Here is a 72,089-nt window from a genome sequence, read left to right as displayed (position 1 = left end):
AAACATTCATCATAAACTATAGCATAACACCCTTCACTCTCACACACTTACTAATATTTTCCTACCTTTCCTCTGGCACTGTCACTTTTCCTCCTCCTCTTCATTCTTCCTCTTCTTCTTCCTCTTCTGTGTCCCCTCCTTCCGGTGCAGAGAGCGCGGAAGACGGTGGGCGTGGCTTCAGTGTTGTGCGCCGGGATTTGACATCAAGTCCCGACGCACAGCCACAGTTGCCGCGCGCATCGTTTTTGGAGGCGTGCCGGCACCCCTCAGTGAGCGGCACTCCAGGCGGACTGCCCCCCCCGCCAGGTACGCTACCGGCACGGCAGACAGTCCCGGTGGCAGCCGCTTAGTTTTTAACTTTGCAGCTGCCATGAATGTTCGTCTTCCGGCCACCCGGCCAGCCTGCCGGCCCGGATTCAGGGCAGCCTGGGGGGCAATTGCCCCCCTCCCCACCGGCCCAGCACGCCCCTGCTAGACTTGTGCATTTGTTTTTGTAGTTATGCTATTACCTAAACCTTTAATTTGTGGACAAGTTAAATTTTTATTATCTTTCTATCATATCATCTATTTTTTTTCATTGACTATTTTGGTGACAATATAATATGTATAATGTATTATACTCTGGGGGAATCTTTTAAAAAAATCTATAATATTGTGGTGAAAATTCAGTCCTGCTCCACAGGGCTGTATGTTCCTATCATCTGCCAGTGTCGGCCTGGCCAGGCCCAGTGCTCCATTACTTCTGCTGCTGCTGCACCTCTTTGACCGCCCTAACTCTGGAGGAACCTTTTTTAAATTTCTATAATGAAAAGTTAGCCCTAAATGTGCCAGGGATCTCCTCATTTGGGACCCTCCCTCGAATGTCATTACGAATCAAAAACAAAACACACATTTTGTCTGTAGCGATGACTAATGACTAAAATAGAAATCAAATAGTAATTTGTGTATATTATGGTATGCTTTATCACTATTGGATTCTGGTACATGTTTAAAATGATTTTAATTGTTACAGTACTAGGAATATGTTGAACAACACTGTTATTTTTAAACATTGTTAGTCTAGTGCATTACCCTTCACCCCAAATAAAACCGAGTATAAATTGGCAACATAGCATCAAGCAAGGGAAGCAAATCTCTAGCCTTGAAAATGTATTCTCTGATTGAAAATTGTTTCCTGTTTCCCTGCTTAAGAACAGAAAATCTGCCCTTTTTATATTCCATTAAGAACACACTTGATGTCATTTGGCACAGAACCTCACAAAAAAATAAACATTTTTAAACTATTGTGGGAACAGTTATAAATAGATGAAAAGGAGCAGCGGATACACATCGGAGACTGGTTCACTGCAGTTTCCGTTCTGTAGTTAGGCTGAGTGACTGGACTGAGTTTGGAGCAGGAAGGGGACACTGTTATTTTTTCAGCTTTTCTAACTTGCTGACAGTATTCAATATAAAACTATATAGACAAAGAGGCTAATGATCACGAATTATGATGAGTCAGGACTCTATTAGTATATACTAGATAATAAAGTCTGTGCTACTGTGGACACAGTGGACGGCATGATAATTTTTACATGTCAAACATCTCTTTGCAAACTATATTTGGGGTATAACCTGTTTTACTTGAAGGTACCAAGCACATTACTGTCTTATATATAAACAGTAAATACACACATACAGTATATATACACATGTGTTTGTGTGTATATAATGTGCCCCTGTCTGTATGTAGGTGTAGCATTCCTTTCTATAAGGGCTCATGTGCGTCTATATGGGATTATAGGAGCAGAAACGCAGGTTAAGGTAAAGAGCAGTTATTATGTGGGAGAGGTGGACATCATTCCTGTACAGAGCAGGAAGAAAAAGGAAAACCCAAAAATCTCACGTGTGTAATAATGACAAAATAAGTAAATACTTCCCTCAAGATAGCAGCTTCCAAAACCACTCTTCCTCAAAGTGTATATACAACCAAACAGCACAAAACGGAGCGCATATACATGAGGGAAAGAAAAATAAAAATAAAATACAATAGTGTAATATGTAAAAATCACAAAATGAGTATAAATATAAGAACCACTCACAAGTGAACTGAGTGTAGTAGGCTCATCAACAATCCAATGTTAGAATCTTGAGTGCTGCAAATGAAAGTAGACCAAAAATGGTGCAGTATCTTCAATAGTCGGATATGAAGAAAACGAAAATGCACTTACAATTGTGGTGGCACCACTCGGAAAGAATAGTGCATGTGCGTGTAAATAAAATGAAATAAAACCAAATATTAGAAAGTATTCGGTTTATTGTATCCCTCGACGCGTTTCGCCGATCGAACGTCGGCTTCTTCAGGAGTATTAAAATCGATATATAAAAACATAAACCTATCTGCTTGGAAGTTCGTAAGTCCTTATGTACACTCTAAATCGCTTCCGGGTGCGTCATCGCGTTCGCCGCGCGAGAGGACGTGCCGACGTCATCCGCAACGAGATCCTTCCCGTCCGTATCATCCGTAAGTGGAGCCTTGATCCAAGGGTCCCGTGTGCAAGAGGGCGCGCCGACGTCATCTGCGGGGAAATCCCTCTTCAACTCCCATCATCCGCCGACGGAGTCTCCGCTATTACCGCATGGGTCCCCAGTGTCCACCATCGGATCAACAACACCAGAGCGAACGTGTGTCCATCCTCATTAAGTCTCCTCAGGTCCTTATTAGGGACACGGAGATGTCCAACAGCAGAGGCATAAAACAATAAAATATGATATAAAATAAAATAATAAATAATAAATACATACATATCCGACTAAAAGGAGGTCCTACTTTAAAAACCAATTAAAAGTACAGAGTGCAAAATACAGCCATATGCTGTAATATGTAGAGGAAGATATCCATAGGTAGATTCCATAATATACATGAATATACATTAAAAGAAATAAAAATATAGTGTGTGTGCATTCCTTAAATATAATGTGTAATCCAATGTGAAAGTGCTATGTGCAGTCAAATATAAAAGTGCAAAAGTGCAAAAGACTCCCTATATTCAGGGATGACTGTATAAAAGGTAAGTGAAAATAATTTTTTTTTTTTTTTTTTTTTTTTTTTTTATATATTAATCATTCATAAAGGCCAAAATATCCAGATCAATATTTAAACCCCCAGGTTTGTGTGTATGAAATTTAAAAATCCATTGTGTTTCTTTTTTAGCCAGGGCCTGATTTAAATCACCACCTCTCCAATGGGGTGAAACAAGGTCGATCCCTATTACTCTAAAATCTGCCAGAGAAAAATCCCTGCAAGTGTTACAATGTTTAGGTACACTATGTTTCTGACTTTTATTACGTATTCCACATAGATGTTCTAAGCCCCTGATTTTTAATTCCCTCGTTGTTCGCCCAATGTACTGGGCCCCACATGGACATTCCAAGAGATAAATCACGTTCTTGGACTTGCAATGAATAAAATGCCTAATGTCATATTCCTTTTTTGTATTAAAACATTTAAATCTGGTGGTTTTTTTGTCTTGTTTATAACAAGTTCTACAAAGTTTGCACCTTCCGCACCTGTAAAAACCTGGATTTTTATTGGATAGAAAGTTATCACTTTTATTTATTTCTATGACAGGTAAGGTACTAGGAGACAAGATGGATTTAAGACTCTCTACCTTTTTATAAATAACATTAGGTTTTCCTGGGAGATGGTTTCTTAAAACACTGTCTTCATATCCGACTATTGAAGATACTGCACCATTTTTGGTCTACTTTCATTTGCAGCACTCAAGATTCTAACATTGGATTGTTGATGAGCCTACTACACTCAGTTCACTTGTGAGTGGTTCTTATATCTGTACAGAGCAGGGCCTGATGGTGCTTGCATAAGGAGAAGGTTAAGGCTCCAGTACGGAGCAGGAGAGGGATAAGAATCAGTAAGGGTTGGCGAACTCAGGTAAGGGGCAGAAGAGGGGGTAGTAATGCCCCTTACAGGGAAGGAAAAGTGCCGTAATTCTGTGGTCTGAATTATGCTCCAACACAATAGCTAGCTCAGGCCATGTCTCACTCGTTGTGACCAGTGACCCAGGGTCCCATCTGTGTGCCAGCCTGTCCCAAGGGCATACTCACCTCAGGACAGTCCCTGTCATTGAGGAGGGGAGCCGCTCTCACGGTAAAAGATCTGCCTTGTATTAGCCCTGCCCTTCTTTGGCTCTATCTCGTGCTACTCACTTGGTTACTCAAGTCTGTCTTACTAGAGAGATACACACTTTATAATGGCAATATGTGTATATATTATATATATTATATATATTATGGCATATGATATACTTATGCATTAAAAAGTAAACTTTTGGTGTGTGCATCTGATATACAGTGGGGCAAAAAAGTATTTAGTCAACCACCAATTGTACATGTTCTCCCACTTAAAAAAATGAGAGAGGCCTGTAATTTTCACCATAGGTACACTTCAACTATGAGAGACAGAATGGGGGGAAAGAATACAGGAAATCACATTGTAGGATTTCTAATGAATTCATTGGTAAATTCCTCGGTAAAATAAGTATTTGGTCACCTACAAACAAGCAAGATATCTGGCTCTCAAAGACCTGTAACATCTTCTTTAAGAGTCTCCTCTGTCCTCCACTCGTTACCTGTATTAATGGCACCTGTTTGAACTTGTTATCAGTATAAGAGACACCTGTCCACAACCTCAAACAGTCACATGCCAACCCCCACTATGGCCAAGACCAAAGAGCTGTCGAAGGACACCAGAAACAAAATTGTAGACCTGCACCAGGCTGGGAAGACTGAATCTGCAATAGGCAAGCAGCTTGGTGTGAAGAAATCATCTGTAGGAGCAATTATTCGAAAATGGAAGACATACAGGACCACTGATAATCTCCCTCGATCTGGGGCTCCACGCAAGATCTCACCCTGTGGTGTCAAAATGATCACAAGAACGGTGAGCAAAAATCCCAGAACCACATGGGGGACCTAGTGAATGACCTGCAGAGAGCTGGGACCAAAGTAACAAAGGCTACCATCAGTAACACACTACGCCGCCAGGGACTCAAATCATGCAGTGGCAGACGTGTGCCCCTGCTTAAGCCAGTACATGTCCGGGCCCGTCTGAAGTTTGCTAGAGAGCATTTGGATTATCCAGAGGAGGATTGGGCGAATGTCATATGGTCAGATGAAACTAAGGTAGAACTTTTTGGTAGAAACTCATCCAAAGAACACCATACCTACGGTGAAGCACGGGGTGGAAACATCATGCTTTGGGGCTGTTTTTCTGCAAAGGGACCAGGACGACTGATCCGTGTAAAGGAAAGAATGAATGGGGCCATGTATCATAAGATTTTGAGTGAAAACCTCCTTCCATCAGCAAGGACATTGAAGATGAAACGTGGCTGGGTCTTTCAGAATGACAATGATCCCATACACACCGCCCGGGCAACGAAGGAGTAGCTTCGTAAGAGCATTTCAAGGTCCTGGAGTGGCCTAGCCAGTCTCCAGATCTCAACCCCATAGAAAACCTTTGGAGGGAGATGAAAGTCTGTGTTGCCCAGCGACAGCCCCAAAACATCACTGCTCTAGAGGAGATCTGCATGGAGGAATGGTCCAAAATACCAGCAACAGTGTGTGAAAACCTTGTGAAGACTTACAGAAAACGTTTGACCTCTGTCTTTACCAACAAAGGGTATAACAAAGTATTGATATGAACTTTTGTTATTGACCAAATACTTATTTTCCACCATAATTTGCAAATAAATTCTTTAAAAATCAGACAATGTGATTAACGGACTTTGTTGTCTCATTCTGTCTCTCGTAGTTGAAGTGTACCTATGGTGAAAATTACAGGCCTCTCTCATCTTTGTAAGTGGGTAAAAGTTGGTAAACTTGGTACAGGAAGTACATAAATATGGCTTTGTCACATGCGGCTGCCAATCTCAACTTCCATGAGTTGAAGCTTTTGATTAAAAATCTCCAAAACAGTTTTTATTAATTAATTTAGTTGTGCTAAAAGCTGGACTGCGATAGTCCCCATTTAGGTATCTAACAGTGAAAATGATTTTGTAGCACACTTGTAAAAATATTTAACACAACTATGAATTTACACTCTCTACAGGACACTTTTCTTGGTATTATCATATTTTATTTTTCCTATGTGCAACTTTCAATAGGAATCACTAAAATTCTGATCCTTTCTAATTACCTCCCAAGCAACAATAATCCTGCTATTTACCCCAAGATGTATAAATTCTGTTTTATTACACTGGCAACATGAGAGCTGTTTTTCCAAAACACATTAAAAACACTTTTGCTGATCTCAATAATATGAATATAAAGCCTTCTATGGACATATTAGAGACATGCGATCTGTTGCTGGTTGGATAATAATCCCTTTAAAAAGTGTTTGTTATTTAGTTCTAATCTGTAGGAATTAGTGCTAAACAGAAATTGAAAATGAATCACATCGAAATTATGCACTGTGTCCTAAAACCAGTGTGCAGTTCTAAAATCAACTAAAACCCAGTCTTTATTGGACTTTGCAATAATTAACTAGTACAGAGATCACACCCAATATACAAGTAAAGACGCAGCTGAGAAATACTGATGATGATATAGTTTTTATTTGTCTGGATTCCAAAAACAATATTATATGGGCTCAATTAAGAAATATGTTTTGGATGATATTGAATTGTTTAGATTATATACACTATATGGACAAAAGTATTGGGACACCTGACCATTACACCAAGAGGGACTTTTATGACATTGCATTTTAAATTCATAGACATTAATATATAGTTGGTCTATACCTATAATAGCTTCCACTCTTCAGGGAAGTCTCTTCAGATCTTGGAGTGTTTCTGTGGGAATTTTGCCCATCCATCCAGTAGAGCATTTGTGAGGTCCAGTATTGATGTTGGACAAGAAGGCCTGGCTTGCAGTCTCTGCCCCAGTTCATCCCAAAGGTGTTCAAAGTACCCTTAAGCATACCAAGACATTTTGGACAATGCTATGCATCTCAATTTGTGGGAACAGTTTGGGGAAGTCTCTTTTCTCTTCCAGCATGACTGCCCCAGTGCACAGAGCAAGGTCCATAAAGTCATGATTTGATTAGTTTGGTGTGGAAGAAGTTGAATGGCGTGCACAGAGACCTGACCTCAACCACATCGAACACCTTTGGAATGAACTGTTCTTTTAATAACTATTAGGTTGCATGATATTTCAGGAATGAAGGGTAGAAGGAAAATATTGGCAGAGCTACAAATAGTTTGTCTTTGTGACCAAAGACCTCTGTCTTTTAATCCTATCCTTATACCCTGATCTCATCAAGGAAAAATAATATTTGTGAAGTAAGTATATCACAGTGACCATCAGCCACAAACCCAACAATAATGTGTACTACACTATGCATGCAAATAAAGAAATTATGTATATTAACAAGTTAAAGTTCCATGTTTATTAATTGGGTACTTTTGAATATAGTTCTATATAGGCTGATTCTTATATTTTGTTGATGTTTTTGAAATGTGATTATTAAATAGTCTTACATATGGGATTAGTGTTAACTTCTTTACTACCCAACACTTATGTTTTTCATATTACCTGTTTGAGCTTTCCTATTCCTAGTAAAAAAAAGTTGTGAGTTGTTTTTTTAACCCTAGTCATTACAGTAAGCATGCCATTATTACCCAACAAGCAAACAGTAATGTGTCAGAGTGTCTCATTATAAGCACCATGCACATGTAAGGAATTAATTTAGTGAATAAACGTTATTAAATGAAAATTATCATTATGAGGTATTGAAATGTTATTACAACCCCTGGATCACACATGGTGTTAAAGAAGTTCCTTACGGGGACCCTTAGCCACCATATGTTGTATCTCATTGTAAAAAAATTGGTTATTATAAGTGGACATAGTGTTCAGAACATTAAATTTGTATCACTTGTGTATACAAGACAGAGCCAGTACCCGATGAAGGCCAGGAATCATATTCTTAGATGAAAACAATTCCCTTGCTTCTCTCTGGAAAATATGATACAGCAGTAGCTTCAAGTGGCTGCTTGTTTTCACTCATAAACAGCATGAAAACTATTCCTATGAAGTCAGCTTATTATTATTATTACTAAATACAAAAAACGATCTTGTATTCATACAAGGAACCAACGGGAAAAGTATATGCCAGGCAGCTTCTGAATCAATATACAAACAGCTAAGTAAAAGCTAGGGCACTATGATAAGCCATTTTGCTATTTTTTTGACAAATACAAGACCGTCTTCAAATAAAACGGGACCACCTCCTTAAAGATAATCCTGGTATAAAAATCATAACATGAAATAAATAGGGTGTGTTATGCAATGCATATGGCTGATTAAGGAAAATAAAATACAGACATTTAAATTCACAATGAATGCATCTAATCTAAGTCATTTTAAATTCTGAGAAAAATAAACTATCTTTAGATGAAATATCTACATAAATAACTAATGTAGATTTCATGGACATTCCTGTTCACCTTATCTAAGACCAGCTGTCGTTTGTAGAACGTGATGTTACACAACTTTCTTATCACACGCATTGCAGGCCTCTATTTGTCCTGAGCCAGTGGACATTTTATAAGCAGAACAAGGTCAGACAAGGTCAGGTCTGAGACAAAACACATTCCTATAGATGCATCAGAGATTGAATATATTTCAAATACTGTTTTCAAGATGTAAGAAAATATGTGTATATATTTACCTAATTGTTAGACCCGCTAAGGATGATTGTTATTATGTTCGATATGTAAAACCATAGAATTCCTAGAGGGTGTAATCTCTTTTTCACACAACTGTATATATATGGTTTATTTTATGTTGATTGTTGCATCCCTATGGATTGTTCAAATTCTTTAATTTGTTTGAAACCTTTAGTTCTTTTCTTGAATGGGTGGTATTAGATGTTTTTGTTTCTCATCGGTTGTCCATTATTTTGACTATTTTTTTATTTGCAGCCTGGCAGGTTCTGCAGAATGTTGGGTCCTGTTGAGGGCCATGCAAGATATGATGCACAGGTTGGGTGTTCCGCTTGCCCCTGAAAAAACAAAGGTCCAGCTACTGTAATTTGTTTCTTAGGAATTGAAATTGATTCAAACTTACACACCTAAAGAGGGTAGTAGAATTGTCACAATCGTCCAAAAAAGTTTACAGTGCAGCAGCTGCAGTCTTTATTGGGCAAACTCAATTTTGCTTGCCACATTCAGCCTATGGGCCAGATATTTTGCAGACGTTATCTATGGTGATGTTGAGATTTGGGAACTGTTTCTTAGAGACTTTAATGGCAGGACCTTGTGGATGGAAGACTCATTGGGTAATGGAGAATTAGACCTTTGGGCGGATGCTTCTAGGTCTATTGTCTTTGGAGTTTTGGCCATCCCATTAAGTGGAATTAGGTTTCACCAGAAATTCGACCCTATTAGAACTGTTGCCGATAGTTTTGGCAGTGGAGGTTTGGAGAGATCAATATGTCCGTTGTGCAGGTAATAAATTGTTTGGATACCTCGTCCCCTCAAGTATTTAATCAGTTGATCAGACATCTTGTTCTTTCTTGTCTTCGTTTTTCTGTATTCCTTTGGTCCACATTCCCGGCATAGCTAATGAAGTGGTTGATGCTTTATCTTGCCAGCAGATGGAATGTTATCGGTCTCTGGCACCATCGGCAGAACCTGTGGTTGTCGAGATACCAGAATGGACTTGGAGCGTGGTTGGAGACAAGTGAACAAGCTTATGGTGCTATAGAGTTGGGGAAGCTCTGGAAAAAAGCTTCTGAGGTGTGGAGGGGGTTGCAAACTTAACTGGGTCAAGTGCGTTGCCCCTGGGCACTGGCTCCTGTCTGGTAGAAGAATAATTTGGGATCAGGTTAGCCCACCAGGGGTGGTGGCAGCCTTGATTGGATAAAGTTGGTTTTTGTGGGGGACCATGAGGATTAATTTATGGTGCAGGGAAGGAGGGGTGTTTCTGACCCACCATATTGGTGTATGGTTTGCGGATGGTGGCATTTGGCAGGACGCTGATCTATGAGGTGAGACAGGGGTTATTATTCTTCAGAAGTTTGTGCAAATTAGTAATAACAGCTAAAGTTAACCGATTTTGTTTTACTATACATGATTAGTAAAGTATATTCCTAAATTTCAATAAACACATTGCAGAGTTTGGTAAAGTGACATGGCCTTTAAAAAACAATGGGAGCATGTGTTGTTTTTGTCTCCTTGTTTTCTTTCACCAATAAACAGTGCAAAGATCATGGGTCCACTCCTGGGAGGATTGGCAACTGCCTGGAATAATTTTGAATAATCTTTTTCACCTCTAATGACAAATCCCGTACATGTACGGGCTCAAAATGCATTGTTTTCAATGAGTTTTGGGACTGCCCATTGTCCTTAAGGGGTTAAAATTATAGCCTGATCATGTCTTTGTCAGTGGGCAAACATACAAAATAAGCAGGGGATCAAATATTTTTTTCCTTCACTGTAGGTACACCTTGCTAGTATCGGGTTGGACCCCCTTTTTTCTTCAGAACTGCCTTCATTCTTCATGGCACTTTCTACAAAGTGCTGAAAACATTCCTCAGAGATTTTGGTCCATATGGATATCATGCAGTTGCTGCAGATTTGTCAGCTGCACATCCTTGATGCGAATCTCCCGTTCTACCTCATCCCAAACCTGCTCTATTGGATTAAGATCTGATGACTGTGGAGGCCATTGGAGTACAGTGAACTCATTGTAATATTCAAGAAACCAGTTTGAGATGATCTGAGCTTGGGGACATGGCGCATTATCCTGCTGGAAGTAGCTATCAGAAGATGGGTACACTGTGGTCATGAAGGGATAACCATGGTCAGCAACAATACTCAGGTAGGCTGTCGCATTTAAATGATGCTCAATTGGTACTAAGGGCCCCAAAGTGTGTCAAGAAAATGTCCCCCACACCATTACACCACCAGCAGCCTGAACTGTTGATACAAGGCAGGATGGATCCATGCTTTCATGTTGTTTACACCAAAGTCTGACCCTGCCATCTGGAATTCACAGCTGAAATCGAGACTCATCAGACCAGGCAACGTTCTTCCAGTCTTCCGCTGTCCAATTTTGGTGAGCCTGTGCTAATTGTAGCTTCAGTTTCCTGTTCTTAGCTGACAGGAGTGGCACCCAGGATGTGGTCATCGGCTGCTGTAGCCTATCTGCTTCAAGGTTCGACATGTTGTGCCTTCAGAGATGGTATTTCTGCATACCTTGGTTGTAACGAGTGGTTATGTGAGTTATCTCGAACCAATCTGCCCATTCTTCTCTGACCTCAACAAGACATTTTCGTCCACACAGCTGCCGCTCACTGGTTGTGCGTGAACATTTCCTTAGATCAGCAGTTTCTTAAATACTCAGACCAGCCAGTCTGGCACAAACAACCATGCCACATTCAAAGTCACTTAAATCCCCTTCAACAAGTTGTCTTGACCACGTCTACATGCCTAAATAATAAAGTGGCCAGCGCATGTAAAATGAAAGTACCTTGAAGGGGAGGTCTTAAAATCTATCAAGAAGGGAAACTGAATGCATTTTAAATGTAAAGATGTTTAAGAAAGAGGGGTTTAAATACATATCCAGATATACTAGCTTTTATGGAATGAGGCATATGCCATACTTTTATTTTTTATTATAAATATTACCTTTGTCCTGTACATTATTTACCAATATGCATCCTTAATGTAGATGCATAATAACTATCACTTTATTATGATTATTTATATATATATATATATATATATATATATATATATATAGTATACATACACAGATTAATCAAGTATGCAAATTTGAATTTCATTATATATACAAGACAATTATTTACATAAACTTTATATTACATAGTTTACCAAATTTATATATTTTATAGGTTGAATATTAGCACGCTGTGCTGAATAGTGAATTAATATTTATAACATATAGAATATTTCACTTCATTTGATCGTTATGCTTTAGTACATACAGAGTTAAAGATCTGCACATGCCCACTTTATGAGCCTGAATAAAGTTAAAATATTACTGTATTTGCTCGATAATAAGACTACCCTGATTTTAAGACGACCCCCCAAAATTTTAATATTAATTTAGAAAAAAACAAAAAGCCTCAATATAAGACTACCCTATAAGGAAAACGTTTTTACTAGTAAATATTAATTCACATGTACACTATTTTTTCATATTTAATAAAAACTATGATTGAGAAAAATGCGTTCTTTGTTTTTATTTCCTTTTTATTTGCCAACCTGCACCCCTATATATGCCTTATATGCCCTTATATGCCACTCTGTCCCCAGATATTCCTTTTAACCCCCTATATTCCAGTCTGCCTCCCTGATATTCCTGTTAACCCCCTATATGCCACTCTGCCTCCTGATATTCCTTTTAACCCCCTATATGCCATTCTACCCACCTGATATTCCTTTTAACCCCCTATATGCCACTGCCCCCAGATATTCCTTTTCACCCCCTATATGCCACTCTGTCTCCCTGATATTCCTTTTAACCCCCTATATGCCACTCTCCCTCCTTATATTCCTTTAAACTCCTAAATGCCACTCTGCCTCCCTGATATTCTTTTTTAACCCCCTATATGTCACTCTGCCTCCCTGATATTCATTTTTACCCCCTATATGCCACTCTGCCTCCCAGATATTCCTTTTAACCCCCTATATGCCAGTCTGCCTCCTTGATATTCCTTTTTACCCCCTATATGCCACTCTGCCCCAGATATTCCTTTTAACCCCATATATGCCACTCTGCCTCCCTGATATTCCATTTAACTCCTATATGCCACGCTGCCTCCCTGATATTCCATTTAACACCTATATGCCACGCTGCCTCCCTGATATTCCTTTTAACCCCATATATGCCACTCTGCCTCCCTGATATTCCTTTTAACCCCCTATATGCCACTGCCTCCCTGATATTCCTTTTAACCCCCTATTTGCCAGTCTGCCTCCTTGATATTCCTTTTAACCCCCTATATGCCACTCTGCCCCAGATATTCCTTTTAACCCCATTTATGCCACTCTTCCTCCCTGATATTCCTTTTAACCCCCTATATACCACTCTACCTCCCTGATATTCATTTTAACCCCATATATGCCACTCTGCCTCTCTGATATTCCCTTTAACCCCCCTATATGCCAGTCTGCCTCCTTGATATTCCTTTTAACCCCATATATGCCACTCTGCCTCCCTGATATTCCATTTAACTCCTATATGCCACGCTGCCTCCCTGATATTCCTTTTAACCCCCTATATGCCACTCTGCCTCCCTGATATTCTTTTTAACCCCCTAATTGCCACTCTGCCTCCCTGGTATTCCCTTTAACCCCCTATATGCCACTCTGCCTCCCTGATATTCCTTTAACCCCCTATATGCCACTCTGCCTCCCTGCTATTCCTTTTAACCCCATATATGCCACTCTGCCTCCCTGATATTCCCTTTAACCCCATATATGCCACTCTGCCTCCCTGATATTACTTTTAACCCCCTATATGCCACTCTGCCTCCCTGATATTCCTTTTAACCCCTATATGCCACTCTGCCTCCCTGAGATTCCTTTTAACCCCCTATATGCCATTCTGCCTCCCTATTCTTTTTAACCCCTATATGCCACTCTGCCTCTATAAAGCCCCCCATATGCCACTCTTACCCTCCCCCAACTTACCAGTGCTTCCTTAGCTTCTTCCCGTGCTTCAGATTCCTTGGGTGTGTAGTGGTGGCAGCCAGTGAAGCTGCTGCGGCACTTCCGGCTTCTATGAATGAGCACTGGAAGGTCATGTGACGCCGGCCCTCCATCATAGAAGCCCCGACAGAAGTGCCGGCAGCAGCGGAGGTTGTCTGTGCATATCGCACAGACCTCCACTGGCTGCCGGAGAGGAGGATCCAGGTCTTCTGCAGCGCTGCGGGGGATCTGGATCTTAGTCGTGTAGCCAGACCTCTATTTGAGGTCTGATTGGAAGATGACCTCGAATATAAGACGATGGTTATTTTCAGAGTATTTGCTCTGAAAAAACCTTGTCTTGTAATCGAGCAAATACGGTAATTTATAGCATATACAATTAAGGACGAGTGCCAAAACATGTATTTGGTTTATTTATACCATTATAGTAACAATATATTTTTGATTTGATGCTAAATGTTCCATGATGCTGGCAATTGGGTATGTATTTGAATGATTTTTAGCCCCTTTTTAAGCAATTCATTGTATTTTATAGCACCACCTCTCTTGGCAGTGAATTCCATACCATTACTGCCCTTAATTAAAGAATCCATTTCTTTGTTGTGTATAAAATCTTCGCTCTTCCGGTCTCAGAGGATAGCCTCTTGTTCTTTGTACATTTCCGTTAAAGAAGAGGTCACTGGAGAGATCTTTATATTGGCCCTGCCAATGTTATAATATCTAAGACGCAGTTTTTATAACTTATATAGATGGAACTTTTTTAGTCTCTCTTCATAACTAAGGTCTTCCAATCCCCTTAATTATTTCATAACCCTCATTTGCACTCTTTCTAGTTCCATAATGTCCTTTTTAAGGTCTGTTGCCCAGAATTGCACCGCATATTCAAAGTGAGGTCTTATTGACCTTATTGACTTATAAACAGGCAAGTTGATCTCCTCCGGTGAATCAATACCCTGTTTGATGCATCCCAATATCTTATCGGCATTTGCAGCTGTTGACTGGCATTGGGTACTGTTGCTAAGTAAATTTATGAAATATATGTAGTTGTGCTAAGAACATTTAGGCGATAGCACACAACAAATTGCATATAAATATGTTGTTTTTTGTATTGTTTTGGGGGGTCATGTGCTAGGTATCAATGTCTGATCCCTGCAATTTAGCAGGGATTGGGCACTTGTATCTGCATACTGACAGGCTGATATAGAAATAGATCAGCTGTCTGAATGCAAACACATTTTCTTAACTGTTACCATGGTAACCAACAGCTTCCTTTTTTTCTAATAGAAGCTACTGCTTGATCCTTGACTGATAAGGATTCTTTACTCCACCATCACAAGCCTTGTGTTGTTTGCAAGGCATTTGTATAGAAAGAAGGCGAAAAGCATCAGTGGGGGGACTACTCTGCACAGAAAAGCTGGCAAGGCATTAGAACCATACAAATAAGCATTTTTTCATAGTATAAAATGTGAACAATTAAAAATTTTACTGTGCATTTTACTATACATATTATGCTGAGTGTTTTGTTCTTCTTCCCAGCATTCAAAAATCTATTTAGGCAATATCCTTTAGATTTGCACACAAGAACCATCCACACTTGGTGTTTGACAATGCATGGCTGCACCCTTCAGGAATGCTGAGAACATAGAAGATGCTGTAAGATCCACGTAAAAGGATAACACAGAAGATTAGGAGTTTGGGCACATAAAACTAGCAGATTATCTAAGCCATTACTATACAATATGAATTGTTTTTGACATGACACTGATAAACTTTATCTCCATATACAGTGGCTCTTTATTTAGTTTGAAAGAGTTGCTTTCCTGTTATAAGAAAACTGATCAACATAGTTGTGTTCCATACCCTTAGGACACACACACCATATCCAAAGTCCCACTATGACATCAGCACTAAAGGGAAAGCTATCAATCAGGAACAGGTTGTTTAGTAACAATAACACAATTGTCACAGAGGCTCCCAGCTCCACTCACTGGACAGACGCAAAATTGTAATTGTAAAAAAAAATAACTAATCGAAGCAGTTTAAATTACTGTCAGCATTTAAAAATTATATATATATATATATATATATATATATATATATATATATGATCAGTGGCGACTCTAGAAACAATATATAGGGGGGGCACACAAGATACCACAGTCAAACTGGGGGGGGCATTAATAATTTCCAAAAGTAATGTGCTATGGAATTATACTTTTCATTCAATAATAATAATACTTGATCATTCAACATGGGAAGCCTGAAGCCACAATTGAGTGCGACTAATCCTTGAAATAAATATTTTAACACAATAAATAACTTTTCCACTAAATGATTTCAGGGCCTTGAACGTTTTGTCCCCTGAAGTCACTACAACTTCAGGAGGGCATTTTATCTCTGGATAAATATAAATTAAATAATTCCTACTGTAAGTTAAGTGCCAGGAAACAGATGACCAAACACACACACCAACACAGGCTCTGTCACACCAACACCCAGACACACACATCAGGACAGGCTCTGCCACACCGACAACCAAACACACACACACACCAGGACAGGCTCTGCCACACAGACACCCACACACATCAGGACAGGCTCTGCCACACCCACATCCAAACACACACACACCAGGACAGGCTCTGACACACTGACACCCAAACACACACCCTAGGACAGGCTCTGCCACACTGACAACTGAACACACACACCAGGACAGGCTCTGCCACACCAACACCCAAACACACACCAGGACAGGCTCTGCCACACCAACACCTATACACACACACCCGAGGACGGGCCCTGCTACACTGATAACCAAAAACACACAAACAGCAGGACACAATCTACGTCACAGACGTCTACATCAGGATGGATTTTTCACACTGCATTGTCGTTTATACCCCCCTTAGTGTTTTTGCCCCTTGTGTATTGATGCCCCTGCTGCCCATATATATATTTATATTAGCCCCAGTTCCCGATAGCAGGTATAGATCAACACATTAACACACAAACCAAGCTTTACATGTATAGATCAACTGATATTCACTTGTGATCTCAGCACTGAAGGTATATATCAAATAAACAGAATCAGACATACAAATCCTGTATTTGCAGGTATACAATAGTATATGAAACGTAGCATTGCAGGTATAGATCAAATAAATACATGGAAACAGCATTGCAGGTATTAATCAACTAAATAAGACATGCAAACACTGTATTTAGAGGTATACATAAATAATGTATGGAAATATATAGATATGGCTCTACAGAATAACGCAAAAACCCAGCTTTGCAGGTATAGATCAACTGGAATTCACATAAAAACACGTCATTAAAAGGTATATTTAAAACCCCCTAAATTACAGGCATAGATCACAGGTTACGTCCACACTGCCCACACAGCAATCACACTCCTATCATACCCAGGCAACCAGTAAATGCTGGTACCTAGGCAAGATGGGACTGTGCTTGCTGTGATTGCTGTTAGCAATCACACTCCTATCATGCCAGGTCAGCCAGTACATGATGGTACAGGGTGGCTGTAAGTGATGTGCAGACCCCATACTGCTGGCAGCATCAATACACAAGGGGGCAGCTAGCTAGGTTTCAGCTTGTACTGGCTGACTTGGCATGATAGGAGTGTGATTGCTAACAGCAATCAAAGTCCCATCATGCCTAGGTTCCAGCACTTACACATCCAACCAGTAAATGCTGGAACCTAGGCATGATGGGACTGTGATTGCTGTTAGCAATCACACTCCTATCATGCCAAGTGAGCCAGTACATGCTGGTACAGGGTGGCTGTAAGTGATGTGCAGACCCCATACTGCTGGCAGCATCAATACACAAGGGGGGCAGCTAGCTAGGTTTCAGCATGTACTGGCTGACTTGGCATGATAGGAGTGTGATTGCTAACAGCAATCACAGTCCCATCATGCCTAGGTTCCAGCACTTACACATCCATGCTATCACACACACACACACACATTCATTCATATACTCATTCATTCACAGATTCATTCCCTCAATCACCCATACTCATTCAAACACCCTCCCCACCCCCTTACCTGCACTGCAGCTCCTCGATTCCGCTCACAGACTTCAGCAGGGGGCGCGGCCTCCCTCTGCGTTCTCTGCTAGCTTCCGCTTCCTCTATGCAGTACAGAAGACCCTCCCACAGGTAAGTAGCAGGGCTCGAGGTGCGGCCCAAGTAAGATCGGTTGCCCTGGCTGCCGATCTTACACGGGCCGCACCCTCTCTCTCCTCCACATTAAAAAAATAAAAAAAAAGATGAGATTTAAAGTCGCATTGCGACTTTATTCCAAATTCGGCAGGGGGGCAACAGGGAGGGTAAGGATTAACCTAGGGGGGGCAATTGCCCCCCCTTGCCCCCCTGTAGCGACGCCACTGTATATGATACAGACAGGAGTGTCTTAATTCCATTTGTACCATGGAGAGATCCAATGCAGTTCCCACTGCAAGTTCTGGACTGTGCTAAATTAAAAACCTCCTGGTAACCTAGCCATGTGCTTGCATACAAACACACATAGATCTCTTTAGTTTTAGATTTTCCTCTTCTGCTCCCAGTCAGTGAGGGATGCCTTGCTTGCATTGCTATAGAAGCTTGCACAGTTCAGCTACCTCTATTTCAAATTGGAGCATTGGTAAATTGCCCGGAGCTCAGGGACACCTGGAAGATAACTAATGGAAAAACCCCCACTGGTCCTGGTGGTCTTTTAAGAGATATTTATTTTTGTGGGCTGTTCTTGCTGTACAGAAATTTTGAGTAGGGGCAAAAAAAAGTATGCTTTGGTAAGGTCCCACAATACAATTTCCACATTGCATAGACTTCTAGTGTAAAGACACATCTTTTTGCTCAAGAAAGCATTAATAATAGGTTAGGCTCCATCAAAGTCAATCCAACATACAAAAAACTGGAGAGGAACACTATACCTGCAGCTGGATTACTTGTCTAATGTTATCCCATTATCCCTGTTCCATATCTAAACCTAAATTAGCAAGTGCAGGTAAAGTTTCCAAATACACAGATGTGGCAATACTGATACTGTTTATTTTGACAAGTGTCACCTCACTGCTACTCAAAGCGAGAAAGAGGAGGTGAGTGATCCCCTCTTTAAACCATCCACCTGTAATACTGCTTAAGCCAAGCATTGATCAATACATGCCTTTAGCATTGCTGTGCCCTAAGCTGTGCCCTAAGCAGCCAGCAGGGAAGATTGTTTATATGGATCCTAGGCAGAGACTTAGATGTTAGCCAAATGAGGCAGTTTTCTGAAAAAAAAAAAAAATATTTATGGAAAAACAGATGTCGGATAATAAAATGACCCTATTGCCTGTTTAAAATAAGACGCATAAACATGTATACGGAGCTGTTAAAACCATTTCCACTCTCGCAGTGCATTTTTAATAATTTAAACATGGCATCTGGTCACCTGAGGTGCATTAGGAATGAATACTCTAGTACTGTTTTGAAAGAATTGTTGTCCTACTTGATGCATTTAAGAATGTGATATTAAAAGCAAATTTGAAATGTTGATCTTGAAATGGCTTCTGAAACATTACACATACTGTATAAACTAGTTGATTTTCTCAAAGACTGGTTGGTTGTCAATGGTTGATCTAACAGTGAGTTGTGGATACTCGAAGAAAAAAGTGTGTGGGGGGGACTTTTTGGGGGCCCTAAGCAAAAATATTTTCTGGCACCCCATCTAACACAAGTATTAAAAAGAATAACAACATGTAAACTAAGGAATGCAATTATTTGTAACCGCTTATTTTCATGAAAAAGAAGAAAAATATGGGAATCTGTGTAACACTTGTAGAAGTTTCTTAGTTTTATTCTCTAGGGGACCCTTTAGACCACCCAGGGACCTGCCTAAAAGGTATCATCACTCATAGAAAGAGGAAACATTTCATCCGATTGTATAATTTATGAACTTAGTAGGCTAAATCTGCTTTTCTGGTAGGTAAAACACATAGGGGCCAACCGCTTATAATGTGTTAGATGAAATGTTTAGTCTCATGCAGCTGTACATGAATGCACCAGTTTGCATGCTGTAAAATGTATTGGGGTGTGTTTAAAGCAGATTCTGATATGCATGGGAATAGGTGTTTCTTTAAAACAAGGTCGAGGAATCATACTGTGATCAAGTTGTAGACACAGTTGTCTAGAAGTACGGTAATCTCCTAAACCGTTTTATCCAGTGGCTCAATTGAAGTGATTTACTTGTTACGGTGAATTACTTTGATACTGGCAGAAAATGAAAAAGATGTGTCTTACAATAAAATTGATGGCCGGTATCTGTGTGGCTCTATCCCTTTCTGTTGCAGTTGTAAGCTGAATAAATTTAGATCACTTCCATTTATACTGTGAGCATCAATGCTGCAACAGGAAGGAAGAGCATCATTACCAAACTGTGAGTGGCAAAATGAGAGTTTGTACCCAAATGTGCGTCCCACCTCATGTGAATGTAACTCATACGTCAGTTTTAATCTTTCGATATGCTTTTGCTGACCACAACTTCCCTTTTCAAACATGAGAACAGAGAACTTCCTCATGAAGCAAAAAACATGAATCTATCACAGTTTCTTGGTATGCAAGGCACATAGGTAAATATTTGCTAATGTTTCATCTAAACCATAGAGATCGAATAACAAAAAGAGGGAAATACTAAGCTTCATAACAACATGCTTAAATATATACTCAGCACTCTATCTGAAAGGAGAACAGACTCAGGTTAAAACACATGTAAATCACAAACCCCATAGTATTTGGGATATAGAGCTGAGTAAATGATTACCTTACTTGAGTTTATACATCCCAAGTACTGCAGTGCAGTAGTTTATACATGCCTGTCGGCAACGTGTGAAATACACACTCACTGGCTACTTTATTAGGTACACCTGTTCAATTGCTTGTTAATACAAATAGCTTATCAGCCAATCACATGGCAGCAACTCAATGCATTTAGGCATGTGCACGTGGTCAAGACAACTTCCTGAAGTTCAAACCGAGCATCAGAATGGGGAAGAAAGGGGATTTAAGTGACTTTAAATGTGGCATGGTTGTTGGCGCCAGATGGGCTGGTCTGAGTATTTCAGAAACTGCTGATCTACTTGGACTTTCACACACAACCATCTCTAGGGTTTACAGAAAATGGTCCGAAAAAGAGAAAATATCCAGTGAGCGGCAGTTGTGTTGACGAAAATGCCTTGTTGATGTCAGAGGTCAGAGGAGAATGGGCAGACTGATTTGAGATGACAGAAGGGCAACAGTAACTCACATAACCAAGGTATGCAGAATATCATCTCTGAATGCACAACTTGTCAAACCTTGAAGCACATGGGCTACAGCAGCAGAAGCTACAAACAGGCTCACACAGGCTCACCAAAATTGGACAATGGAAGACTGGAAGAATGTTGCCTGGTCTGATGAGTCTCAATGCCAGCTGCAACATTCAAATGGCAGGGTCAGACTTTGGTGTAAACAACATGAAAGCATGGATCCATCCTGCCTGGTTGATGGTGATCCATCAGGCTGGTGGTGTAATGGTGTGGGGGACACTTTGTGCCCCTTATAACCAATTGAGCATTGTTTAAACATGGCAGCCTACCTTAGTATTGTTGCTGACTATGTCCATCCCTTTATGACCACAGTGTACCCATCTTCGGATGGCTACTTCCAGCAGGATAATGCAGCATGTCACAAAGCTCACATCATCCCAAACCGGTTTCTTGAACATGACAATGAGTTTACTGTACTCCAATGGTCTCCACAGTCACCAGATCTCAATCCAATAGAGCACCTTTGGGATGTGATGGAACGGGAGATTCGCATCATGGATGAGCAGCCGACAAATCTGCAGCAGCTACGTGATGCCATCATGTCCATATTGACTAAAATCTCTGAGGAATGTTTCCAGCACCTTGTAGGAAATATGCCACAAAGAATGAAGGCAGTTCTGAAGGCAAAAGGGGGTCCAACCTGGTACTAGCAAGGTGTACCTAATAAAGTGGCCAGTGAGTGTACAGGTGTACTGAAATACATAGCCCATGTAGTCGACCTAGATATGAGCAAGCAAGCAGGTAACCAAAGTCTGAATGACAGCCCAAACCATGCTTGTCCAAGGTAACCTGAAATCTTTACCATCGCAAGGAAGAGTCAAATTGAAATGTTTATTCTATTTTTGTGTTAAACCCCATTCCTTTCTCAAATGTCTACACGAAAAAGCCTCACACTTTTGCAGGAGCACCTTGTTCTGATATGCATCCATGTCAATAGCTTGGATAGAATACAGTTGGGTTCAGTGCTGAGCCCAACCAGCACTGTGTTTCCTTTGCTTGTGCCTGACAGGCCACAACAGCCATTTTTCCAGGACATATATGCACCTACACTTTGCAGAACAGCTCAAGTGATACCCTATGATGTGTGAGGTGTATAATTAAGTATCTAGTTCTCTTCTGTAAGTTTATCTCTTATACTGTAGGGTACTTTATGTCTGGTGTCACTAACATCTGAGGTATGTATGCCCTGGAAAAATGGAACTGGTCTGTTTTCAGGCCAAGCAAAGCAACTATGCAAAACCAGTTCCAGTCCCCGATGAAACTACAGTCCAAATTATCTATAGAAACAGTGGATTTTTGTACTTTGAAAATATAATATATGCTTTATAGAGATTGATACATTTTCCCACTACTAAATCCTTTACGTCCCTTTAACAGCTTACTCAACAGGGTTGTTATTAATATAAAACAGGATTTAAAAAATGAATTTATTTAAATTTTAAATAGATTTTACTTCAACAATTTTCCCTTTGAAGATCCTGATTATAATACCAAGATGACACACAGTGTTAAGCTATGGGTTTAGATAAATGTAACTATTAGCTTTAAAAGGCCAGCTATTAAAAAAATCGTAATTGTAGCTCAATATTTCACACTCATACCTTTTGATCTTTATCCTTTGAAGTTCGGTCATCTGTATTTAAAGCACCTACTGTTCCAAGATTCAAGTTGTCAATTTTGTGAATTATTCTGTCTGCTTTTGGTATGTTTCTGGTATGTTTCAATACACAAGACCTTGCAGTGATAGATTTGAAAATGTTAGTAATAAACTTGATAGATATGAGATTTATATTTTTCACTCTCTTGTATATTTATAATTGTTTGTCATAGCTACCTTGGAGTGGAGTAGGCTTGCAAAAGATGGCAATGTGGTTTTATAAGCTCCCCATGTTTGATGTTCTAATGTTTTATAAGCTCCACATGTTTTATGTGGTGTGCGGGGGCACATTGACCACATGGGAGCCGATAAGTGCACATCTAACCACCTAGATTTTTTGTTTGAGCCTCCCATTTTTTTTAAATGTATTCTTCCTCACTTAAATATGCTCTTCCCTATGGCTAGTGGTGAGAGAACATTTTATAACAATAATAGTTTTGGCTGGGGCCCCAAACTGCACAGCAGAAGACCACTACACCTTTGGGACACATGTGTTTTGATTTTGAAATATGGACAATGATTTTTCAGATTTGTTACACATCGAGAAGCAGGCCGGGTTTCTAAGGACTCTCCTTTTTCGTGGAGGGATGGTTGAGCTTCCTGGCCACCATTTCACCTTGAAGACTTGGTTTCTTCGGAGGAGTAGGCCCTAGAAGACCTGGCCCTCCCTTGACTTCGGTCTGGGAGGAAAGGAAGGGGAGTGCAGCCACAGAAGAAGAAGACTGGGGACCTGGTCTCCCTGTGGCCTTGAACCCACTGTAGCACGTTGTCACTTTTTTCTTTTTTTACATCAGAACATGAGCATCCCAGGCTTCAAAAAAACAAAACAGTTGCAGTAAGTTGAGATATTTCAACACATCAACTTCACAATGCAAGACAAAGACAAGTCAACCAAGATGAGCTGGTCCTGAAAAAAGCATAGATGCCATTCAATATATCTCTTGAATTTAGCTATGTATAATGCCAGGCCAATTTGCCACTTTCTGCAGGAGAAACTGACATGTTAGAACATAGCAACTGAGGTGAGAGGTCCTTTGAATTGACATGGCCGTCTCCTTGCAAATGGAAGGGGAGATTCTGCAGAACCCCACATATGCATTTGCCCCTTTGTCTGCTCCAGTTATTTTTAGCCAAACACATCTCCTTGCAGTATACTGTATAGAAAGTGTCCCACTGTAACATGTATTCATGTATATTCCTGTATTTGTCATATATGTATATTCTTCCAAAAAGATAGAATATGTTTCTTTGGTAGCAAAATGTACATTTTCAATCTTTAATTAACAGTACTTTGGATAAAAAAAACATACATGGATAGTGCTTTGGGAAATGTAATCCTTTATCCAGATTAAGAAAGGAACAAACTTCAGATTTACAGACCGGCTGTAATCCATAGGTCTTTATATATACATTATTAATCACAGATTAAATAGTTTAAAGACACAGTTTGTTCTCATGAAACAGATTTGATTTGGAAAGACATAATAACTATAGGAGATTACACAATCATCATTCGCCATTGCCACAACCAGTAGCATATCTAAAGCGGGGCAGGGGTGATGCCACTTTTCAGGGGTTGCTGCGACGGCTGCCTAATGCATCTTACTGCTGGGGTGACTGGACAGACTAACATTTCAGGAAGAAAAAACTCAAGATGTTGTAAAGTAGTCAAAAGATTAATCTTCTCCAGCAGCAACAGGATGCCAAACTGGATGTGATAAGGTTGTAGGTATGCTCAATATACTGTAGCAAGTCAATCAAACTTAGGTAAAGGTAACGAGGTTGCAACAAGCATTTATCAATAAAGGCCAGATAAAAAACAAACCAGAATAAAACAAAACGTTGTAAGTAAACCATTATAACGCAATGCAAAGATATAAATAATATTCTGAAACTGGCCAATTATTATAATTTATTAATTTATATAGCACCATCACATTCTACAGCGCCCACTGACTTTGGCAGAAATGTCCACTGACATCAGCAGGGACGTCCCTGATGTCAGTTGGACCACCCCCCGATGTCAGGTAGCCGGAGCCCACAAGTTCCCCGGTATGCTGGTCTGGTATAAGATGAACATTTTTTGTAGGTTTGTGTGTTATTGACTATTAAATATACTTAATATAAATAATTATAATGTATAATTATAATAAATTAAATATACGGTATTAATAAATAATTTGCAAACAGGTAGGATTGTGTATTTGGCTTTTCCTGATATCAGCTATCTTCATGAACGCAGTTGTGACAAATGTAGTTGAAATAGACTCAAAGTGGAACTTATAGTGTCTGAGAAAATGGATATGATCATATTAGCTGTATTAGGCTGCTAACAACTTTGCATGATGCAAAATAACATATCAAATGTGCATGAGCAACACTTGACATTAAAACATTGCCCACATAATGTGGGCTGCTTCACACCATGACTTCAAATGGAACAGGACACAGTACAACATAAACTACATTGCTCTACCCACTGCATCCCCCCCTGACCTTAAGACTATGGCAGTACCAGCCTGTGGTCTGGCACAGCTCCCTAGTACAAATTGTCTGGCACTCCCGTATCCGCAAGGCAGGAAACAGCTTTGTTTTCAAGTTTTAGTGAGGAGAACATGATGTGCCCTTGTGTCTATGTGGTTGAGAGCAACAGTCACCAATCGAACATCGAAGATGAAATCTATTGATATTAAAATCAAAGAACAGGAAATTAAAAAAGTGTGTTCTGCAAAGCAACATATTATTTTACTAGAAGATGCGCTAATAAACATGCATATAAATTATAATAAAGACCATAAAAATATGAGTAGATTTCTATCTACTATTTGATCAAGAAAAACTTTGGGCATATTTTTTGTTAGTTAAGCAATCATTGCATAGATTGGTATAGTTTTAAAACATTTATCATACTTGCAAATGCCTGTTATATACTGGGTGTAACACTATTGCAGAATAATAGGGTAAAATTGATTAAAAGTGATTCATTATGTTCTTGTGTTGCAGTCCAAGCAAAAAGGGCACCTATCATCATTAGTAGCCGATTTTCTCTATTAGACAGTTTTACGGTAATATTTGGAAGAATAACCTCCACACATGTCACAGTGAAAACAGCCATCTGTTATGCCCTTTTGTTACTGGGTAACATTGCTAGCGTGGTCATATCAAATGAAGTTGTCTTGATGTTCAGCAGTGGCCCAGACGATTGCCAACTGTTTGTGTCATCATTAGGCTGACTAATTTCTTCATCTTAAGACACATCATATTTATCTAATGATCTCCTACATAACAGCAAACACATTAATCAACTATGAATAAAACCTCTGTAAAAGCTGCATATGGATGCATGAACATATCCATTAATTGGAATAAATTATATTTTCACATTTACACATTGGGATCCATGTCACCTCTGGGTGGTAGAAAGACTGCTCTGATGCTACATTATCTAAAATACAATACAACCAATTGATTTTTACTATAAATATAGTGCAATATTTGCATTGCTGAACAATGTGTTATTGTAGAATTGTGCATACCATTAAAATTAATCTCTTATCCAAGGACAGCTGAACCTGCTGACCTGGCCCCCTACAAGTTAGATGGCTTCCATAATACAACTGGTGGGGCCAGTAAAGGAAAGACTCCACTGCAATATGTTGATCAGATGATATAACACAGTCAAATGCAATATATTTTTGGATTTAGATCTACTGTAATTTAGTAATCTAGTGATGTTCTACCATCAATTTCACTGAAGCTGTCAGGATTGTCCAGGTAAATTTGGGACTGCTGGCAGCTCTAATTGAAACTTTTTATCAGTGACTATGATCAAGGGACACAGCAAATGTATTTAAAAAATCCTATTTATCCCAGCAAATTGGTGATAAATATGATTCCTGAGAGCTGTGAAATCGATCAAATAATTCACCCTTTACTCACGCCATGGTTTTTAAACACCGTTTGGTCACATTAGATAAAAACTTGTTGAATAGTGCAAGGGAGATAAGAAAATGGTGCGCACTGAGATTTTTCAAATTATTAAACTGCTGTATACACAGAATTTACAAGTATGTGCATGAAGGGGAATGTTACGTTGCATTATATATAGCTGTGTTCAATCCTACATTTTGTTCAATGTATATTTTAAAGGAACTTTTATACGTTTAGATTACTTGCATTTTGTGTTAACTGTGTTGGGGAGCAATTCCATATTAAAGTGAGACTACAGCGATCATATGCATCATCCCTTTAAATTGTTATAATGCCCTCTTGTAACTGCATGTGGGGAATTCAGTTGAATTCCACCATATATTCATTTGCCCCCACACCCCAGATATTTTCCATGCAGGTGTTTGTCAGCGGGGTAAACTGTCCCTTTAAACCAAGAGCTGCCCCTGTCATTCATCTAGGCATCCACACTTATATGTTGCTAATATTGTCTGCACTCTATGGCAGGGTGGCAAGGGAGAGCATAGTGAATGAGACTTCTGTGCCCAGAAATGTTCCATGAACTACTCTAAAACCTAAAGGTAAATTATAATTCAAAATAAACAGATATTTATTCTATATTTTTGTTATTATTTACATAGTGTCATGATATTAAATATACCCACATATACAATATCATGAACAATAGTATTATAGTAGTAGTAATATGGAATATAACACATGGATACGGTATTTGACCATAGTTGATACATCCCCATATCAACATTCGACCCGAATGTTTCTTATATATCAGGGCTGTCCAACCTGCGGCCGTCCAGCTGCTGCAGGATTACATGCTCCTCAGCCAGCCCCTTAGCTGAAAGAGCATTATGGGAGATGTAGTCCTGTAGCACCTGGAGGGCCGCAGGTTGGACACCCCTGTTATATATGGTCATAAAACGTGGTCCTGATTTCTGCAAACCTACTGCGAGAGACAATGCAATGGGATAATCTGCATGTTTGTTACTTAGATGAAAATATGGCCCTCCTAAGTCACATATTTTTGTCTTCTGGAGACATATCCACAGGTCGCCTTCCTTCAATGATCAAAGGCGCAAAAATCAGGCAGTGATAACAATGCTATGACAAAATACCATTGCTGGTGATTTTGCGAGTCACAGTTTCAGCCTTCATTACGAAATGCTAACCCTGAAATGTTTCTCTTGATTGACCCTGTATAAGGCATTGTTTAAATGGTGAGGTCACTTATGTAGTTAATTTAAAGGCCAACCAAGCGCTTTTTGCAGAAGAAGCTCTTCATGACACATTAATATTGGTGTCCATCTGTGCAATTGCAGCACCATCTTGTGGTAGTTGGTTGATTTTCGTTCATATCTGTCCCGCTTCAGTGTCATCTAGTGGTGGGTAATTAATTTCTAATCATTATGACAAAATAATTGTGTATTTAAAAAGAATAAATTCTAAAGGATCCTAAGTTTTGCACATCTGCCCCCAGGCTTGCCACTCTGCCCCAGAAATGCCTTATACCCCCTATATGCCACTGTGCCCCATGATATGCCTTTTAATCCTCTAAATGCCACTGTGCCCCATGATATGCCTTTTGACCCCCTATGTGCCACTCTGCCTCCAGAAATGCCTTATACCCCTATATACCACTCTGGCATTTAGGTGGTTAAAAGGCATATTATGGGGCAGAGTGGCATATAGGGAGGTATAACGCATTTCAGGAGGCAGAGTCCCAGTGTGTTGTCCGGCTGCAGAGGAAGTTGGCTACGCGAATCGCGTAGACGTCTGCACGCTGCCCCGGCTACACACCAGGGACTCAGAAGCGCCGGTAAGTTGGGGAGGGGCATAAGACAGGAGGATCCAGGTCCCCTGCAGCGCTGCAGGGGATCTGGATCTTAGTCTCATAGTCAGACCTATTTGAGGTCTGATTATAAGACGACCCCGGTTATAAGACGAGGGGTATTTTTCAGAGCATTTGCTCTGGAAAAAAACCTTGTCTTATAATTGAGCAAATATCTACAGTATCTACAATATTAGACCCAGGTAAAAGGACCCCAATCCATGACTGCTAATCACAACTAAGACACTTTTTCCCACTTTGCCAACCGGCTATCACATGCCTAGTAAGCACAAAAAGAATTAAAGGAATGATCACACCCAGAAGCTCCATACTGTTTGTGCACATTGGAATTTGGGGACTAAGGTGATATATTTGAGAAAATGTAGGTTTTGTTTTAAAGGTACACTCCAGCCATCACTGGCTCACTGCGCTCATCAGCAGAAAGCCGCCAAAAGCTTGGCGTGGGACAGTCCTGATTTTGCCACTCCCGAAGTATAGCGGTATTTTCACAGTTCTGATTTAATTAGGAATGCATTCTGCACATGCGCAGAATTGTGTGGTAGCGCTAACAGTTTAGTATTAAAATAATACTAGTATTAAAACAGGTGAAGTTTCTTGTTAAATGACAGCATTTTTTATACGGGCATCTGTAAAATACAGCAATGCGAGCAAAGGTTATTTGCTACCTTTTCTGCTTTGTATGATGACATTTCTCAATTGATTTAGTTTTTTAATTTATTAAGGATATTTTATTTGTGTATTACAATATTAACTATATGCTGTGATAATAACTACCGTTTTGTGGGTGCTGATCATCTAGTTAGCATACCTATATGAGTGTGGTTAGAAGTGACTAGGAGCAGGGATTATGCAATCTCATGACCTACTGATACTTATATATATATAATATATATGAATGTATAGATATGAGTATATATAGAGGAAGAATAGAGGAAGAATAATAGTTTATTTACACGATTTCATTCAAAGAGATGTTTACAACACCGTGTTACACTTGGTCAGTATTGCAAGAAAGCGGGCACTTGGCGGCTATAACGGGGTTTGTGCGGAAATCGTTCTTGACATATATATACAGTATGAAGGTTGCTTTAATGTGATAAGTCGTTAGGTGGCTGTACGCGCCTGTATCGTTATATCTAAATGCAAGACTTCTCTATAACGGAAGGCCTTGCAGCTGGCGCGCACACATGACTCTGTTTCCTTGGTGATAGGAAACAGCCCCCGGCCCAGACGGAACAAAAACAATAGTCTTGTCGGTGTAACGGCCTCATAGGTCGGTGAAACCTGATCTTGTTAATACTGTAGAGGGAGTCGCAGGACACAAATACACTCGGGCACCGATGTGCAAAAGGTATCGCTTCTAACGCTGATTATTAAGTATACGCTTGCACGTAGTTATAGAGAATATTGTGAGGGAGTGTGCAGTGTACATCGGGTCGGGTGCGATGATGGGGATTCGGGGTTGGGGACGGTATTTCTGAAATTACTGGGTGTACAAGCCGTTTGGTTGTGCAAGTACACTGCAAGACACCTACTGTCACGCTCCCTCGTTAGAACGTACTTGTAAGAAACGCATACAGCCGGTTTTGTCATTTATTTATTGTTATATATTGTTAACATGACATACTGCTCTGTCTTATGGGATATAAAGTATGGCCATTCCATCAGCACATGTAGAATTTGCACGTTATTTGCGTTTGTTTCTGTATCTAATCTTTTTTTAAGTGTTAAGTACCACACGTAAAAATGTATACACTTTATACTGGTTTCAGGACCATTGAGGGAATTAAGACTTCATCAGCAGCAGGGCCAAGATGCAGATGACATGGTGACCCTGGCACCTTAAGGCCAGCGGCCGCCTGATGACATAAGTGCGGCCAACAGCTTGTTATAGACAGATTTTTATGCTCGCGTATCATATGGCACGGCGTATCCGGCCAGTAGCTGCACACTTTGCGCAAACTTATCATTTTTTAAGAAACGGTTACGCGAACCGGCTGAAACCCACCACTTCTTAAAAGTGTAGTTAAAGAGTGGGGGTTATAACTAAATATAATTTAACCGTTCGTGACAATGGCAGATTTTAACATTGCTGCGGTGCTCGTGTTTAGCTGTTCGTTCCGTCTATTATTTTGATCATATCATCTAATTTACCATAAAACATAAAAAATATATATAGAAAATAGAAAAATTAAAAAAAAACACTTTTTCTTACTTTTATTTGAAGAATTTTTGCTCATCTACAAAAGGTAATGAAAAAACCTGCTAAATAGATTCTTCTATTTGTCCTGAGTTTAAAAATACCCAATGTTTTTATGTTTATTTTTGCAAGTTACATGGAAATATGTACAAATAGCCATGTTGCTATTTCAATTTTTTTTCTTCTTTTCAAAAATGGTCATTCTTTTCCCATGTCCTATTTAGGACACCTGTCAGTTCAATTTACCCCCATCAAGCCATGTATTTTTAAAAACTAGACACACCAGGGTATTTCAAACGCTGGTATTTTTATTCTTTCCATGCACACATTTTACCACCAGCCTTTGTTAATATTTTGCAGTAGTATTTTCTTGTGTGTGGTTTTTCCGCACACATTGTAATTTAGGTCATACATCAGTGTTATACAACAACCCAATATGTGTTCAGCAACATCTCCTGAATACAGTGATACCACCCATGCATAGGTTTGCCTGGTTGTTTGGGGGCCAAGGACCACATTTGGGAGGTGCACATTTTTCAATATTGAACTTTGAAATTCGGTGATCCTGTGCCCATGCCCTATTTTGGGCATCTTTGAACACAGCCAATTCAACATACCCAATGAAACATATTTTTAAAACTAGACACCCCAGGGTATTTCAAATGCTGATATTTTAACCATTTCCATGCACTAATTTTAGGGAGGTGTACTTCCGCAACACTGGCAAAGTACTTTTTTACCCCTTGGGCACCACATTGAAAAGGCATATATATGGTTAAACGATCACTCCTAGGAGCAATCGTACGGGGGCCCCCCAACTTTTTTTTTTGGTATTTTTTGGTATTTACAATAAAAGAAAGTTTAATGGCAATTACAAATAAAATGATCTCACTCTAGTACTTTTTTTTTACACCACAGCTTGAGGAAACACAATGGAAAACTATGAGAAAATACTGAAGATTGGTAGAGGGGCAACAGCTGAAGTCTTTCTCATGAGAAATTTGAAAACCAGGAAACTGTATGCTGTAAAAAAGATCAAGATAGATGCTTCCAAGCAAATGAGAACCAAAGCGTCTGTTCTTCAAGAAGCTACTATTTTGAGCAAAATTGTCCACCCCCATGTGGTAACATGCCATGAATACTTTTGTGACCTAGAAGATGAGCATGTATTCATTGTTCAGGACTACTGTGATGGTGGGACACTGGATGATCACATCAAAGAAAGAAAAGGCACACTTTTCCCAGAAGGCACCATTATGCATTGGTTTATTCAGTTGACCATGGCTGTCCAGTATATCCATTCAATGAAAATTCTTCACAGAGATATTAAAACATCTAATGTCTTTCTCACCAAAAAGGGCTTGGTTCGGCTTGGAGACTTCGGAATTTCTAAGATAATGAGTAGCACTGTGGACATGGCAAGTACATGTGTTGGAACACCATATTACCTAAGCCCAGAGCTTTGCCAGGATATCCCTTACAGTTCGAAATCAGATATATGGGCCCTTGGATGCCTCCTTTATGAGATATGTGCTTTAAAACCAGCTTTTGATGCTACCAACTTAATAAGTCTCTTCTACAAAATTGTAAAGGGGGAGTATTTTCCTTTGCCCGAATGTTACTCACCAGACTTGCATAACTTAGTTAAAGTAATTCTGGAAAAGTGTCCTGAATCCAGACCTAGTGCAAATTGCATCCTGAACTTTTCTTTCGTTCAGGAACATTTGAAACAATTTATAGAAAAGCATGAATCACAATTGTTTAAGCAAATTCTGGAAAAGAAAGACTACAAAGATAATGTTAGTTTATCAGAAATTCTGAGCAAAACTTCACTAGCTCAAGATGATATGACTAAAGACGACTTTAGGTGTAAGTCAGCTCCACCAAATTCCTATACACCTAACGTCAGCTCATGTGAACTGTGGGAACAGGGAGAGATGTCCAGTACTGGAGACAAATCAGACTATTCTGAGGACTTTGACAATGACAGTCTGTCATCAGTAGAGGAAGACCTAGAGGAGGAACATTATCATCCATGCCAGAATGAGGATATCCCTGAAGACATAGGTGAGAGTACAAGAGAAAATACATTCACAGCCCTTCGTGGATTAATTTAAAAATATTTATTACATGTTATGTAATTGCGCAAAAAGGAAATACTGGGATTTTTTTGGATAATACAGAGTTTCGCAACAGATGATACAATGCCAAACATATATACCGTAAAGAGGCTCCATTATATGCCGCACCTTTAAAGTTTGCTGTTATTTTAAAGAAAAATTTATTTTTAAAGAAATAATACACAAGTGGAATGGTAAAACAGTTTTATCTAATGAACAGGAATACATGAATTTTAACATTTTTGGTATCCCCCCTTAATTCATAATGCACCTTAGTTATATCTGCCCCCAGATACAACACTGCCTCCCAGATATGCTTTATGCCCTCTCCTGCTTACCAATGCATCCCCAGACTCCCTGGTGTCTAGCGGGGCAGCCGGTGCTCTGTCATAGAAACCCCAGCGGAAGTGGTAGCAGCAGCGGAAGTTGTCTGCGCACATTGCACAGACGTTCACCGGCTGCCAGAGAGGAGGATCCAGGTCAAATGCAACACTGCAGAGGATCCTCCTCTCTGGCAGCTGGGGAACGTCTGCACAATGCGCATGGACAACCTCCGCTGCTGCAGGCGGTACTTCCACTAGGGCTTCTATGGTGGAGCTCCAGATGGTCATGTAACGCCGGCACTCCTTCGTAGAAGCCCGACGGAAGTGCCTGCAGCAGCAGGGGTTCTCTGCGTTGCACAGACGTTCACCGGCTGCCAGAGGATCCAGGTCCACTGCAGCACTGCGGGGATGCTAACCCTGCTGCTTCCGTGCAGCAGGACTAAATGAAAAAGAAACACACACCTGCCCGGAACTGCATGTCCCAGGTGGCACGAATTGTGCATCCCTTCGCTAAACCCCAATTATAGGCTGCACCCCCACTTTAAAGACTTAAATTAGGGGGGGCGCGGCCTATAATTGGGCCAATACAGTAAATCCAGACATTATCAGAGCCATTTTTTTTTCTCATAAATTTTAAAAGATTTTAAATATTTTAAAATAAGACCTGCATTTTGATGTGCAATGCAATGTCTGGCCAATGCCTTCACCTTATGTTAGGTTGTGCGGGGTTTATTTTTTTTCTTCCATTGAAAAAAACATTTTACGCATTTTAGTAAGATTACTTACAGTCTAATAAAAATTCTATAGTAGATGGTATCAGGTTTAAGTGTCCTATTTTACACCCTTCCAGGTTTAAATATGGATGATAATGATGTTCCGGATTACCCTGATGACTTTGAGGAGTCTGAGGGAAACACCCTAGAGATGGTTGTAAGCCATGCCCGGTCAGCTATGGATGTTCGCCCAGAGAACGAAACCTTCCAAGAGGACACTGAAGACCAGGAAGGCATCTCCTTATCAAAAACACTCAAAACAATTCGCCAACAGTATATAGGTAAGAGATGATATTCAAATCCATTAGGTAGCAGAAGTCATGAGTTACAACGGTTAGTTTTGTGTTGACGTCTGCTTCTTTGCTCATAATTTTACTTAACAATGCATTTTGGCATGTAAAATATTAACTTTTCAACTGTGAAAATGCTGTATTGGTGTTTTGGATATACTTTTGCAAACAGCGAAAAACATAACATCCTCCTCTGAAGTAGCAGAGGGAGAGGAGATCTATACTCTTCATGCAGATGGGGCTACTCATAAAGATCTGTGCTATAAGGTATTTGCTCCGTTGCAGCCAGCATAGTATGGGAGGCTTGCCATCCCTCTCTGTGTGTAAATTACATTGTCAGTTTTAATGTTAATGTACACTCTTCCTTATTCTGCTACAGTAAAGCACTACAGCATTTGATGGCGCTATATAAAACAATAATAATAATCTACTGACACTCTATAAACTGTAACCTAAGGTAAGAGTCTTCCCTTTTGAAAAAGTAAATGTGATTAACTGCTCTATGTATACAAAACCAGATTCCTAAAATGTATACTGTGGAGGGATTTATGTTCATGCAAGGGTAGTGCACTAGATTGTGTGCCTACATAAAGCCTCGCATACTTTTCATGAAGCCAAAACGGGAGAGATTAACAGGCTATGTAGATGTATGTCTGGAAGCAGGTAAACATGCCTATCTCTACATGTGGCTGAATTATTTTGTGGGTCATCACAAGGGAACTGTAAACAGAGCGGAATCAGTGCCCCTTACCTTACGTGAAAAGATTTTCTCTTCTAATAGGAGATGTTGGACACACTCTGTATGATGAGATCTCAAACCATTTTCTAAAAGGCTTGACACCCAAAGATCTCCAGCCCCAGTTTGAACACAAGATGGGACCAGACAGGCTTGAAACCTGCTATATCCTCTTCAACATGGACCAGGAGACACCCTCATGACCACTAAAAACAATTTTTTGGAGGAAGCTTTGTGCTGCCCACAGAAGTTGCAATTCAAGAATGTAGGCCATACGTTTCCATGCAGTTTAAGTGATTTTTAAGAAAGAAAGTCTGTATTAAACCCATTTGGCTGCTTCAACTTGTGGTTACTGGTAAAGACCATATTCAACATGGCCTTTATTATAGTTCCACTTCAGTAAGAGACACTAAACAATGTACAAAAATATCCAACACCATTTTGATCTTGACAGGTATTTGTGGAGGCTGTATAGACACAGAACAAAGAATACTGCAGTGTGTTTAAGATAGATCATTTATATTTTGTATATGGAACATAGATTGTAATAAGCCAGGGGTCAATTTATTGCTAGTCACAGAAACAAGCTTTATGTTTAGAAATATCCCTTCCTGGATTGCTTCAAAGTAGTCAATTATCAAGACACCAAGATTTTGGTGTAAAAAACATTGGAATTTATTGTTAAATAAGAATTTACCAGCGAGTTTGTAAGACACACTCACAGCGATTAGCCTCTTAATTCATAGAAAAGTCATTGGGTTTATTCACTAAAGGGAGATCTGAATGGAGAGATTACTGTTGTGCATTTCAGCTCCTTCACTTCCAGCAGTAGAAGCTTATAAGGTTTGAAGGGCTTGGCAGGTCCTGCATAGATAAATCAGAAAGATTCAAAGTCTCCTTCCACATTGAGTAATGCATCATACAGGGCAGTACAGCCCTTCACACTGGGGGAATATTTGCCAGTGTTGACTCTTCCTTTTCTGCAAACATGTGTCAATGTATTCACTCTTTATTCTTAGGTTTTGTATTAGCTCTCAACGCACACCGCCTTGTAGCAGATAACTGAATAAATACTACTGGAGAATATTCAGCCATTTGTGTAAATGTACAAGTTTCATGTAAATATTAATAAATTAAAACGTAGAATGTCAAATCTTACACGCTTATACATGCATTTGCATAATCCATGTGTTTGTGTAAATGTTTCCAATTGCGCTAATAAAGGCAGGAATTTGATGAAATGCAACAGTGTTTGTGGTGGGTGCCCAGCACAGGTTAAAAGTTAACATATTGGAATAAAAAAAACAACAAAACATAGATTATTGGGTTTTTAAATATGTCCACCTCTGTGAAAACATAGGGCTTATTAGTTACGTAATAAAGATGTATGCACTGGTGTTCAGTGAACAAGGATGTAATGGATCAGAACAATATAGTTTATTAGTGTTTAATTTTTTGGAAGGTTTATTTGTTGCTCATGTCTGCCTAAAACATCAGATGGAAGCCTTTTTGGTTCAACACAGAAAGAAATATTTAGAGCCACATTAGCTTTTAGGGCCTCACTTTTTTCAAATGGAACATGGAGGTCTGTGATGGAAGGCAAGCAGTGCTGTCTGATGCATGTAAAAATGTTAACAGCCCACAAAACATAGGTTGCTATGTCCCTAGGTGTCTGCCACCATGAAAACATGGGGACTATTAGCCAAGTAGTAAGGAATAGTGCTCGGTGGCCAAGGACTTTGCTGTAGCGTATTGGTACTGTGTAGTGTAAACACATATGGTACGTTTATTTATTGCTCAGGTATTTCAGAAAACCACAGAAAAAGATGAGCCAAATAGGCTTTTAGGGCCTCATACACCATCAGCTCCGAGCATCTGAGAAATAGTGATGTCCGGATCATGAACGAATCGTTCATTTGATCCGGTTCTTTTTAGTGATCCGGATGAATCGGTTCAGTAGACTGAACGATTCATTTGTAGCGGTTCAGTCTGTGAATCATTCAGCTGTAACCTGATCCTAGAGCTGTGAGTCATCTGCAGAGCACTCAGACACAGACTCTGGGGTCAGGTTACAGTTCATTAATTCACAGAGGAACGATGACTCATAGAGTCAGAGACTCGTTCAATGATTCGAATGATCCGAAGACTCGAATGATTCAAATGATTCGAATCTTACAGGGATCCGCATCTTACAAGGATCCGAATCTTACAGAGATTCGAATCTTACAGAGAATATTACTGATACCATACTTTTATAAATAAATACATTAATAATGTTCACACTGCCCCCAGGATTTAGATTCCCCTAAGTTTGCCCCCCTTTACCTATAAGTGCACCTACAGTTAACTTTATTAAATTAATTAAATTAACCCTTATACCCCATCAACCATAACTGCCCCTGAAATTAACCGTAAAGATCCCATTAACCATAACAGCCCCTGAAATTAACCCTAAAGACCCCATTACCCATTACGGCCCCTGAAATTAAACCTAAATACTCCATTAACCATAACTGCCCCTAAATTAATTGCATGTACTCCAGATAAATTACCTAATAAATTGGTATGGTTGATGGGGTCTTTAGTGTTAATTTAGGTGCAGTTATGCTTAATGGGGTGTTTAGGGTTAATTTAGGGGCAGTTATGCTTAATGAGGTGTTTAGGGTTAATTTGGGGGCAGTTATGCTTAATGGGGTCTTTAGTGTTAATTTAGGGGCAGTTATGCTTAATGAGGTGTTAGGGTTAATTTAGGGGCAGTTATGCTTAATGGGGTGTTTAGGGTTAATTTAGGGGCAGTTATGCTTAATGGGGTGTTTAGGGTTAATTTGGGGGCAGTGATGCTTAATGGGGTCTTTAGTGTTAATTTGGGGTCAGTTATGCTTAATGGGGTGTTTGGGGTTAATTTGGGGGCAGTTATGCTTAATGGGGTGTTTAGGGTTAATTTGGGGGCAGTTATGCTTAATGGGGTGTTAAGGGTTAATTTTAGGGGCAGTCATGGTTGATGGGGTGTTAAGGGTTAATTTTAGAGGCAGACATGGTTGATGGGGTGTTTAGAGTTAATTTAATGGTGAGGGTTAATTTAATTAATTTAATAAAGTTAGCTTAAGGTGCAGTTGCAGGTAAAGGGGAGTGTAAATCCTGGCTGGGGGCAGTGATTATTAATGTATTTACTTATAACAGTATGGTGATATTATCTGACTGATTCGAATCCCAATGAAGGCAGAGAGTCGTTCAAAGATCCGGATCTTACAGTGATCCGGATCACTGTAAGATTCGGATCCCTGCAAGATCCGAATCTTTGAACGACTCTCTGCCTTCATTGACATCACTGGAGGCAGGGGGGAGGATTCATAATGAAAGGGGCGGGGCCAATCGTTAGTGTGCCTGCGCGGAGTTCCTGGAAAACAGTAACTCCTGTGAGTCACACTGAGTGATCCGAAGATTCGGATCATGAATCGGATCATTTCAGTGAACGAATCGAAATGATCCGAACTTCCCATCACTACTGAGAAACCTCTGAGAACATGAATTTGTAATTCTGCTAGCAATACTTTAAGTGTTAGGAGCCAATGGACAATAAGGAAAAGGGTGGAGTTGAATCATGTAACCGGGATTAAAAAAAAAAAAATCAACTGAAACTACACGTAATTTAGGCTGACGCGTGTTGATGATTCGGGGCGTACAGGCATCGAAAGTAAGTAGTACATGCAGCCTGTTACCGGGTGAAAGCGACAGGAAACCGAAATACAACTCAACCCGAGAAGAGTACGTGAATAATAATAATACAAACAGAACACACCGCCAGCAGCGCTAAATATCACGCAAGGCAAGCAGCACAGGCCTCCGCTAGACGGAAGTGTAAGGGAGGACCAGGAAGTAGGGCATAGCCCAAACCTCCAGATTATCCGATATCCTCACCGCACAGGCGATTAGCTTTACCTCAGCTGGTTAGACGGGCCCTCGGAAAGCTACCATAGCAATGCCGATGACCTACATTGAAGAGCCACACGCACTCTGAGCTGTACGGCGCTACCTCAAAAGTTAAGAACGTTATAGTCTTTCCGCCTCCTAAGATTTTTTACAGGTACACGTGACAGATACTTAAAACGCAAACATCTTAAAACGCTATAATGCGCCTTTTCTTTAAATAATGGCATTAAACACCGACTGGCGCCTTACGGTCGTATCTCTCTGCTGAACTTTTGGAAGACTACCACCCGCTTTACCACTAGTGGCCGTTGTCACCTGCAAACATCCAATCATCGAGCGAGCAACCCTTAATCCCAGCATGCTTATAACAGAATAAACCATTCTCCGCAAAACGGGGAGGAATTTGAGCGGACTTCCGGGATCGTTCACAGACGGGAGCGCTGAGTTGCGTGTGCTTTTCGGTATGTGCTGCATAATCTCGGATGGGCGATATGTTTCCACTGAAGCTCTTAGTTTAACAGAGTTGTGCGTTTCAGTCGAAGAGCTGCATGTAAAGATAGCAACCAGGTGTCTGAGATTAGCCCACCCAGTCCCCAATAGAGCGTCAGACACTTTGAATTCAGAGGTTCTCAGTGTTGGCTAAATATGTATTGTTTGTTAGTTATGGCTTTTTAAATTGAAACACATATTTCCTTGCACAAATATCACACTACACAGGACTCGTAAACACACTGACTTACGTTTTTTGCTTTGCAAGTGGTCCTGTTTTGATGATGGCTAATGGCTTTTGGTTATTTTTGCTAAAATGTTGTTTACACAATACCAGTGACCTCACTAGTTTTTTTTGTGATCCTCTAAAAAAAACAATTTCCAAATCCACTGATTTAGGTAACAGGACATAGTTGATTTCTCACAATGTCATTCCCTCTCAGGGTCACCTGGAGTTTATATGTGTACCAACTCACACCAATGAACTCACCAAAGAGTACCTTTCAGACTGAACATCATGTATTTATAAAGGTAAGGCATGTAATGATCTGTAAAGTGTTGCTGTTACTCTGTAAAGCTACTGTCACAAATATATAAGAAGATACACATCTAAAAGCATGATGGGCTCTCACAGCAGAACTGAAAAAATAAGAGGAAAGATTTCAATATAAGTAAATAATAATGATACAAAAAACACTGGTTAAATGTTCATATACAGCACTGTGCAAATGTTTTAGGCAGGTGTGAAAAATACTGCTTTCAAAAATGGACATGTTTATTTTTATCACTTAACAAAATGCAAGGTGGTTGAACAGAAGAAAAATCTTCATTAACTCAATATTTGGTGTGACCACCCTTTGCCTTCAAAGCAGCATCAATTATTCTAGGTATGCTTATAGTTAGCTGTATGAATAAACAATTATACCAAGCAGTTGCTAATGGCCATGAATTTAATATGTATGTTGAAACAGGGTTCGTCTAAGTGTTTGTCAGCCTGGTACATCCCCCCACAAATGCTGTCTGTCCGGGTGTCTGGGAAAACCTGCACAGCCATTTGCGTAGACAACTTCCGCTGCAGCCGGAAGGAGGTGCGGCTAGCAGCGGGGGTTGTCTGCGTCCATCGCGCAGACCTTCCCCGGCTGTCAGCGAGGAGAGTAAGTTTGGAGGAGGGAGGGTGTTAAATAAAGCATTTCTGTAGGCAGAGTGCTCTATGAAATGCCTTTTTAACCCCCTTAATGCCACTCTGCCTTCAGAATTGCCTTTTAACCCTCTATATGCCATTCCGCCTCCTGAAATGCCTTATACCTCCCTATATGCCACTCTGCCCCATAATATGTCTTTAAACCCCCTAAATGCCAGAGTGGCATAAAGGGGTATAAGGCATTTCTGGAGGCAAAGTGGCACATCGGGGGTCAAAAGGCATATCATGGGGCACAGTGGCATATAGAGGGTTAAAAGGCATATCATGGAGCACAGTGGCATATAGGGGGTATAAGGCATTTCTGGGGCAGAGTGCAAGCCTGGGGGCAGATGTGCATAACTGGGGGGCAGGTTGGGGGGGGGAGGAAATAAAAACTAAATATTTTTCTCAATCATAGCTTTTATTAAAAAAAATAGTTCACAAGTTTACATGAATTAACATTTACTGGTAAAAGATTTTTTCCTATAGGGTCATCTTATATTCAGGCTTTTTCTCTTTTTTTAAATTAATATTCAGATTTTGGGGAGTCGTCTTATAATCGAACAAATACGGTATATATATCGGAAGCAGGGGCTAATAGTAAAGAAACTGCCAGTTCAGCTGTTATTTTGAAGTCATATTTCAATCACGGTCTCTACTTTAAAGAGAAAAGTACATATTATGTAGTAAAAAATGCATGTCTAACGTATACATATATTTTTTTTTATATACCTGTGCCTGTAATCTCATGCGCTTCTTAGTGTCTCCCTGAATGGCAGAAATAAAATGTGGTCAGGGCTCGAGAAATCCCAGGTCGCCATGGCGACTGAGAATTTTGTCCTGGCGCCTAGGTCAGGGGCGTCCAATGTGCGGACTTCGACGTGCAGCCCGCGTAAGCAGGACTGGACTGGCCCTGCTCACGGTGCAGACTTAATCAAAAGGGAGGAGCTTCCCCTGCAGCAGCCAGCACCAATAGAGAGACAGGGGAGGGACTATCTTGCCATCTACCACCTCTCTCATTCTCCCAGCCACTCCCCCAAGTGTCTCTGTCTTGACACGCCCCTCTACCCCAGGCTTGCCACTCTGCCCCCAGAAATGCCTTATACCCCCCTATTTGCCACTCTGCCCCATGGTGTGCCTTTTAACCCTCTATATGCCACTCTGCCTCCAGAAATGTCTTATACCCTCCTATATGCCACTGTGCCCCATGATATGCCTTTTAACCCCCTATATGCCCCTCTGCCCCATGATATGCCAGAGTGGCATATAGGGGGTTAAAAGGCACATCATGGGGCTGAGTGGCATATAGGGGGGTTAAAATGCATTTCTGGAGATATATATATATATATCTATATATATAGATATATATATACTGCTAACAGCAATCGCACTCCTATCAAGCCAAGGCAGCCAGTACATGCTGGAACCTGGGGATGTTAGAAGTGTGATTACAGCCTCCCTATGCCATGCTACCACCCCCACCCCTCTTACACATCCATGCTATCACACACACACACTTGTTCACAAACATTTAAATACTCATTCATTCCATTAATCACACATACACACACACACACACACGCTCAAACCCCCCACCCCCTTACCTGAACTGCAGATCTCCCACTCGCAGACTTCTGCAGGGGCCCGGCTGTGCCAGCAACTTCTCTGGCCCCGCCTGCAGAGGAAGGAGGGGGGGAGGTAGAGTTATGTGAGGACTTTGCTACCTTCCTGTTCTCCTGCTGCTAATAGCAGAGATGCTGCTCGCGATCAAAGCCCGGTAAGCAGCACGGCCCCAGCAGAGTGAGGTCTGATTAGAAGACGACCTCGATTATAAGACGAGGGGTATTTTTCAGAGCATTTGCTCTGGAAAAAACCTTGTCTTATAATCGAGCAAATACGGTATGTGTGTGTGTGTGTATATGTATATGTATATATATATGTGTATGTATGTATATATATATATATATATATATATATATATATATATATATATATATATATATGAATATGTGTTGCATTTTCTTGTCCCATTTTGGTGTTACTTACTTTTAACCCCTTCGCGACCTTTGCCGGTTCAGGACCATCATAACAAGAAGCTCACTAAATGACCTTTGACGGTCCTGAACCGTCAAAAAATTAAATGAGCTAAGAAAGTGATCAAGGATCACTTTCTTCGCTTAAACGGCCTTGCTGCAATGCCTCGATGCCTCCCCGGGGCGTCAACAGCCGCCCGTTTTAAAAGCGTTTAGGAAGCGATCAACGATCGCCTCCTAAACTTAAATGGTGTCGCTGGAATGCCTCGATCAGGAGGCATCCAGCGACACCAAACACTTACCTCTGGGTGGGCTGTGACCGCTCCGGTGAGCGGTCACAGCCGCAGCTGCCGGTGATCTTCGTCATCCGCAAGATGGCGGCGGCCCGGGAAATAAAACAATAAAGGTGAAAAAGTTCGCTAGATGGTCTCCAGACCCTCTAGAGAACTGGCTCCACTTGCTGCTTGAATACAGGTACTGCATTCAACCATGCAAGTCAATGGAGCCCAGCTTTCTAATCACTATGTGATTAGTAAAATATTCAAAAAAAAAAAAAAAAAATGGAAAAAAAAAAATATCGTGAACCGAAAAAACTAAAATCACGTCTCACTCAGGTAAGGTGCAAATAAGAAACAAAACTTATGAAAATACTTCCCTAATCGGACCGCAGCTGCCCAAACTACACTTTTCCTCAAAGTGTAAGAATGCAAATAAACCAGAAATGTATGGGGCGCAGGAACATATATAGGGAAAAAATAAAAATAACACAGTATAGTGTAGACTGTACTTTAAAAAATTTAAAAAAATGTGCTAACATTTAAAAATAATTATGCAATGATGTCACTAGATGAACCATCCAGTACCAGCAAAATGTGTAAAAAAAAAAAAAAAAAAAAAAGTATTAAAAAATAAAATAAAATTAAAAAATAAAGTTTATTATTTTGAGCAAGTGCTAAAATGTCTCAAAAATCTCAACAAAGAGTTAAAATAAAAGCACTTCAAATACCCAAGGGGTGTCTAATATAAAAAAAAAATGGCTGATGGGGTAAATTGGAGTGGCCTAGCTCAAAGATAGGGCATAGGTACAGACTGACCAAAATGGAGAAAAAAAAGCGCACTTCCCAAATGTGGCATTTTAAATCTGAAACAACCCGACAAACCCATGCATGTGGGGTATCGCTGCACTCAGGAGATGTTCCTGAACACACATTGGGGTGTTGTTTGACAGTGGCATATACCAGGACCTGTATATCTATAACTAAAATATAATTTGTGTGAAAAAAAAAAATTACTATTACAAAGTTTGACAAAGTGTAGTTCTATAATTGGTGCATGGAAAGGGTTAAAATAACAGCATTTGGAATACCCTGGGGTGTCTAGTTTTCAAAAATATATGGTTTGAATGGGTTAAATTGAGTTAACCGGCTTCAAAGATATTCCAAAGAGGAGATGGAGGCACAATGACCAAATGACCACCTGGATTACGCATGCCCCAAAAGTAGCCTTTTACCAGCCAAACAATCTGACAAACCCATGCATGTGGGGTATCGCTGTACTCAGGAGATGTTGCTGAACACATATTGGGGTGTTGTTTGACAGTGACATATACCAGGACCTGTATATTTATAACTAAATTACAATTTGTGTGGGGAAAAAAATAAAAAAAATACTATTACAAAGTTTGACAAAGTGTGGTTGTATAATTGGTGCATGGAAAGGGTTAAAATAACAGCATTTGGAATACCCTGGGGTGTCTAGTTTTCAAAAATATATGGTTTGAATGGGTTAAATTGAGTTAACCAGCTTCAAATATGTTCCAAAGAGGAGATGGAGGCAGACTGACCAGATTTGTTAAAAAAGATTTGGAAATCATAAAACGCTGCTTGTACTTATTGCCCTATAACTTACAAAAAACAGCAAAAAAACATAAAAACATTGGGTATTTCTAAACTCAGGACAAGTAGTAGAATCTATTTAGCTATTTTTTTAACTTGCTTTTTTAGGTGAGTAAAAGATTTTTCGAATAAAAGTCATAAAATGTGTTTTGTTTTTTTTCAATTTTTCACCATGTTTTTTTTTTTATAGTAAATAAGATGATACGATCAAAATAATGGTATCTGAAGAAAGCCCATCTTGTCCTGAAAAAAACAATATATAACTTATGTGGGTACACTAAATGGGTGAGGAGAAAATTACAGCTGAACACAAGCACCACAAAAGTGTCAAAACAGCTGCGGTCCCACAGGGTACAAAACGAAAAATGAGCCCGGTCCTTAAGGGGTTAATAAAAGTGTGGTTATTATTATTTTTTTTTTTTTTTAAGGGGGGGGGTCATTTTCGGTTCGGTTTCAGCCAGTGAATCCTGAATTTTCGGTTTCGGTTCAGAATTTTCTTTTCGGTGCATCCCTATTACGGTAGGCTTGAGCACACAGTCCAATATCATTTCAGACACATTTCTTGTATCATTTAGTAATTTGTTTTCAGGCTAGGAATTTGGTTTCTTAAACTTTCCTGATGGATTAAATTCAGAGGCTTTTTTAAATTAAGAAATGAAACTCGGGGGCCTCTCTTTCTCAGGGGTCCCTCTATCCCCCAAATCCTGTCTGTGCCCCTGCACCCTCCCCCTGCCTTGTATCTGTCCCCCCACCTGCTCACTTACCTTCTCTAGCTGTTTTCTTATCTTCACTGATTTCTTGGCATATGCGAGACCATGCTGACAGGTAGTGCAGAGTCAGTATGTGAGACACTGTCATGCAGTGCCTGCTATAGAAACTGCTCTAAAATATAATACAATCCCTTGCTTGTCTGTAGAGGTAAATTTAATGCACAGTTTTCCTTACAGACACTGAAATGGTCAATTGTCATTTGCATAATAATAATGCTCCTCTTGAAATTTGTACTTTTATTTAATGTAGTAAAGTTTTACTTAATGTAAGGAAGACTTTAATGAGCGGGTGGTGGGCATGTGGAACAGCCTCCCAACAGAAGAACCTTGAGCTCCACAGGACCCCTAAGATTTCTACTTTTATTTAATGTAATAAAGAGTTATTTAATGTATGGGAGATTTACTTTACCGTAGGGGTGGTGGATTTGTGGAATAGTAACTTGAGGTGCACAGAACCCCTGATATGTTTATTTTTCTTTTGCGCCTCTCTAATATAAGTAGAGTTTTGGCTGGGATTTTTAAGGATATTATTAAGTTTAATTTTAGAGTGATCAGAATTTGGTTTTTGTTCAGTATAGATAAAGTATATCTGGCATTGCAATGGTTTACAAAAGTTTTTTTCTTTTGCTGCAGGTAACCATTTGCTCTCTCTCCTTCATTGTTTCCTGTGGAGTTTGTATTTCTAATCTTAATAAGCAGCACCTATTGGATTTAATACTTAACACATGTACCCACTTTGAATGTTAAACATGTTTTCAGGGAATGCTGCCGAAATGCTACTCATAGCTTGTTTAAGCCTGTATGAACCCAGATAAAGCAAAATCTTGTAATTATTAGCAACCGCGCCCAGAAAATGTGTGAGAGAGAACTCCTCTATATCAGGCAAATGAACGAATTTACCAAAATTTTGGTGGTTTTGCAGTTCTTTTTTTGTTAGTTTCATTGAGGATCGCCCTTGTTTTCGGAGATTCACACAACTGTATGAAACAGTCAATTTTCTTTAAAAGAACAAGTTTGTACAAATCCAAATATACAAGTCTACTTTACAGCATGCCTAAAACTCTTGCACAGTACTGTATATCCACAGAGATTAGGTGTTTGTGACATCTTTAAAACCTGCATTTCATAAATGTTTTGTTATCACACACACTATAACACAGGTTAGCATTACATGCTAAAATAAAAGACTGGCCAGGTAAAGATGAACATTAATACTTGTTCATGGCAAAAATTACAGTATTAAGATACTATTAATATATAATACTGTGTTACATATTTGCAATAGGTAAAAGTAACAGGAGATTCTGAGCAGCGTGTGGTTGAGAAGGAAGACAGTACATGGAAAGACAATGCTGTATATCCAAGGACTGGTGAGTGTGTGCTGATCAAAAATCACGATTCCAAATAGACAATAAAGTTATAGAGGTTTTCCTTCATGCTACAGATTCAAAGCCAGCTCTACGTAAAACAATCACTGCGACTAAAAACTGAAAGATTGAAAAAGCCTTTGTGCTGTTTATACACTGCAGCATGTGGTTGTGGGGATAAATAGGTCAGGGAAGCTCAGTAAGTTAAAAGTACAGGTCAAAAGGTAATAGTTAAAGTAAAAAGAAAAGGGGGAAAAAAATGACATGGTGCATTATCCTGCTGGAAGTAGCCATCAGAATGTGATGGATCTATGCTTTCATGTTTACATCTGGAATCGAGACTCATCAGACCAGGCAAGGTTCTTCCAGTCTTCCATTGCCCTATTTTGGTGAGCCTGTGCAAATTGTAGCCTCAGTTTCCTGTTCTTAGCTGACAGGAGTGGAGCCCGGTGTGGTCTTCTGCTGCTGTAGCCCATCTGCTTCAAGTTTCAGTTGCTCGTTCAGATATGGTATTCTGCATACCTTGGATATAACAAGTGGTTACGTGAGTTACTGTTGCCTTTGTCATCTCTTCTGACCTCTGACATCAACAAGGCATTTTCATCCACACAAATGCCACTCACTGGATAGTTTCTCTTTTTTGGACCATTCTCTGTAAACCCTAGCGATGGTTGTGCATGTAAATCTCATTAAATCAGCGGTTTCTGAAGTACTCAGACCAGCCCGTCTGGCACCAACAACCATGCTACGTTCAAAATCACTTAAATCCCCTTTCTTCATGATTCTGATGCTAGGTTTGGACTTCAGCAAGTTGTCTTGACCACGTCTACATGCCTAAATGCATGAGTTGCTGCCATGTGATTGGCTGATTAGCTATTTGTGTTACCAAGCAATTGAACAGGTGTACCTAATAAAGTGGCCAGTGAGTGTGTGTGTATATAATATAAAAAAAATTGTAGTTAGCAATTTCTGGTTTGGGCTTTGGGAACTGCTTAAGAGTGTAGTGAGCAGCAGCGAATCAGGAGAGCCGTGGGTGGCGGAATAGAAGAGCTACTGAAATTATTATCCTGTGGATAATTTTGTTTTTTTAATATAAATAAGATTTTTCTTTGTTGTTGCCTCCCCCTTAAAAGCTGTGAACTTGTTAATTGTTAAGTTTGTCTTCTGGCTTAAGGTGAGTGTGGTTTGGCCAAGAGCTTTGTATATATTGTTAGTTGATGTTTTGAGTTACATTTAGTTTGTATTGTTACATTGTAAAACTTTTTTTTTTTTTTTTGTAAAACTTAATAAAAGACCACATCCATCCATCTCGGTGTCATGTGTTTCATTTATTAAGTCAGTTATTAGTTTCTTTGTTAAATATTCCTTACAACCACAAGCATGTTGTAGTGAAATTTCATAAAATCTTAACAATGCTAAAAACTGTGTAGGCAGCAAAGTTTATATTAAGCTGAATGCTTTTTTACTTAAGTATTTTTTAATTGTTTTAAGTTTTCAACGGTAGGGAGGCTTATACGTTTCAGAAGCATACGCAGGGAGGCAGACTCAATTAGATATTATAAAATCCAAACATTTGAATTTTACTGTCTCGGTTGTAATTTTCTTCCTCATCTCTATAAAGGGAGTGTCAAATCTTGATCCATATACTCAAGGGAGTTAGCACACCTACACAGACATACCCATTTAACCCAGAAAATCAGAATAGGCAGAAAGAGACCGCTCAAAACATTGACAGTTTACAGAACTTTTCTATTTCATTACTTTGGAACATATAAAAAAAAACAGGGGAAAAATGCCTGTGGGGAAATGCACATTGTCTTGTACTTTTGTCAAGAATAATGTAACCAAACTTTTGTTTGTTTTTGTTAATTGCTGACAGAACTGGAGATGGCTGAAGATCCTGAAAAGTTTAATGTCCCTCTCAGCTGGACCATAAAAGATAATGTTGTTTTATGTTCCCGGGATGTAAAAGACTATGTTGTGTCACCACAGAGCTCTGAAGAGACAGGCAAATACAATTCTCAAAATACAAATGCAGAACACCACCTGAAAGAAGATGGAGATGCGCAGCATGCAAAATTCCTCAACGGGCCTAGCGCGCAGAGCAAAGAAATAACACAAATAATTGATACAAAAAGAAGATCTCCAGCGAATGAAAACTGTAAACGTTTAGCAGAAATAATCCATGTGCCTGGTTTAGGTTACAAATGTAATATATGTAACAAAATGTTTAGGATTCCATCTCTGGTTGCCTTTCACCAAAAGGCCCACTCAGGAGAGAGGCCGTTTTCTTGTTCAGTTTGTAACAAACGATTTGCTCGCAAATCAGATCTTGTGAGGCATGAGTGGATTCATAAGAGAAGAAGTCTGTTTCATTGTAGCGTGTGTGGCAAAGGATTTAATGCACCCTCACGTCTTCAGTCTCACCAGAAGACTCATGTGGAATTCTACAAGACCAATATATTGAATAAGAAACCAACTAAATTGCTAAACTCGTACAGCTGTGAAGAATGTGGGAAGGAGTTCTCCTATTACTTGTCCTTAATAAGACATCGGCAGGTTCACATCAAAAATCAGTACAATATTGAGTGTGAGAAAGAAAAAGAAATGTCCTATGATTGCAACACATGTGGACTGACTTTTACACGTCATAGCTATCTACTTGAGCACCAACAAATACATACAGGATATGTACTCCACGTTTGTGAAAGGTGTGGGAAACGCTTTGTCAGTGGTGGATCACTTGCCCGACACCAGAAAACTCATACAGAAGAACAAGACTATGTTGTGTCACCACAGAGCTCTGAAGAGACAGGCAAATACAATTCTCAAAATACAAATGCAGAACACCACCTAAAAGAAGATGGAGATGCGCAGCATGCAAAATTCCTCAATGGGCCTAGCGCGCAGAGCAAAGAAATAACACAAATAATTCATACAAAAAGAAGATCTTCAGTGAATGAAAACTGTAAACGGTTAGAAGATATAATCCATGTGCCTGGTTTAGGTTACAAATGTAATATATGTAACAAAATGTTTAGGTTTCCATCTTGGGTTGCCATTCACCAAAAGACCCACTCAGGAGAGAGGCCGTTTTCTTGTTCAGTTTGTAACAAATGATTTGCTTGCAAATCAAATTTTGTGAGGCATGAGTGGATTCATAAGAGAAGAAGTCTGTTCCATTGTAGTGTGTGTGGCAAAGGATTTAATACACCCTCACGTCTACAGTCTCACCAGAAGACTCATGTGGAATTCTACGAGACCAATATATTGAATAAGAAACCAACTAAATTGCTAAACCCGTACAGCTGTGAAGAAATGTCCTATGATTGCAACACATGTGGACTGACTTTTACACGTCATAGCTACCTACTTGAGCACCAACAAATACATACAGGATATGTACTCCACATTTGTGAAAGGTGTGGGAAACGTTTTGTCAGTGGTGGATCACTTGCCCGACACCAGAAAACTCATACAGAAGAACAACCTTACTCCGGTGAAAGTGGGGAGATATCCATAGATAAAAGATTTGGACAGCTCCAGTAGTTTCATACCAGAGAGAACCCACACAAAACAGATAGGGTATAGTCTTTCAAACCATGAGGACGCAGTAGAAGATAGCCTTATTGTGCCCCACCAGGATAGCCACAACACAGAGACAATCTAAATCTGTCCTTTATGTGGGAATAATTTTATCAACAGTGCAAGTTTATTAAAACACCAGGAAATACATGTCACAAACCGACCATATGCATGCACAGAGTGTGGAAGGAGGTTTTCACGTAGACTATCACTTGATAAACATTTGAAGACCCACAAGCTCTCGAAATGTTGTGTATGGGGGGAAAGCTGTTCTGATTATGCTTGTTTTATGAAACCCCAAAAGACCTTGTGCCAGTCTGCGAACGCTAGTGTGGATGACAAAAACTCTACTGCTCAAGTGGTATTGAGATAAACAAACATATTTGATTACTAGCCATTTTCACTATTAAAAAACATTTTTGAACATGAATGTAATGCAAACTTGACTGGTGGATTTAATTGATATTTTTGTCTGTTTATGAAGAAGTGTTTGAATAGTTAGGGATGATGTGTGTAACTTGATGTTGGATCTTGAAGCATTGGGGACCTGCTTCCTATTTAGGTCTACAAGATGAAGATATTGTTTTTGGTGTTCAACATTGTTGATGCTAGAGCTGAGAGGTACACCTCGCTCTGCGAGCTTTCATTTGGCAGACTTTCTGATGCATTTCAATGTAGGTTAAATCCCGTGACATACCACACTGCTGCCCTTCTACTGTGTGGTCACATGTGTGTTATGTGACCATGCTGGGTGCCCAGTGAGGGGGCAGATCAGAGCAGTGAGGGGCAGGAGGGATATCAGAGGGGAGGGGACAGGTCAGATCAGTGGGGACAGGAAGGGGCTAGGAGGATCAGATGGGAGCTGGAGAAGGAGCAGTGAGATATTTATCTAGGTAGCAACCTCTGCTGGCCCCTCGAACAACAACAAGAGGAGTTTCAGGGCAAGATAGATCCATCCATCCTGAACATGTACAGTTTGGAAAGGTTGCAGGATGAAGCCAATTCCATTCCTGGCTGGGCCTGGTAACTACTTTTCACAATACATTCATTTACGAGTATATTAGTACAGCCAGTTGGTAAAACGTAATTTGCACTGACCAAAAAACACTAAAGGACAGTTAGGTCCAGATTGGCATTTACCATGTTTTTCTTATAAGACCACCTTGTGATGAGCTGAATAGGACCGCAAGATACAGATATAACAGATTGTGGTATTCTATATTTTTGTTTCTTTAATTTTGGAATTATAGCCATGATGAAGACGTTTATTTATTTGGTCTGGCAAGATCAGATCTGTGACGTTAGAGAAATCGGTAAACACCATAACTTTGCACACGCGAAACGCACGATTTCATTCCTTGAATAACATCCGTTATTTACTGAAGGTGTTTACATCAAAGAAATAAAAGACGGTTTGGAAACCTGCTCGTGCTAACGTCCGTTTGAAGTCCGTGTCGTTGATAATACAATTTAGAACTGCGGCAAAAAACGACTAACCTGGCCTTGGACGTGTAACTCGACCCCCCAACTCCTTCTTTACTACGCAGGTTGGGATTTGTAGTTCTATTCGTAAGCTTTTATAAACGCTATCGTGAAACAACACTACAAGTCCCGATATGCCCCGCGGGTCCGCTCTGTCAGTGGCTGTCTGAAGCCTCCAGTCAGATCCCCGCTCACACAAAGGGCCCATCTGCGGCAGGTAAGAGGTGAGCTGGGGTTGGGTTTATGTTCAATATATACGGTATATATATAGGTATATACTATACGTGGTTTGCCTGAAATGAAGCCAGGTATACATCTGGCTTAATTTCAGGCAAACCACATATAGTATATGTGTATGTATATATATATATATATATATATATATATATATATATATATATATATATATATATATATATATATATGTGTGTGTGCGTAATAGCGAAATTGATCCATTTCTTTGTATTCACAGATGTAGATTAAGTAACTGTAATTTTATATAATAATGCAAGTATTTATATCTTTATGAGCATGCTGTACATGCATGTTATTTAGACAATATACAAGCCATCCAGAATTTAGACATATGTACGCACACTTAAATGGATAATATATATATATATGTGTGTGCATTGGCATAATTACAGTAAGTGGATCATACTAATGTAACTGCATGACTGTATAATCACTGTGCAGTTCGATTTGGGTTTCAAAGTGTCACATTAAAGAGGCAGTTTACAGTCCCTGACAGCCCTGTACTTTGTCAGTATGCCCTATTTCAAATGAAAAAGAAAGAAATAAAAACCAAAAGCACTTACCGTATTTATCGGCGTATAACACGCACCCCCATTTTTGAACAAAAAAACTGAACAAAAAAAACTTCATCAGAATCACTGCTATCTGGGAAACCACACACACACACACAGTAAGACACACACACAGTAAGACACACACACAGTAAGACACACTCACACACTCAGACACACACAAACTCAGACACACACACAGTAAGACACACTCACACTCAGACACACACACTAAGACACACACACAGTAAGACACACACACTGACACAAACACACTAAGACATACACACACACTAAGACATAGACACACACTAAGACACACACTAAGACACAGACACAAACAGACTCAGAGACACACACAAACAGACTCAGAGACACACTCAGACACACACTCAGACACACACTCAGACACACACACTCAGACCCCCCTTCTCAGGATCTACCCTCTCTCTCCCTAACCCCACCCCGGTCACTTACCTTCAACTCCTGTGTTGGAAGCGTGAGGCGTTTGTCTCGGGTGCCGGCGCTTCACTGCTGAGCGCCGGCACCCGAGACAAACGCCTCACGCTTCCAACACAGGAGTTGAAGCGCTGAGGCAGGCGGGCTGAGGCAGGCGGCGGCGGCTGAGGCTGAGGCAGGCGGCGGCGGCTGAGGCTGAGGCAGGCGGCTGAGGCAGGCGGCGACGGCCGCCAGCAGAGGAGTCCTGGATTTCTGTCAGTCAGGGGGGCCCGAGAGTTGCCGAGCGGTCGTCTTCAGCAACCGCTCGGCACCCCTTGGGCCCCCCTGACTGGCAGAACTCCAGGGCCCGGTCGCAGTTGCGACCCCGGTAGTTCTGCCACTGGCTCTAGGATTTATCGGCGTATAACACGCAGGTAGGGTTTCAGCTTCATATTTTAGTTAAAAAAGTGCGTGTTATACGCTGATAAATACGGTATATTTGTAGAAGCTCCAGCTATCCGTCTCCTCAGTGGTCCTACAATTCTTTCCACCACCGTTTGCTTGAAGAACTCTTCAATGAGAGGAAAGCGCTCCCGTGGAAACTAATGTGAGCTTTTTCCACACGTGCGCACAGGGGGTCTCATAAGACACCCCCTGTGACTTCGTACAGCCATCAGCATTTGCAGGGGGGATCCCACATAAATTTAAAGGGACCCTCTAACTGTCATATGCATTAAAGTGCATACAATGGCAGGAATGTCTCTTTAAACCCTAATCTGCTTGTACTGGTGGCGGAAAATGTTATCTCTACAGGAAATAACAATATTTTTAAAGAGTACATGTGAGGTTTTAGTAATAGGGAAATGGGTATGTTGCTCCCGTAACCTTCTATGCAGTTCTAGTTGTCTATATAAAAAAAATTATAGTTTCAACTTTCAAAAAACTTTTCTCAGTTCTGAGGTCACATTTTAAGCAGAAAAAAACCAGGCTCCTAAATTTTGGTTGTACTATTAGATCTCTATTTTGCATTGGTTTTCATTGCTTCATAGGTATGTTATTATGTTAAGCTGTTCAAAATGCCTTTCTGGGCTCAAAGACCCCAGTAAAAATTAGCAAAAGATCAATATTGTGCGTCTGTTTAGTTTAAATTTTTGGATCTTAACCCTCTAAGCTCTACCTGAAAACAAAAAATTCTACCCAATTGTGACAATTTATTTTGTTTTGGCAAACGTTTAGTGCTCCTTAATGTTATGTTCTACTTCTTATCTGTAAATAACCATTTCTGTTCTTAAATAATTTTAACTCTCATTGATGTGCTTTGCCCCTTGTAGTCACATCAAATGAAGAAAAGAACTCTGAGATCCAGAACATCTGGGACTCAACAGCTCTCCCTATGTTGGTCCAGTAAAAGGTATCACTTTCAATTAAAGGCTCCAAATTATTTACTCATTACTCTGTCCTTACATGGTCCTTGAGCTGGGAGAATCTCACTGTGCTTGTCCCTTTTAAAATGTACACTGAAGTCCATAAGAAGAATACAACAGCTGTAGTCTGCTCAAAACATATTCTTTTTCATTCTTTACTGATGCAATTTTATGTTGATGCTGGCAGAGTAGATTAATATTATGTTACACAGACAATCTCCCAACAGTTTAGTCTACCTGGGGTTCCCATTTTTTTGTGTTGGGCTTTTAATCCCACTGAATCATAAGCTGCCATCACATTTGCTTATCTGTTAATATGTCCTCTTTAATCATCTATGATTACCAATGTACTCCTGCCTGTGTGTCATAGATTTGTACAACCAAACATAATTTCCTATGTCATTATTTGTACTAACAAAGCCATCCTTCTAGGCTGTAGGTTAATGTGCCAGTGGTAAACATAGGTAATACATACCTCCCAACTGACGGTACTAATTTTGGGCATTGCACAACCAAGCTTCTCTGATCCTGTGATCTCCTCCCAGAGCCCAGGAAGGGGTAAAATCAATGGAGATCAGTGCTGTTGCAACACAGATCTTTATTCCATTGAAGCCTTGCGAAGCTCTGAAGCCGCCGTGAAGTGACAGTTTGGGCACACTTGCAGAAAAAATGTGTCAGCGCCTCACTTGTACAAAAAAATCTAAAATAAATATATATAGCAAGGTTGGATTTACCCCTTTTGATTTTTCATAACTGACTACACTCTCTGCTGGACTTCATTAGTTGAATCAATTGTGCAGTATATTTGATTATTTGAATACATGGTTTTTATCAAGGTACGCTTTTGTTTTCTATTTATGCAGTCAGGTCTGGCTTTCTCATTTTACTCAGGTTTTGGAGTTTCATTGAACTTATACATTTAACTATTGCAGTCCACAGAGGGAACAACCCTGAACTTGCTTTTTATGTTGTATTTTACATGGTTAGGGTTACTTTGTACAGGGTTAGGCTCTCCAAAAAACCTTTAGAGTACCTTACTTACTGAAGAATAATGAGTGCACCTTGCTATACTGTATAAATTACTACAGTATACACACAGATTGACTCCAGCACTATAGATCTATAGATCATTTGTGTGCAACCTAAATGTGATAGGTATAAATATGGTTGAACAAAGACATAGCAAAAGTGTTTCTTTCCTTGAGATGTTTTTATTCTTAAGAGGATAACAACAAAAGCTTATTGGATCTTTTTTTCTATGTTTTACGAAGAATAGCTCTACAGTGGGAAACCTGTTTTATATAACAGTTATTTCTGTCTCTGCTTTTGGCTTCAGGGTGAATAAAAATAAATATTTCTAACCAAGTTTTTCTGGATTATGGAAGATAACCCTTTGCGGTGTGATCCTAATAAAGCAAGTTTGATACATACAAATTTTGACATCAGAGAGTGGAGTACCTCTACAGTAGACACACCTGCGCAAATCAATCAGTTTGAAAAGGATAATTTAGCTGTATCCCCATCAAAGGATCCTCAAGAAAGTTCTGTGACACCTACAAATACAGCCACTAGTGAACTAAACATTGAAACCTTTATAGTTGATGATGTGCTGGCCAAACAATACAAATGCAGTGATCAATTTTCTGGGAGTACTAAAAAATCAATGCAGAGGATGAAGTACAGACAATATGCATGTCTAGATTGTGGGAAATGCTTCACTCACAGCTCAACTCTTGCTACGCACCAGCGGACACACACAGGCGAGAAGCCCTATGCATGTTCTGACTGTGGAAAGAGCTTCACCAGAAGTTCTACCCTAGCTACACACCAAAGAATTCACACTGGCGAAAGACCGTATACCTGTATAGAATGTGGAAAGAGCTTTATCCAGAGTTCACATCTTGTTTTACATCAAAGAATTCATACAGGACACAAACCCTATTCATGTAAGGAGTGTGGAAAATGTTTTAGTGACCGATCACATTTTATCATACATCAACGGACACACACAGGGGAGAAACCATACACTTGTACTAAATGCGGTAAAAGCTTCAGTAGTAACTCAAACCTTGTAGCTCATCATAAACTCCACACAGAAAACACAATCTACATCTGTAACCAATGTGGAAAAAGCCTCAGTAATAGACTAACTTTTGCTAGTCATCAAAAAACCCACTTAGCAGACAAACCATTTGTGTGTGTTGAGTGTGGGAAAGGTTTTACCCGCAAGTTGCAACTTGTCTTGCACAAGAGGATTCACACAGGAGAGAGGCCGTTTGCATGTAACGAGTGTGGCAAAAGGTACACCCGCAAGTCCTATCTCATCATTCATCAGAAGATCCACACAACAGAGATCTTGTATGTGTGCAGTGACTGTGGGGAGAGCTTCCCTGAACATGCTCATCTCAAGACCCATCAGAGGTTACACAAAGAGGAGAGTCTTAAATCTGTTGAAATGGCTTCAACTGTGGAGAAATAATCAGAATCAATATAGTAACTTTACACTCTTGATGATCATTGATTTTTCATGGTTTCACCATTATGAGTCTTAAAAGCACAGTAAAACCTTGTCCAATGTAAGCTCATTGAAAAATGTTCACTTGAAGATGGAATTTTAGTTTGCCTATGAGGTCCATATAATTTGTAATACAACCTTATCCTAAAAAATCAAAAATAGATTTAAAGTGAAGTTACATTTGGGAGAGCAGATAGTTTTTTTGGAGAACTTAAAGATGAACCTATTGCTAGAACATGGAGGGCTTACTTGTTAACCATTTTCCTGCTAGTGCTTTAAAGGTCATATTCCAACATGGAAGAATCAATATACTTACCATCTGTAGATCTGCAGAGCTTCTGCGATATTGTTTTAAAGATTGCTATACTACCACAGACCATCAGCAGTCTTCATTGCATTAGAAAAAAAAAAGTAGGACATTGACTATACTGTTGAGACGTATGATGCAGTGAAATTACCCACATTTTAGCACCAGGAAACTGACATTATTGCATCTTCTGGTTTGTTTATTAGGTGACTAATAAACTGAACATTGGTTCATTTAAATATTTTTTTGTGTTTTAAGTTTTATGGAGCAGGTACCTTCTTTCTTAATGTGTTCATACCTATTGTAGTCTGATCAAGATATCTGTAGACTACATCTGTTAGCGCTTTATAAAAAGATACATACATACATTGAGAGTATCGCAGAGGTGGTCAAGACAACATATTACTCCAACACTTTGACTTTCGGTTTTGATGAAAAGGAATCTATAGACGTGTATCATTTGTGAAAAATTATACTTAAATTAGTAAGTCATTGTTCAATTCTGGTAATGCAAATTGTTGAAGGAAGACACATAAAGCCATATCTGTTACCTCAAGGTAGGTCATAGGATACAAGTGCATGGGCAAGCACAAGTAGGCGAGCAACCACAATTCCAGGGATACCAAAAATATCATAATTCCCAAACAAACATTAAAAAACATGTCTATGGCTGAGTATATTTTGCTTTTCCAAGGATCATTGGAAACTGAGAGGTTTAAATAGAGGCCGGAAGCAAGGGGTGTGGAAATCAAATTTTTTTCCGCCAAAATCAGTCAAAACATCACTCCCAGTGTCAGGATCTGTGGCCATCTTATATGTGGTGTAATCTTCCATTATAAAGCCCTGCAGTTCTGGAGTTGACCACTAGAGCAAACACAGAATCCTCTGTTTCAGGACCTGACCAGAGGGAGGTCTCCCTCTCCTGCGCAGCTGAGACCAGTAGTGGCGGCTGCGGAGTAGAGAAAGCTCTCTCCCTTATCCGTGGAGGCTGCTGTTTTTGTGGTGGCTGTGAGAAGAAGACAGGGAAGACGTGTTTTGTGGTGGCTGTGAGGAGAACACAGGGAAGACGTGTGTGTGTGTGTGTGTGTGTGTGTGTGTGTGTGTGTATATATATATATACATATTGTAGGGGACAGCTCACGCAGGGGGCGGCAATGACAGTTTCACACAGGTTTCCAACGTAAAAGCGTGTTTATTTAGATATTGTAGTCACAGAGCACCTTGTAAACAAAACAAACTATAAGCCTGTCCGGCTCTAACTAAACAGCAGGATACCTCTCTAGCAGCCTAAGGTCTGACACAAAGCAAAGTAACCAGTTTTGTATGGGGTAAAGCTTCATACCTGGTGGGCTGCAGCGCTGGCTGTAGCGGCTCCTTCATTCAGTTTCTCCCTTCCCCTGCAAACCTAACAGCCCTCTCTTTTAAGGCTTCCTCCCCAGTAACGAGCTTAGGAAGCCTCACCTGAGAGCACCTGGGTTTGCTACCATGCCTGGCTGAGGTAACCAGGTGAGATATATATCCCATCAACCACTCTCCCATACACTTTACCACAATATATATATATACATATATATATATATATACGCGCGCGCACATAGCTTTCAGAGGGAGCGCACACGAATAAAAATTGTGCGCACAACCAGTAGCGTACCGAAGGGGGGTGGTCCGCTACTGGTTGTGCGCACGGCACCCCTCCAGAGACGGACGGTAATGTCCGCCGCTAGAGGAGCAAGCTAGGTTGGGGAGATCAAGGATCTCGCCGCCTCCACTGCAAAGGAAGGAGAGGGCACAGAAGAGGAAGAACGAAGAGGAGGAAAAGTGACAGGAAAACATTCTGTGAGAGTGAATTAGTAAGTGTGTGAGAGTGATGGGTGTTATGCTGTAGTTTAAACTGAATGTTTGTGAATGAGTGTGTGTGTGATAGCATGGATGTGTAAGTGTGTGGCATCGGGAGGCTGTAATCATATTCCTATCATGCTCCGGTTATATTAGGCCAGACACTAAAGTGGTAGGCCTACACCACATCAATGTTTGGCTTAGTATATAGTGATTGGGGTTATGCTGCATTATTGTCAATGTCTGGCTCAATGTATAGTGATAGGTGTTATGCTGTACCACCGTCAGTGCATGCCTTAGTATATAGTGATAGATGTTCTGCTGTACCACTGTCAGTGTTTGCCTCAGTATATAGCGATAGCAGTTATGCTGTACCACTGTCAATGTCTGCCTCACTATATAATGTTAGCAGTTATACTGTACCACCATCAATGTTTGCCTCAGTATATAATGATAGCAGTTAGGCTGTACCACCGTCAATGTTTGCCTCAGTATGTAATGATAGCAGTTATGCTGTAACACCGTCAATGTCTGCCTCAGTATATAGTGATAGGTGTTATGTTGTACCACCGTCAATGTCTGCCTTAGTAAGTAATGATAACAGTTATGCTGTACCCCTGTCAATGTTTGCCTAATGATAGAAGCTATGCAGTTTTAAAGTGTGTGTGTGGGGGTCCCACGTACAGGATCCGTCCCAGGTGCCAAATACTCTAGGTACGCCCCTGCGGACAACAGTTTTTCCCAATTCTTTTTTATTCTTTATGCGGCCTGGAGCCTCCACTCGTGATTCGCTCATAATTTACTTATGCAGTGAGAATTTCACCCTTAAAAAACATTACAGTAAGTAATACTGTTGTGTAACTAATACTACATTATCACACTATAATGTAGTGTTATTAAGCATGAGCGAGCTATACCAAAAATACTGAATAACAATTTAAATTTAACATTTGCAGAAGCATATTGTGCACATAAAATCTTGGCTCTGGGAAAAATTTTGCACAAGAGAAATTTTCTGCGCACACACCTAAGAAAAATTAGAGGGAACATTGATACAGATCCCCCGCAGCGGTGCAGGGGACCTGTATCCTACTCTCCGATGCGCTCAGACAGCCTCCCCTGCCAGCACTTTCCACGGGGGGAGTGCCAGCATGGGAGATTGTCTAAGCGCATCGCGCAGGCGTTCACCGGCTGCGGCGACACGCGCGGAAACAACCTCCGCTGCTGGCACGTCTGCACGATGTGCTTTAACAATCTCCCTTGCTGGGAATTCCCACGAGGGAATACAACTTCCGGTGCCGGCACATCCGCTGAGTGCCTGCACCGGAAGTTGTATCGCGTAGATGTCCCCCGCCGGGGGACATCTTTTTTTTTTCTTTAAAAAAGCACCAAACTTTTAGGGTGCGGCCTATATCCGAGCCAATACGGTATATATCTCACATACACGCTGATTCATATATACTATTATAGATTAATTATTATGAAGTCTTGGAAACCATGTTGATTTCAGATTTAATAATATACATACACTCATTGCAGACATGAGTAGATATAGAATGTTAAGCCCTTTAATACCAGGCTTGAGTACATTCAGAGAATTAACTCCTCTATTACCAGACATAACACACACCGTCACACAAACAGACAAACACAGTGACAAACAGACAACCACAGTGACAAACAGCCACACAAATAGACAAACACTGTCACACAAACAGACACTGTGACAAACTGACAAACACAGTCACACACAGAGTCAAACACACATACCTGGTGCTGGCTGCAGATTACCACACAAACTCCCAGACAAGGTTGGCAAGTGCTGAAGTACGTATTGTATAAAAACCGCCTGTTCTGTAGCATACAACAGTCTCTGGAAGAAACATCAGCGCAAGCACTGTGCATTGTGAGCTTCATTAAATGGGTTTAAAACAGCACACAGGCACTTTGTGCCTTGACCGTAACCCCGGTGAACACCTTTGGGATACATTGGAACATTGATTGCAAGCCAGGCCTTTTTGTCCAACATCAGTGATTGAATTCACAAATGCTTTTTTGGCTGAATGGGCACAAATTCCCACAGATATATTCAAAAATTCTGTTGAAAGCCAGAAGACAATTTCATCCCTGGTAGACATTCCAGATATCAATTGTAAGTGGCATATTTGGAAAGTGGAAGCATTTAGAAACAGCAGTAACTCCACCACAAAGAGGGAGACCATGTAAAGTCACAGAGCAGGATTACCGAATGCTGAGGCACATGTTGCATAAAAATCACCAATGCTCTGCTGATTTCATAGCTGAAGAGTTTTAAACTTACACTGTCATTGATATCAGCAAACAACTGTGCGGCGAAAGCTTTATGGAATGGGCTTCCATGCAAGCCTCACATAAATTAATGCAATGAGTGGTGTAAAACACACCACCACACAACTCTGGAGCAGTGGAAGCATGGAAGGATAATGGTATTGGCCTGTTCTTCAGGGGTTGGGCTAGGCCCCTTCCAGTTAAAATAAATCTTAATGCTTCAGCATACCAAGACATTTTGGACAATGTTATGCTTCCAACTTTGTGGGAACAGTTTGAGGAAGTCTCTTTTCTATTCCAGCATGATTGCTCCTGTGCACAAAGGCATGGTTGGATGAGATCGGTGTGGAAGAACTTGACTGGCCCATCACCATACCTGGGAACTTCTGGGCTCCGGCTACCCGGAGCCTTGCCTGGCGGGACGAGGCCAGGACTGCCCACTGATGTCAGCAGGTGGTCCCGTGACATCGGTGGGCCGTCCTGCTGACATCAGCGGGAAACACTCCCATTTAAAGGGAAAATGGGCGGGGAGCGGGGCATGTCAAAACCCAGCTCCCGTGACCCAGAGGATTCGGGTCTTGACCCAGAGAAAAGAGAACCGGTGCTTCACCCAGCAATCTCTGGGTCAAACATGGAGAGTTCCCAGGTATGCCCATCACAGAACCCTGACCTCAACACCATCACACACCTATGAAATTAACTGGGACAGAGGTTGAGAGCCAGGCCTTCTCGTTCAATTAGTGTCTGACCTCACAAATGCTCTAATGGATGAATGGGCAAATATTCCCAGAAACACTCCACATTCTTGTGGAAAGGCTCCCCAGAAGAGGGGAAGCTGTTATAGCTGACAAGGAGGAGGGGGGCAACTATATATAAATGTCTATGTATTTAGAATGCAATGTCATAAAAGTCACTGTTGGTATAATGGTCAGGTGTCCCATACATTTGTCCATACAGTGTACTTTTGGTCATAAAGTTTAGCTCTGTGTGAGACTAATTTTCATAAAGTGTTTTCAATTACATGTAAGAAGTAATTCCCCTGCGGTAAATTTGCTCTCCAGCTTAAAATAAATAAAACACCACTAGATGGCAGAAGAGGATGATTATAGAAGCATGTGGCAAGGACCAGTGAAACCAGTGGGCTCCATTGTGTTTATTGTAACATATATTGTGATATCTAACCTAATATCTGGACAAAATGCAATTGTTATGCTTTCTTCTTGGCATGCTTCTGTCTTTAACAATTCTTTAGTACACTTTTTAATTGTCATGTCTTCTTTTTTTCCATTTACCCTCCCTCTTACGCATTTATCCCTTCCAATGTCTATTGTTCTGGTCTCAACTTCTTCGTCTACCTTAGCCATTCATGTCCATTTTCTACCCAACTTTTGATCTGTTGGGCTTCTGTCCCACCCTCATAACAGTCTTTCCGCTTAAATTGTATTAATCCTTCTCTTTCCTTGCAGTCGCCTGATGTTGAATAATACTTTAGGGTCGTAAACAGTAAGAATTCTTCACTCTGGCTACCCGGATCCTTTCCTCGTGGGACGCGAGCAGGACTACCCACTGTCGGTGGGTGGTCCCGCAACGTCGGTGGAAATGGGAAACACCCCATTTAAAGGGCAAATGGTCGGGGAGTGGGGTGTGTCAAGACCCTGCTCCCACAACGCAGAGGATTCAGTTGTTGACCTGGAGAACCGGTGAAGCAGTACTTCACCCGGAGATCTCCAGGTCAAACCCGGAGAGTTCCCAAGTATGTTCATCTGTTACTTTACAGATCTCTGATCAGACCTCACCTAGAGTATTATGTATACTTCTAACAGCTCTTGATGGATTACATGTTTTGCCCTGTTATAATATGAAACTCAGGGGCGTAACTAGAAACCTCAGGGCCCCGGTGCGAGAATCTGTTAAGGGCCCCCCCAACCCATCTACCCTCTCCCTCCCTACCCCCCTTCTCATTATCTACCCTGTCCCTCCCTACCCCCCCTTCTCATTATCTACCCTGTCCCTCCCTACCCCCCCTTCTCATTATCTACCCTGTCCCTCCCTACCCCCCTTCTCACGATCTACCCTCCCTCCCTACCCCCCTTTGTAGGTCACTTACCTGGGGTGGGGGCGCGAGGCCACTGTCTCGCTGCGCACGGCTTCACTGATGAGCGCCGGCATATGATGTGCGTGAAGCGCCGGCACCCGAGACAGACGCCTCACGCTCCCCACACCGCAGTGTGGGCAGCGCTGAGGCCGGCGGCAGCGGCGGGGAGCAGAGGAGTCCTGGAATTCTGTCAGGGGGGCCCAAGAGGTGCCGAGTGGTCGTTTTCAGCAACCGCTCGGCACCCCCTGGGCCCCTCTGACAGGCAGAACGCCAGGGCCCGGTCGCAGTCGCGACCCCGGTAGTTCCGCCACTGATGAAACTTCATATATTGATAGAGAACTGTAAACATCAACTGAAAAAATAACTAAATATTTTAATATTGTCTTCCCCCCATGTAGGACTACCAGTGGTGAAGTCAGTGTAAACTATGGTGCATAAATTCTTTTAGGTAGACACAAAGTCATTTTGTTGTTACAAATAAGGTGTGGTTGTTGAAGTTTAATGTCAAAAGCCATACACCATGGAAACCATGGCAAGACAACAAGATACAAGGTAGTTATACGGCATCAACAAGGGATAAAACCCATACCCCTGAGCTAGCGCTACTCCCACTACCCGAACGACGCAGAGCCATCCTACGCTAACCCCCCCGGACATAGCCCCTATGGCTACCCCTCCACATCCCCAGGGAAACTATCCAAGGAGAGCCCTTCCAAGATGGGCAGCCACGGCCATCTCCTCAGCCATCCACATCCCCGTCATCCACCTCTGGGCCTCAAAGACCTGCCTAAACTCCACCCATTCTGGGTCCAGCGACGTCTTCCCCCTGGGACACCACTCCCCCTCGGGACTCCTGCACTAAGGAAGTGAGGGCTTTTACCCCTGTGGCTCATCTGGCTGCCTCCCGTTGATCTTTAGCCCCCTCCTGGTCGGAACACCAGGGTTCAGTCGTTGCGGAGACCTGGCTTGTCTCTGCAGCCTTTTAATTCATTTGACTATGTCCCTCAATTTATGGCACTGAAATTGGACCGCCATTTTTGTGGCTTTTCACATAATATGAGTCTGAGTTGTTTTCTATTAATGTTGATGGGTCATATTGTTCCTATACTTCTATCTAGCATTGGCACTTTAACAGAAGGAAATCTTAAATAACAGCAATTTTGTTCACAAACTTTTTTGAGAGTTTAAATCCTGCCGAGAAAATCAGAATTCTTTGAATTGCTTTGGGCTGTGAAATTTGAATAAAAGAGCTTTTATATGTAATTGAGTAGGCATGTCTCATATCTGCACATTTAAACCTTGCAAACACAGGCAGTTTCTATGATTTAATCATCTGCATGAACAAATCAGAATTTCTTATCCAATTTCTGTGTCATTATTCCATACATTACAAAATAATTTCTGCCATTTCAAGTCTACTTATTGTCCTCCTTAGAATACCATAGGCTAATATCACTTTAAAGTGTTTAAAGCTCTTTGGTGTTAGGGCATAAAAGAGAAACACCAGTGCTCCAGACAGCACAACCAATAAAGAATGCATTTTAAAACACTTTGTAAAGTTGTAGATCAACAGGGGAGTGGAATCGGCTAGACTGGGGGAATTCACAAGATAGTAGCCCAATGGGCATCCACCTGGGTTAAGCTTCTGTTTATTACTGTCTTTTACACTTTTTCTTTGCTTACATTATTTTATGCAAACGTATACACACACATGCACACACACACACATGTATATAACTATTTTATTCCAGAACACGGTAAAAATATTAATTTATTTATATACTGTACATGTTTTTTAACAAGTGAAAATGGTGCTAGTGCCCATAAGTGCTACAGCAGCCACTAGATTCCCCTGGCCTTTGGGGGTTACACTCCCTGAAGGCATTTACGACCCGTTCCTTCAGTCCCTGGCCAAAAGGCCTACGGGAGGGCCGGAGAGATGGTAGCGGAAGGCTACCACAACCTCTCACAAAAAAAAATATTTGGGGGGGATCTTGTCCTAAAAATGCATCCAATAAAGCCATATAGGATGTATGGGTACATCATGATATTCATGCAGCATCAGGGACGTCTCCCTGCCGCTGCACGGAGATCTAGCTGCCTCCCTACTGACCGATCGTTTGTAACAGGTGCCGCTGCAAGTGCTGGAAAGCAGTTGCATGAGGAATGCATGATCACGGAATTGGGCATTCTCTTCTGGGAGACATCACTGCTGAAGGTCATCAGAGGACAGGATATCCCCAACAGGGTCTGTCTAGATCCCGGTTAGATCTTTGATCCTACTGGCCAATCACACACATTGCAATCACAAATGCAAGTCTGTGGAGATTTGCTTGGTAATCACAGTGTGTGCATTGCAGGGGGATCGCAGGGAAGAGAGTGAGAAGTAATGTTTCTCCCTCTTCCCACAAGTGGAAAAAGTAAAAAAAAAGTTTTGTTTTCATTTATTTATTTTAAAAAAAGTCACTAAAAATAATAAAGTAAATAAAAAAATGAACAATAAAATTAGCTAAGTTATTTTATCCCCAGAAAGATCTCTATCCATATTGCACAGATAACAAAAAAAGAAATAAAAATGAAATAAAAAAATAAATAATAATAATTAAAAAATCCTTACATGCTATTGCCCTAGCTCTACATGTAAAAAGTATATATCCCACCCCCATATACTACCCCCAAACCCATTAAGCCATAACAATTAAAAATACTACCCTATAGAGTACTCTGTAAGGGATGGATGTGGCCCCCTAGGACATACAACAAATGTATGTGGGGTTTGTCTGTCATTGTTTAAGAGGGGCACCTCTTGATTTTAGCACCCACAATTATTGTTTTTGCATGTCTCTATGGTTTCAAATGAAAGCCCTATTTGTTCTCACAAAAGGATGTATAATTTTTGTGTGTATGTCAAACACAGAAAAGGGGAATCTGAATTAAACCCAACATATGCTAAAACATATGCTAAAAATGGCAAAAAACATACAGTATTTGGGGTACTAAAAACCCCGGCAGTGAAGGCGTTCAAAAGCTAAATTCACATGTACCCTGTGCAACAACAAAAGTGCAACATGCAAAAAAATTGTGGGACTCAAAGCCTCAGCCTAGCGTAGGCTAGTTGTCATAAAAATTTCTATGCTGCCACCTGGCCAAAATTGATGGGGCTGGTAATAGGAAAAAAACAATAGTGTCGGAAAGGTTTTGAGGTGCAGGACATGCTAATGTGATGTGTAAGAAATGCCTTGTGTTTAGGCTAATAGAAACGTTTTTGTGCATACACCCAAACCTCAGACTAATCTGGGTGCAAAATCAAACACACTTTGGGGCTTCAGACACTTTCGGCCTTAAGGCCAGCAGATCAATCTTTTCCTGTTGCAGTAAACTCGCTTGATCTTAACCAAAGGGAACGGAAGTGATTTTTTTAAATTATTTTTTTATATATAAATGTATTACGTCTGTTTTCTTTCACACTTGACACCATATCCTGGCGTTTAGACCCTGCATGCTGCAACTGAGGGAATGCAGATGGAGAGAGCTTGGTTCAGGGGCCTCTCTTACTTCTATTGGTCAGTCCCAGCATGCACTGGCATAAATCTCCATATTAATGAAGTGACTGCATGATGCCCCACCATTCGCATTAACTCTTAACTGGACTAACAACTCCTGATTGTTTTTTTAGTGCTAAACTCCAAAGTCATAATTATTGAGCTTATTGAGTTAAAAAACATTAGAAGTCTTTAATTCATATGATAGGGTACACTTTCAATCAATATATTCAAGGGTCTGTAGCGCTGCTCATTTATAAAGTTAACAAACATCAATATATGTCTATTCAGAGCAAGCAGCACAAAAATGAGATACAATTAATCCGCAACCCAGTTCTACTGTCTAGCCTGATGAGTCATTATCCAGTTATACAACATTAACATGTATTAGGAGCAAATTCTTCTGCAAATACACAAGACATCCCAATTAATCTTGCAGTCCCTAATTAATGTCACTTTCCCCTGATAAATGGATCCACATCTTTCTCAACAGAGCAAAAAATTGGTTTGGTTAGGATATGTGACAAGCACAACCAGTCATTATTGGTCTGCATTACTTATGGTCCCCTCATCTGAAAGGGAGTGCTTTTTCTCTTATAAATCTCAATTGAGAATTATGTTTTTCCTCAGCTGGTAAATTTATTGAATACAAATGTTGAGGTCTGGCAGATAATTCATTGTTTGTGAGGTCATCTTTTAACGAGGAAGCTTTATTTTCCATTTCCACGTTTTCTGAAAGCATAAGTTTTTAGTTGAAATACTGGAACCTTTAGCACTATGCACGGTTGTCAGAATTTAAAACTAATGCTTAGCAGAGAATTGTATGGGAACTAGCAAAACACTAATACCTTCAAATGGTTTAAATGTATTAGTTCGTGTCCAGTGTGCCTTTGTTCCTGACCTGGATTGCTTTGCTTATTTGTCCTGGTTCCAGTCTAGGGTGCTTTCAGTTGCTGGTCCGATTATGACCCATAGCTTTGCTGTCCCCTACATTTGTTGTTCTTGCCTGTTTGTCCTTGCACCCAGTCTCAGAGGTCAGTCTATACTGTCGGCAGAAGAGAGAAGATAGAGGATGAAGAAGATTCGGATGAAGATGCGGAAGCGGTTGGCAGAGAAGGTATGGAAACTTTTAGAGAGTGTTCGTTTTTGGCCCATTTGCTAGCATGCATGAAATTGGTTGCAGCTACACCTCTATATTTCAATGGGAACTCAGCATGTTTATGAAGCATATTTAAGTATGTTCAGTATGTTGCTTTCAGTAGAGACCAGGGGACTCATAAAATGATGTAAAAGTAGCAGTCTTCACCCAGAGACTCCAGGTCAAACCCTGAGAGTTCCCAAGTTTGAGTAAAATGTATTGAAAATAAGGCTGGATTGGTCCTCAAATTTTGTGAACAGACATGGCAGTTTAATCTAGAATAGCTTTTAGTTCTTCACAGTTACTTACTGTGATTATATTTAATTAATTTGGTAATTTTGGCAAATGTTACATCTGTGAGTCACTTTGCTGCAGGCTGCATTTGAATAATTAAAAAATAATACAAAATCAGTGCCTTTCAAATTTTTTATTCATTAGGTAACTCTACTGATTAAACTACTTACAGAGTAGTACTGTAGTTTAGTAGATAATTTATTATTTATTATAGACTAGTGTTTAGATGCATTTTGGAAGGCACCCCCTATTCTGCTTGCAAAGTTGTTTAAAGCGTTAAACCCTCAGCAAGGGTTAAAATGCAAATACTCAAATTTTATAGCATGACAGGAGCCTCATAGTTTGCATATCTTCCTTTACTGAAACCTCACAGCAGCAAAGGGAAAAACATTTTAAACAAAACAAACAAAAAACCAACCAATTAGGGATAGTCTTTGCATATCTATAAGTCCAATTCTTTAAAACTACCTCCTCTTCTTTTGCTGCTCCTCACATTCCTAATCTTTATCTAGTGGGGGCGGTCTTTCTATGGTCTTTTTGATCCCTGATATATTTTACTACCCACTCCTCTGAAATCATTACTTATGGCAATATTCATTACAGTTAAAACCTTTACAACATTATTTCGTTATTTCTTTGTTATACTGTTATTCATTTTTCTTTGTACCTTTAATATTACAAAAAAATATTGCCTCCTTACGCTTTGCTGCCCGTCTCTGGCCAGGTCTCTCACCTCTTTCACAGTGTTTCAGACAAATTCTGAGACTCTGGTGGCCATCTTGGATCTCAGGGCCACCATCTTTAATCTCGTGATTTTTTGGCACTTCTCAAGCTCCCGTCCTCCAAAATAGCATACATTAAAAAGGGGATCAGGAAGGTTATTGGTCTGGAGTATATCTTGTTGAGACACCTTGCCAGAATAGTAGGCCTTCTATCTTCTTCGATTCAAGCAATTTCCCTGGGTCCCCTCTACTGTCGGGCCATTCAATGCCTGAAAGGCAGACACCTTCAAGCTCACCAATCTTACGATCAATTGGTTCCCCTCAAGGCAGATGTGTGTCTGAACTCAATTGGTGGCTAAAGCACATGGAAGCATGGAATGGCACAACTATTTTCGGAACCAGACCAGACTTTGTCTTGGAATCCGACACCAGTGTTTGGGGTTTAGGCGCCACTTGCACAGATTCCACAACCGGAGGGTGCTGGTCACGGGACAAGAGTCACTTACACATCAAGTACCTGGAGCTTATAGCTGGATCATTTGCGGTCTGCAGTTTTTCCAAGAAGTTTTCTCATTGCTCTATTTTTACTACACATGGACAATGCCTCAAGGGTGCGCTATATCAACATACGTCTGTTCAATTTGACCAGGGACCTCTTTACCTTTTGTCTTCACAGGAAAATCTCTCTTTCAGCACAGTATCTTCCAGGAGCAAACAACTTGAAGGCGGACTGGTTCTCCCGATAATCTCTCATCGTCGAGGTTCATTCTCAATGGACCTGTTTGCATCCAGATGGAACTTGCAGCTTGCAACTTTCTTCAGCTGGCTCCTGGATTTGGAATCAACAGCGACGAATGCTTCTTCTCAGAATGTCAGACGTGTTCCCTCCTTTTTCAATGATTTCACAAGTGATCCACCAGGTGCATCGACAGATGATTTCTCTTGTGATAGTGTTGCCCCTTTGGCCGGCTCAGCCATGGTTCTCGGCTCTCTTGGAAATGTCCCACAGGGATCCCCTCGTCCTCTGCACCCTCTCTCTCTCTGGTGGCGTGGTTGATTTCAGGGGTTCCTGAAATTTATCGGGCCATCAGAATCAGCTAGAGACTTACTCTGTGAATCCTGGGCTCCAGGTACCAGATGTGCTCACCGCTTGGAACAAGTGGATTAGCTGGTGTATGGCTCAACAAAGTGATCCCTTTGCGGCCCCTGTGACATGGTTAGCTTTCTGTCTGCACTTTTTTCCACAGGAAAATCATATGGTACCATCAACGTAGCTTGTTCTGCCATCTCCGCTGCTCACATTCCCATATTGGGTCTTCCAATCAGTAGGGACCCCTCAATTTGCCGCCTTTTATGAGGAATACTTCTATCTAGACCCCCTACCTCTCAGTATTCCCATTTCTGGGACATCTCTCTGGTGCTAAACTTGTTCAAGTCCTGGGCCCCCCTAATTGAAACGCCATCCTTTTCTTTTTTTGTCCAGCCGTCGCGAGGAAGCACTTATTGACACTGAGGAGAGAGAGGGGCGCCAAGCGGTCGCTCAGGAATAGGTTTTCAGCAACCGCTCTGCACCCCTCACTCTCCTCCGTGAAGCCTCTGTCTTCAATGTCTTGGTCGCAGTGCCTGCCTTTCATGCCGAGCGCCGGAATATGACGTCTTATACCGGCGCTCAGCAGTGAAGCAGCGCGCACCGCAGCGGAGCAGGAGGACAGAGGCCTCCGGCTCCCACCGCAGGACTTCTGCAAGGTAAGTGAACTAGAAAGGAGGAGAGGGGGTAGATAGTGAGAAAAGGGGGGAGAGGGGGTAGACAGGAGGATCCAGGTCCCCTGCAGCTGCGTGGGATCTGGATCTTAGTCGTCTCATAGTCAGACCTATGTGAGGTCTGATTATAAGACGACCCCAATTATAAGACAAGGGTTATTTTTCAGAACATTTGCTCTGAAAAAAACCTTGTCTTATAATCGAGCAAATAGGGTATATATTCATATATACCTGTGTGTGTAATCTCATGCGCTTCCCTCAATGGCAGAAATGGTCACCCTAGTGTATGTGTTTGGGAAGTGCGTGTTTATGGGCAGTGTTTGTAAGCTAGTGTGTATGTGTGTGTGTGTAAAGGCAGGGCAGTGTGAAGGCTGTGTATGTGTGTGTGTATGGACAGGCTTGTGTAAGGGCAGTGTATGTGCAAACGTGTGTTTATGGGCACGTACGTGTGCAAAGGCAGTGTGTATGCGCAGTTTAAGGCAGGGTTCTGTGAGGGCAGTGTATGTGTATATGCGTGTTAATGGGCAGGTGTGTGAAAGGGCAGTCGAGCGTAAGGGCAGTGTATGTATAAATGTGTGTTTATGGACAGGTGTGTGTAAGGGCACAATTTTCCATTCTTGCCTCGGGTGCAAAAGGAGCTAGCTACAGCCCTGATTTCAACGAGAGTACTTTTTTGTAAATCCTCAGAGGAATGTACTTTATTTTTTTCAGGCACAAAGAATGCATATTATAGTACTAACAAAATACTTTAATCTGCATTTTTGCATATTGCACTGGAGCATCCATTTAAGTAAATTTAGGTAGGGCTGACCATTGCGATTATTTTGGTTAAAAGATTGACCCATTAGTTATTTTTTCTCTTTGCAAAAACAATGAGGTGAAACAAGCATGTGGACAAAAATTCAAAGAGAGTGACCAGGATTTATTCTTCAGAAATAAGAGAAAGGAGGTAAGAGAAACAACAGGGTTGGTATCTCACCTCACAGAGTGAAGAGGAAAAACATTTCTGAAACTGGGATTCTCCATCCTTACCCTGCTGTGCTCTGCAGAATATATCTCCGCTAAGTAGAAACTTAAAAGACGTTGCTCAGTCTCCCATAGGACATAAGATCTGCTGGGCTGCAGGAGAAAAACTGTGATACTAACGAG

At 40.6% G+C, this 72,089-nt stretch overlaps 3 protein-coding genes and 1 long non-coding RNA gene across 4 annotated transcripts; all 4 read left to right on the top strand.

The window, feature by feature from the left end:
• The first annotated feature begins 29,791 nt into the window (after positions 1–29,791).
• Positions 29,792–35,366, top strand: LOC128503538 (serine/threonine-protein kinase Nek1-like). The gene is made up of 4 exons (XM_053473658.1): positions 29,792–29,933; positions 31,701–32,849; positions 34,076–34,279; positions 35,070–35,366. Exons 2-4 carry the CDS (start codon positions 31,715–31,717, stop codon positions 35,225–35,227), a joined length of 1,497 nt encoding a protein of 498 aa, XP_053329633.1. The 5' UTR covers positions 29,792–29,933; positions 31,701–31,714; the 3' UTR covers positions 35,228–35,366.
• A 3,329-nt stretch (positions 35,367–38,695) lies between these two features.
• LOC128503065 (zinc finger protein 728-like) lies at positions 38,696–50,207 on the top strand. The gene is made up of 4 exons (XM_053473080.1): positions 38,696–38,718; positions 39,887–39,974; positions 46,607–46,691; positions 48,568–50,207. Exons 2-4 carry the CDS (start codon positions 39,924–39,926, stop codon positions 49,806–49,808), a joined length of 1,377 nt encoding a protein of 458 aa, XP_053329055.1. The 5' UTR covers positions 38,696–38,718; positions 39,887–39,923; the 3' UTR covers positions 49,809–50,207.
• Positions 50,208–51,768: 1,561 nt separating this feature from the next.
• On the top strand, positions 51,769–55,964 carry LOC128503686 (uncharacterized). Its single transcript, XR_008355279.1, has 3 exons — positions 51,769–51,972; positions 54,331–54,410; positions 55,760–55,964. It is a non-coding gene; the product is annotated as an uncharacterized LOC128503686 (long non-coding RNA).
• A 131-nt stretch (positions 55,965–56,095) lies between these two features.
• LOC128503835 (gastrula zinc finger protein XlCGF49.1-like) lies at positions 56,096–57,933 on the top strand. Its single transcript, XM_053474030.1, has one exon. The coding sequence runs from the start codon at positions 56,096–56,098 to the stop codon at positions 56,900–56,902; it is 807 nt and encodes a 268-aa protein (XP_053330005.1). The 3' UTR covers positions 56,903–57,933.
• The last annotated feature ends 14,156 nt before the right edge of the window (positions 57,934–72,089 follow it).

This window comes from Spea bombifrons, chromosome 8, assembly GCF_027358695.1.
Source record: "Spea bombifrons isolate aSpeBom1 chromosome 8, aSpeBom1.2.pri, whole genome shotgun sequence".
In the NCBI taxonomy this organism is placed as follows: domain Eukaryota; kingdom Metazoa; phylum Chordata; class Amphibia; order Anura; family Pelobatidae; genus Spea; species Spea bombifrons.
The sequence above is the reverse complement of the archived record's forward strand: the minus strand, read 5'-3'. Positions and strand labels throughout refer to the sequence as shown.

Bases quoted from the DNA above. Each gene is read 5' to 3' on its own strand.
- LOC128503065 (XM_053473080.1), top strand. From the start codon at position 39,924: ATGAACTCACCAAAGAGTACCTTTCAGACTGAACATCATGTATTTATA. The intron at 39,975-46,606 runs GTAAGGCATGTA...TATTTGCAATAG, and splicing joins AACATCATGTATTTATAAAG to GTAAAAGTAACAGGAGATTC. The intron at 46,692-48,567 runs GTGAGTGTGTGC...AATTGCTGACAG, and splicing joins TGCTGTATATCCAAGGACTG to AACTGGAGATGGCTGAAGAT.
- LOC128503835 (XM_053474030.1), top strand. From the start codon at position 56,096: ATGAAGTACAGACAATATGCATGTCTAGATTGTGGGAAATGCTTCACT.
- LOC128503538 (XM_053473658.1), top strand. From the start codon at position 31,715: ATGGAAAACTATGAGAAAATACTGAAGATTGGTAGAGGGGCAACAGCT. The intron at 32,850-34,075 runs GTGAGAGTACAA...ACACCCTTCCAG, and splicing joins GGATATCCCTGAAGACATAG to GTTTAAATATGGATGATAAT. The intron at 34,280-35,069 runs GTAAGAGATGAT...CTCTTCTAATAG, and splicing joins AATTCGCCAACAGTATATAG to GAGATGTTGGACACACTCTG.